This window comes from Gopherus flavomarginatus, chromosome 6 (assembly GCF_025201925.1).
Source record: "Gopherus flavomarginatus isolate rGopFla2 chromosome 6, rGopFla2.mat.asm, whole genome shotgun sequence".
Lineage (NCBI taxonomy): Eukaryota > Metazoa > Chordata > Testudines > Testudinidae > Gopherus > Gopherus flavomarginatus.
In genome coordinates this window covers 10,918,401-10,990,489 of record NC_066622.1, presented here as the reverse complement: position 1 = coordinate 10,990,489, position 72,089 = coordinate 10,918,401, and the positions used below count along the sequence as shown (strand labels likewise).

The 72,089-nt window shown below is 43.4% G+C and overlaps 2 protein-coding genes and 1 non-coding gene across 3 annotated transcripts; 1 reads left to right on the top strand and 2 right to left on the bottom strand.

Annotated features, from left to right (window-relative positions):
* Positions 1-25,652: 25,652 nt before the first annotated feature.
* PROK2 (prokineticin 2) lies at positions 25,653-37,414 on the top strand. The gene is made up of 3 exons (XM_050957613.1): positions 25,653-25,724; positions 31,180-31,305; positions 36,508-37,414. Exons 1-3 carry the CDS (start codon positions 25,662-25,664, stop codon positions 36,631-36,633), a joined length of 315 nt encoding a protein of 104 aa, XP_050813570.1. The 5' UTR covers positions 25,653-25,661; the 3' UTR covers positions 36,634-37,414.
* A 2,245-nt stretch (positions 37,415-39,659) lies between these two features.
* On the bottom strand, positions 39,660-39,849 carry LOC127054611 (U2 spliceosomal RNA). Its single transcript, XR_007775291.1, has one exon. It is a non-coding gene; the product is annotated as a U2 spliceosomal RNA (small nuclear RNA).
* An 18,020-nt stretch (positions 39,850-57,869) lies between these two features.
* On the bottom strand, positions 57,870-60,471 carry GPR27 (G protein-coupled receptor 27). Its single transcript, XM_050957517.1, has one exon. It carries the CDS (start codon positions 59,868-59,870, stop codon positions 58,725-58,727), a length of 1,146 nt encoding a protein of 381 aa, XP_050813474.1. The 5' UTR covers positions 59,871-60,471; the 3' UTR covers positions 57,870-58,724.
* Positions 60,472-72,089: the final 11,618 nt, after the last annotated feature.

The following is a 72,089-nucleotide window of genomic DNA, read 5'->3' as shown; positions in this document are numbered from 1 at the left end:
CTTCCCACCCTAGAGGGGCTCCCAATGCACGTCAATACAGTTTGAGACTCTATCGATCTGTACTGCTTGCTCCAGTAATGTGGAAACAGCACTGTCCCCTTCTGGTGGGTTCTGTTTTCAGCCACAGCAGGGGGAGCCCCCGAAAGCATGCCACCCGCAGGAGCCATGAAACCCACAGAGCCAAGAGAACTGCTTGGCAGAGTGGAGAGGCCTCTGCAGACACTTCTATAGGAGGTGAGGTCGTAAAGGAAGAATTATTAGGGCACTGCGTGTGTGTCACAGGGTGGCTGGTCCCTTTACATGAAGCAGGGCCAGATCCCTTGTGCCAGAAGAGGTGCTCCCAGTTTTGCCAGTTAAGAGGCAGAGCAGCACGTGGGGCTATGAAGAGCCAGGCTGTCAGTAAGGAAGTGGCAGAAGCAGGAGAGGGAGAGGGAGACTGGGTCCCCTGGGCGGGGGGGCAGTGGAAATCTGCTGGGGGAAAAGGGCCTCCAGGGAGAAAGCCTGGTAGGCAGTGCTCAGCTAAAGGAGCAATGAAGTAAGAGGGTCTGAGAGAGGCAAAGGGGGAAAATCCCCTGGGAACTGTCACCAAAAGTGGGCTGGTTTTGTGGCCCTTTTGACAAATAAAACTGTGTCTGCAAAGAGACTGTAGGTGTGGCACTGGGTTCTTTGTGGGCTGGGGGCAAGTTGGAACCCTACAATTTGCCTCCCTCGATTCCCCCATGCAGATGACTCCTATGCAAGGGGAACATGGCCCACAGTATTACAGCTTCCGGACACTGCTGCTGCATAGTTGTTTGTCTCAGTGGAACCAGAGGGTGTAGCTGTCAATTACATTACAAGCTCTGGGATGCTGCTTGCTTTTCAGACACAGAGATTCAGGTTATTAAGACGAGAACAGTTGGTGATCATATGGATGAGGGATCTCTGGCAGCCAGAGCTGCAAATCTTGCTCAAGGATGGGAAATGAGAGCAATTCCTGGGGAACCACAACATCCATTTTGCTCATTGCTACCCAGGATGCTACTGCAGATGTTATAGCCTGTATCTAGCAAACCCACATCCAGCAGCCCTACCATTCTGTGCAACTGTTTTGCTTCAGTATCGTGAAAGTGAGCTGCTAATGGAATTGAGTGAAATAGAAGGAAGCTGACACTGGAGGGCACTTTCATTTTAATCACTCCTCAGACTTGGTAATACAGTCTCTGCCTTCTTCTCTGACCCAGCTGTTTATTCCATCACCCCACCACTCCACTCTACCAGTGAAGCCGGCACTGATATTCAACTGTGCTGAGCATCCTCATTCCTGTTAAAGTCAAAGGGCAGCAAGGATGCTCCACACTCAAAGGCTCATCCCATTTCAGGATTGTGCCCTTTGTCCACTTCCCCTAACTGTTCCCATGCCTCTCTTCATGCCCTCCCAATCCTGTTCTGCAAACAGCTGCACTCTCTGTGTTCAAATCCCTCCTTTATAGACCTAGCACTACCAGGCCCTGATCCCAAGCCCGTTGAAGTCAGTGGGAGTTTTTCCATTGACTGCAGTGGGCTTTGGAGCAGGCCTATATAGCTTTGTTCATCTGTAGCTATCAAGGCACTCTTCCACCAGGTCCGCAGGAAATGAGTTCATGATGGTTTAAATGAAAACTTACTTAAACCGGCAAGATGTGCACCCGCCTGAGCTTAGTCACCTCGTGGTGATAACACTATTCCATTCTCACCCATCCCCTCCCTACCATTCATCACCCTCATTCATTGTGTCACATCTAAAATCTAGAGTTAGGTTGTGATCCCCGTACTCGTCTTAGGCCTGGGCTACACTAGCGGGGGGGTTCGAACTAAGATACGCAACATCAGTTACGCTATTCGTGTAGCTGAAGTTGAAGTATCTTAGTTCGACTTACCTGGCTGTCCTCACGGTAGTGAGCTCCCCCGTCCACTCTGCTTACTCCTCCTGCCGAGGTGAAATACGGGTATTGATCAGTGGATTGATTTATCGTGTCCAGAGGAGACGTGATAAATCAATCCCCAATACATCGAACACTATCTGCCAATCTGACGTGTAGTACATATGTACCCTTAGTACTATCTCTTCGGTGAGATGGAGGTTTGGCTCCTTTAGTTTCTCCCTGTAAGGCAAGTTTTCCAGGCCTTGAGTCATTCTTGGAGTTCTTTTCTGAATCCTTTCCAGCTTTTCAACAACCTTGTGTGGACACCAGGACTGGACACAGTATGTGAGCAGTGGGCTTGCACCTGCTGAAAGCAGACGTAATACCACCTCCCTGTTCCTAGTCTCTATTGCTCTGTGTATAGAGCCAAGAATCATGGTGGCCCTCTTTATCATATCACCACACTGGCAGATAATGCCCAGTGGCTTATCTACAACTAGAGCTGACAGATATTATTGAAAAAAAATATTTTTGTGTTTTGCGTCTGGCTGTATTAAAATGCACATTTGATTGTGCCCAGCTTACCAAGTGATCCATATCACTCGATGTGACTGACCTGTTCTTACTATTTACCCTTCCATCCATTTTTGCTTCATCTACAAGCTTTAACAGCAATGATTTTCTATTTTCTTCTAGATCACCAGTAATGATATGGGATAGCGCTGATAGCAGTTTTCAGGTATCTAAAAGGATGTCATCAGGAGGAGGGAGAAAACTTGTTCACCTTAGCCTCCAATGATAGAACAAGAAGCAATGGGCTTAAACTGCAGCAAGGGAGATTTAGGTTGGACATTAGGAAAAAGTTCCTAACTGTCAGGGTAGTTAAACACTGGAATAGATTGCCTAGGGAAGTTGTGGAATCTCCATCTCTGGAGATATTTAAGAGTAGGTTAGATAAATGTCTATTAGGGATGGTCTAAACAGTATTTGGTCCTGCCATGAGGGCAGGGGACTGGACTCGATGATCTGTCGAGGTCCTTTCCAGTCCTAGAGTCTATGAGTCTATGAACTGAGAGCAGATCCCTGGGGGACCCCACTAGAAACACCACCATTCAGTGATGATTCCCCACTTACAGATACATGTTGAGCTCTGTCAAATGCTTCTGAATTCATTGACGATGGGTTTTTGTATACATGGGGGTATGTAGCATGCAGAGGAGAGCAGGTGTTACACTATGCCTCCCTCCATCTCACCAGCAAGGATGAGCAGGTAGGAGTGGGGAGTAGGTAGCATTTTGAACCAGGGAGGAAACGTAAGAGTCAATCCTTCCCCAGTGCACTGCACCTCCTCAGTGCCTTTCAATTCTCTTCCTCAGAAAAATCACAGTCTTGCCCTAGGTTCAACTGGGTTTGTATCTTGTCCTAGATTTAACACAGCACCATGTACACTCTTGTAAATGGTTAATAATCAGAGCTCCTAAAGGTGTGCGGTGTATTGTCAGCTGTATAGTTCACTTACCCATGTATTATCCTTTCTCTTCTATCATCTTTCTTAAATATATAATAGCTAATGCGGCTTATTCTAAAATAACAATTACAGAATCACCACTTCTCGTTTCACCTTTCTTCTATTTACCTTCAATGGGAGGAAAAATGGGCTAATGATTGAAGCGTAGGACTCAGGGTGCAATTGCTAGCATGGCCAGTGGCTTGATGCAGCACCTTGAACAAGTCTCTGACAGCCTGGCCCTTAAAGGGAAACTCTCGCTGACTTCGCTGGGATTTGGATCAGGATTTTGACTTCTCTGTGTCTCAGTTGACCTAATTCCCACCTTTGTAAAGTGCTTTGGGATCTCCAAATGAAAGGTGCCTGCGTGTCGAGCAGGGCTGCCCCCATTAGCACAGTGCAGGCTTGGTACACCCCATCACATAGTCACCGGGACTCCATGTTGTATCAAGCAATTGCAGTTAGGGGGATTCAAGGTCCCTGGAGGGGCCCGGTAAACACTCCATCTGTGCCTCCCAAACCTCCTGACTGACATCTGCAGTGTAAGAACATAAGAATGGCCATACTGGGTCAGACCAAAGATCCATCTAACTCAGCATCCTGTCTTCCAACAGTGGCCAATGCCAGGTGCCCCAGAGGGAATAACAGAACAGGTAATCATCAAGTGATCCATCCCCTGTTGCCTATTCCCAGCTTCTAGCAAACAGAGGCTAGGGACACCATCCCTGCCCATCCTGGCTAATAGCCATTGATAGACCTATCCTCCATGAACTTATCTAGTTTATTTTTTGAGCCCTGTTATAGTCTTGGCCTTCACGACATCCTCTGGCAAGGAGTTCCACAGGTTGACAGTGCTTTATGTGAAAAAATACTTCCTTTTGTTTCTTTTAAACCTGCTGCCTATTAATTTAATTTGGTGACTCCTAGTTCTTTGTTATGAGAAGGAGTAAATAACACTTTCTTATTTACTTTCTCCACAACTCATGATTTTGTAAACCTCAATCATATTCATATCCTCCCTTAGTCGTCTCTCTTCCTAGCTGAAAAGTCCCATATCTCCTCATATGGCAGCCTTTCCATACCCCTAATAATTTTTGTTGCTCTTTTCCAATTCCAATATATCTTTTTTGAAATGGGGCGACCACATCTGCATGCAGTATTCAAGATGTGGGTATACCATGGATTTATATAGAGGCAATATATTTTCTGGTTTATCTATCCCTTTCTTAATGATTCCCAACATTCTGTTTACTTTTTTGACTGCCGCTGCACATTGAGTGGATGTTTTCAGAGAACTATCTACAATAACTCCAAGATCTCTTGAGTGCTAATAGCTAATTTAGACCCCATCATTTTATATGTATAGTTGGGATTATGTTTTCCAATGTGCATTACTTTGCATTTATCAACATTAAATTTTATCTGCCATTTTGTTGCCCAGTCACCCAGTTTTGTGTGATCCCTTTGTAGCTTTTCGCAGTCTGCCTGGGACTTATCTATCTTGAGTAGTTTGTATCATCAGCAAATTTTGCCACCTCACTGTATATAAGTGTTGTATCTTAGTGTGGCTGTGTGATTTGATTCTGAAGACCTGAGTGGTTATATCGGCCAACTTTCTAGTTTGTATCAAATCATGGTCTAATACTGGTTTTGCCTTCTTATATCCTATAGTATTAATTGCTATAGTTAAGGATATTTAATGAACTCTATAAAACTACTTTCAGCTCTTGAGATTTAAAAAAAATAATAATAATGATGCAATCGAAATAAAAAACCCTAAGAAAGGTGGTACAGATAATCGGTTAAGTTGTGGCTTAACCTAGGTTTGTTTTATACTCTATCTTTCTTACATATGCCTTATTCAAACACATCAGAGATTTACTTTACACCAAAAGGATATTTGTACTGAATATGTTTGCAACAGTCTAAGTTAACTAGCAGAATAGGTTTAGCTTGAGATGATAGTAATATGCTGTTCTGAGTTCCGGTCTCATCATATGGAATTATCATCACTGACCTGGTAATGGAAAGAGAGTTCTTACTTCAGAATGATTGGTACCAAATTGTGATCTATAAAGAGCAAGACACACTATGTGTCTGAGTCTCCTGAAGTAGATTAAATTTGAAGTAAGGAATGCGGCAAAAATATGTTTTTTTGCTAATAAACTGAGCAAACATGACAGGGAAGTCAGAGAGCAGCACATGTACTATATGCATCTCCAATTTGCCATTTTCCCAATGATCTGTTCTCACCAGAGGCATTTTGAATACGAGCACAGTTTTTTACTGTCTCTTGTAAGTACACAATGACCAATTACAATATTTTATAGTTTTGCTACAGTAAAAGTCTCATTATTTATGTAATATATAGTGACATGTTTAATACATAGTTATGAACATGCATGTATTATGTAGCTATTTAAAAATCATGGCTAAAAATTCTGCTTACAGTTAAAATATATTTGAACTGAAATTACTTTAATTTTGTTTTATACTGCACTGCAAAATGTTAAGTCAAATATTTTAATGATCTATATTACGCATTTATATTTTCAGCATTTCTTTGTGATTCAAGCAAAAGTATGACAATGAGGCTTTATCTAATGCATTTAATGCTCAAAGGAATTTAAAGCAGGAACTAGTTAATGCTTGGAACATCCTCCGTAGACGGAGAGGCATTACCATCTCAGCTACAGATGGTGACCATGTCGTCAAGGGTTAATATTCAGCAGAAAGTGTAAAGTTGTACATATTCTCCAGAACCCTCTGCAGTGTTATGTTGACTGTTGATTCATACAGACTCTCACACACAGGTAGACGGGAACTAGTTGCAGAGACTTGAACCGAGAATATAGTCAGGCTAGATGACAGCAGCATCAGCGCTGATTTCTTTGTGAGTATGTCTACACTGCAGGTGAAGGTGTGACAGTAGCATAGATGTGCCTACCCAGGATAGTTTTCATCTAAGGGCTGGTCTACACTACGGTGGGAAATCGATCTTAGATACGCGACTTCAGCTACGTGAATAACGTAGCTGAAGTCGAATATCTAAGATCGAATTACTCACCCGTCCTCACAGTGCGGGATCGATGTCTGTGGCTCCCCCTGTCGATTCCGCAACTCCGTTGGGGTTGGTGGAGTTCCGGAATCGATATAAGCGCTCTCGGGGATCGATATATCGCGTCTAGATGAGAAGCGATATATCGATCCCGAGCAATCGATTTTAACCCGCCGATACGGCGGGTAGTCTAGACGTAGACTAACTGGCATTGGTATCAAGAGCAGTGTTGACACAGTGGCGTGGGCTTCCTCTCAGGCTTAGCAACAAGAGTACAAGCCCTCCAGAGAGCCTGGGTACATACACTGGTTGCTAGCCCATGTTTAAGCCTGTAGTACCACATCTAAACTGTTATTACCCATGCTACCTAGATTAGAACTAGCACTAGAACCTACCCCTGCTCCAATCTCTCCTTCGCTTGCAGTGTAGACATAAAGTGATTTCTTGCAGTTGGTTAAATTATCTTAAAACCTGCCGCAGTCATCACTGAAAATACCACAAGGACTGAGGCAGCGAGAATTTAGTGACTTACTCCAGGCCAAACGTAGCCAGTCAGTATTAGAACTGAGATTTCCTGGCTTCGGGTTGCCCATGCAGCTCACTAGACTGCACCGCCTCAAATGAAACATAATGCATTACAGTTAAAGCATAATATCTGCTTTAAAAAGTTAATTTCAGCTCTAACTCATGCCTCATCAATAGTTCATTGGTGTTACTTTAAGTTTTATCTCAAGTATCTTATGCCCTTTAGAAAGGAAAGTTTAATCAAATTAATTATCATCAAATCTAGTTTGGGTACTTTATTTTTTCTCGATTTCCAGCCAGTCTGGGGAAAAATTTTTACCTCATTTGCATGTGCAGATGTCTGTTTATGCGCACAAAACAGGCGCATGCCAACTTTTGGGGCTGAAGTCAACCATCATGCAAGAATTGAAGCTAGGAATAAGAACTCTTTCCTGTATCTATTACCAATGTAGATCCAAAGGGGTAGATATGAATATTGGTGGTTGTAAAATGGGCTGTTGATAGAAAGCAATTGGATTTGCTGGTTATAACTCATGAAGATAAGGGGCAACAGTCACAGAGAAAGCAATTTTATTAACTTTCCCCAGATAATTATTAGTAGAGCCGGTCAGGATTTGTTGACAGAGTGTTTTTTCCATCAGAAAATGCTGATTCATCAACACCGAATGTTTTGGTGGGGAAAGTGTCGGTTTTGATTCAACTTTCATTGAGAAAGGTTCTCAGGTCTAGGATGAAAATTCTGGTGAAAACCAGAGTTCCACCCCAGAAGAGCCCGAGTAAGAACAAGAATTTGAACCTGCATCTCTCACATCCTGGGGCAGGTTTGGTATGTATCTGTCTCTCACTCTCGATTTTCATTGGATGGGAAAGTAGTTTCCCACCCCACTCTAATTTCTATGACAGAGTTGGACCCAACCTACTCCGGTGCCTTAGCTCTCCTTTAAGCTGCATCTGTTAGTTGCGTTGAGTTGTGCTGAAATTACTCCGGCCTGTAAAGAGGAACTAGGGCTTTGATTTTTTTTTTAATGATTTTATTCCACTGACAGCCAAGCTTATGCGATATATTGAATCCTTCCCTTTGATTGTTTTTCTGTTTAAAGTTTGCCTTTTATTTGCAACAAGGGCAGACTTAAGCTTGACTGTCAGAATAAAAGCTGTTTCTTCTTTTATTGCTTCTTCGCTGCAGTTCAGAACAGTTCCACCCCAAGTTACGTTGACTTGAGACACTTCACATCACAGAATCTATTGCTTGAGCTGAAGCTGCACCTACTATCCCTGACTGGAATCCATATAAGCTATCATTAAACAATAACTACCCATATTCAGTGGGGACCCCATCCTGAATGAAATCTTTCCTCAGACTCCTCTTCTGGCCTTCAAACAGCTCTTCATACTGACCCATAATCAAAGAGCTAGCCAAAGGGACATCTCGGCAGCATACGGCACCAGAGGTGCAATTTCTCTCCTGAAATGCATGCCCAGTGCGTACCCCTGAATCTGTTCCTGGGCAATTATCCTAATTATATGGACAAACCATTTATCAGAAAGTTGATTAAATGGGTGTACTGCGCATCATTAGCTATCAAAGGTAACAGTCACTTGACATTAAGCTGATAAAACACAAAGCACCTTCTGATAAAAATGTTGTCTTAGGCAGATTGATGAAATGGGGAGAGACAGTGACATCTATGATTGCTGAACTTGGACAAGAGAAATATTTAGGCACTTGGATGCTGTACTGATGGGCACAGAGGGAACCAGAAGAGAATAGATTTGAATGATGTATTGAAGGTTCTCAATGGTCTAGTGAAAATTGATCAACCCTTCTTGGTCACCACCAGGGAATTTAGGATAAAATAAAGGAAATATTACTTCACATTTAGCACATAAGCAGTCTTCACTGCCACTGGAAGTTAGGTGCCATGGCCCAGTTTAGAACAGAGCTGGATAACGAACCATTAACAGTATCTGCCTATCTGTTTTTCTGGCCATCTACAGGTCTAGGTATTTATGTTCATCACTGTGCCTCCATGGAGTCTGCATGCTAAGACAAGGCATATGTGAAAGTAGAATGAATTATATTGTAAAAATAGAAAGGATTAAAGAAATGCTGTCTGTACCTTTAAGCAAAATTGCTGGAATGCTTCAATCCAGGTATCAGGAATGCAGATATTAACATAGAACAATTGCACTGTTTAAGGGCAATTGGTGAAATATTAGCCTTAGATCGATAAGAGTTAGTAAGGAAGTAGGATATGCATGCTGTGCCCCAGGTGAATTTTACTGTTTTGCTTTCTTTGTCCGTTTGTCTAATTCCCACTCTTTTATCTGTATAAATAAGACTGTTTAGGTCTTGCATGGCCACTCACATTATCTGGGTGTTATTGGCAGAGCGCTGTGCTAATAAAACAGAGTGGTCTGACAAATTGTGAGTCCTGATTCTAACTTTGACACACATTAGTCTTCATACACAGATGATCTGCCACATGCATAAATGACCTGTCGCAAGACTAAAGAAAGACATTTCTCCTGATCCCTGTGTATAGCTTTCTGCAGTTGTTTGTTGTTATTATTTATTTAGATTGCAGTAGTGCCCAGAATTTGCTAGGAACTTTTCAAGCACAGAAGAATTCATAGTCCCTGTCCCATTGAACATACAGTCCACATAAGTCACCTTCCTCTGAAGCATCAAGTATTGGCCACTACTGGAGGAAAGGTAATAGGCTGGATGGAGCAATGGTCTGAGGTGGTATTACTATTATTTATTATTTGTATTTTGGTAACACCTACAGGCCCCATGTGAGTTTGGGGCTCTGTTGTGGTAAACACTCTACAAAGATAGACTAGAAGATGACCTCTGCCCCAAAGAGCTTGCAGTCTTAAAAGACAAGACAAATAAACACTATTAAGCACCTCTGTCTTGTGACATCTTTTGCTTTCCACTAGATTCCACACTAATCAATAGTGCTGTGACAATTCTATGACCCTAGAGATGAGGAAGCCCATAAACACTTTCCATCTCCTATACTTTCACACACAGCTGTGGATTCTGCAGGTATCATACAGATTTGTAAAAGCCAAAGTTATCAGTGACGCTACATTTAGTAAAGCCTCTGACAGATTTCTCTGTGCTTCACAGAGCAATTGCTCCCAAATTGTTCATGGAGAGCCTCACTGAACGATGGTCATTTTGACATGGTCATGAGCAAGCCCACCTGCAATTTATGGACTGTGCAATTATGTCAGTTATCAAAGAGAGGGCTCCCCTTAGGGAATGGTACTGTTCTCCAGAGAATACCAAAGAGATTGGTCTTAGGGAACTGAGTTTAACTGATTTCTCACTGTCTGATTATGCCGAAAGCTGCTGGTCTCATGGTGAAATGTATTGGTCCTTGGGGAATTCTTAAATCAAATGTGCCATGATGTGAGGTAATAAACAGGGTAAGAGAACCAACCGTCTGGGAAACAGCAACTACCGTTTTCTGTGAGCAACAATCTGTTGTGAATCCATATGGTGCAAGAGGAAAGTTGTAAATCCAAGATGTTCCAAAGCCTTTTGAAATCAACAGGAGTCTTTCCATTGGCACCACTGGGGTTTGGATCAGGTTCCATTCAGAGACTCTCTTAGGAGTTCATAAATCCTTATTTATTGCTGTATTTTAGGGTCAGATTTTCAGAAGAGCTCAGTGCATAGGGGGCATGTTGGATGCTGAGCTCTTTGGAAAATCTGGCCCTTAGACTCTAATGCTGCAAAATCTTCCTCTGGCATGTAGCCAATCCATCTTGCAATGCAAAAGACCACTTTATCTTAATGATGAGCTTACTGTGTGTGAGAAAACTGGTTTGGGCAAGTGTAATTATTTGTCATGTTTCCAGCAGGCTTTATCAACACAGCTTTCTGTAGCATGAGGGTTACAGTAGATCTCTTTGAGCACAAGCATATTGTCAAGGCAACAAGAAAATACACTAAGATTTTATTCTACCATTCACCCCAGCCTTGTTACCCTTGGGCAAAGGTCTTTATGTGAGATTGTGTTCCCAAGCAGCCAGGCTTCTATGGTAACAGAAGAAGTCAGCTTTATAGGAATGGTGCAGAGTGTCAAATGTCACCCTGCCTGTTCTTGGTAGCGCTTTCATGTTTTGGCAATAGTCAGGAAAAGGGAAAAATGGATTGTACGACTGCACCATCTGCCTGTATCTGAGCACCTAGGCGGGGCAGGGCTCTGTGTGTGTGTGTGTGTGTACACAGCCAAGATGGTATTAGAGGAAGGCATTAAGCCAATGCAGGGCAGAGGCAGGCACAAGGCCTCTGGAGGATCTGGGGGAGAATGATGGGAAAAAGCATTTACTCCCCCAAAGAGATGTGGCTAGGTGGGTAGAAGGCTTGACTTGAAGCCCTTCTTCATGCACCAAGTAGCACTAAGGGGCCAGAATCAAGAGGAATTCATGTGGGGAATTAAAGGGATTTTTCATGATAGAGCTGCTTCGGCGTGTGTTGCCCACTCAGTGCTGGCTTCCCAGGTGCTATCAGATGCATTGAAGAGGGGCCAGTGACATGTTACTAGCTTTCCACACCAGGGCCACCTAGAGGATTCCGGGGGCCTGGGGTTTTCGGCAGCAGGGGGCCCCCGCTTCGGTGGTAATTCGGCGGCGGGAGGCCCTTCCGTTCATGCACCAGACAGAAAACCTCTGATTGTATGTCCCTGAGAAAAAGATAAAAAAGAGAGCTTCTGGCTTAAGTGCTGGCTAAAAGAGACTCGGGAACGGAGAGCTAAGAAACTATCTCCTGTTGTTTTCTTCTTGTATAAGGATTGCAGCCAGGTCTTCGGCGGTAATTCGGTGTCGGGGGACTCCTGCCGCGGGTCTCCGGGGCACTTTGGCGGCGGGTCCTGGAACAGAAGGGCCCCCCACCGCCGAATTACCACCCAAGACCTGGCTGCACTTCGGCGGCGGGTCCCACTTCGGCAGTAATTTGGCTCCGGAGCGGAAGGACCCCCCACCGGTGAACACCGGGAGCAGAGGAAGCACCAGGGTCCCAGGCCCCGCAAGAGTTTTCCGGGGGCCCCAGGAGCAAGTGAAGGACCCCGTTCCAGGGACCCTGAAAAACTCTCGTGGGGGCCCCTGCAGGGCCCAGGGCCTGGGGCAAATTGCCCCTTTTGCCCCCCCGGGTGGTCCTGTTCCACACTATTAACAGTTTGTTTTCTTCAGTTTCCTCTTCCAACTGCAGTGAAACTTCTCCTGTCTGCTTGGCCCTCCTTGCCTGAGGCCCAAAATGCAGACTCCAATAGCTTTCCTGGTTGTGCAGAAGACTAACAGAGTCAGCAGCAGGAGACTTCTTTATTTTCCCCTTTCATTTAGTCTTTCTGGTAAGAGAAGGAGAAATGTGTATTTGATTCCCTGGAATTAAACTTTTATTTTAGATTTTACGGTTGAATAACTAAGTGGCTTTTGCTATGGTGGCTCATGAAATGCAGAGCAGCTGAAAGAGATGGCTGGAAAGTAGGGAAAAAATGAGAGAAGCAGGAGGACACAAAATTGTTCTTCAAAATGTTTCCTCTTTACAAATGCTTCAGCAAGGGGGCACTCTTTCCTCTCAGGCAGAACTGACGAACCCCAGTGCTGTAGCTTTGGTACTGGGCTGCCAGAGGATCCCATCATTGAGAGGAGTGATGCAGTAGAACCTCAGAGTTTCAAATGCCTCAGGAATGGAGGTTGGTTGTAACTCTGAAATGTTCGTAACTCTGAACAAAACTTTCTGGTTGTTCTTTCAAAAGTTTACAACTGAACATTGACTTAATACAGCTTTGAAACTTACTCTGCAGAAGAAAAATGCTGCTTTTAACAACCTGAATTTAAATCAAACAAGCACAATGAAACAAACAGTTTCTTCACCTTCTTGAATCTTTTTTTTAAACGTTCCCTTTATTTTTTTAGGAGTTTATATTTAACACAGCACTGTACTGTATTTGCTATTATTTTTGTCTCTGCTTCTGCCTGATTGCATGCTTCTGGTTCCGAATGTGGAGTGTAGTGGAGTGGTCCGTTTGTAACTCTGGTGTTCGTAACTCTGAGATTCTGTTGTAAAGCTGTGATGCTGACCTTTTGTGGTCATTGAAGATCTGACAGCTCTTGTCCTAAGAGTAGGAGTATTAGCCTCAGGGTACCAGCCAAATTCCATGTTAGCTATTTATGTTCTGCATCCTTTATTTTAAACCCCCCACTACAGTCTGAATTGCAGATAGTGGTGTTTTCATTTCCTGTCCTAAACTGTTGTGCAGTGTTATGGTGCGAAGTTAAATAGCTGTGATGTGTCACCCCAGAGTTGGGTGCATGTGAGTGGCAGTTAAAGTCATTCGTGTATCTGTGGCTCGTGAAGGGCTTTGGGATTCTTTGAGACATAAGTCACTAGAGATATGTTACTATTTTTTACATCTATATTTAGAAAAAAATTAGGCAAAGTTTGCACATTGGAGATGGCTCTGACAAGGTGAAACATTTTGCAGGCGTCCCCACGAGGCTTTGGGGGGGTGGTGTCCTTTTGCTAATGTACCTTTTCCTTGGAATTTTTCACCTTTCTGAGCAGATCTTCATGTGTAAGTGAAAAAGGAACACAGTATTGTGCCCAGCCCCAGAGGCACCTCAGCAAACAGGCATGCTGGCAATGGCAGTTACTGCTGCTTGGCCCAAGGGAGAAGAGAAGAGGCACAAAGTTCAGAGGGAAGAGGAGGAGGAGAGGAATGAAAGCACAAGAAGAAAGTGGGAGAGAGAGAAAGCAGGCAGAGAGACAAAGGGAAACAAGGCTGCAGATAGACGCTGAAGGCAAAGGAAGACCAGAAAAAGGGTAAGACCCTTCTGCTTATGCCTTCTCTGTGTTTCTACTTGAGTACCCAACATTATAGAGTAGCAGCATAGCCTGGAAAGGGCTGTGCAGGGAACCAGCATGGGCCAAGGAGTGGGGAATGGAAGATGCTGGAGTGCCTGCCGCTGGCTCAGATTTGGCCTGGCCGCCCCCCTCGTCATCACCATGACAGAGGGGTGGCTGGGCCAACCCTGAGTGGCTCTGCGACCCAGTGTGCCAAGTTGCAGCACCTGGAGAGGGGAGCCAGATCCAGCCCCACAGGACAGAAGCCATTGCTGCAGGCTGAGAGCAGGGAAGACTCATTCTGCAACCCGCCCTCCAGGACCTCCCACACTCTAGGGAAAGAATCTGACCCTGCACCAGGGCCTCCAACCCCAGGGCTGAACCCTATTGTACACTGCCGCATACACCCCCTAGGGGATGCAAAACTTGACACACACACACACCCATGCCCCAGGGTCTCCTACACACACTTCAGGGGCAGGATTTGACTCCTGAGGGGAGAGAGGTAATGCATAAAACAAAATAACAAGAAATCGCAGAAAAATAAAATGAAAAGTTATAAAAAAAAAAGAATTTTCTGGGGGCTTTAGGAATACTTAGCAAGAACAGGGATGTGATGTTTTCTCTATATATGGCACTAGTGAGATCACTACTGGAATAATGCTCCAGTTTTGGTGTCTACATTTTAAAAAGTTAGTTAAAACATTGGTGAAGGCTCAGAGAAGAGCTATAAGAATGATTTGAGTGCTAGAAAAATATTCCTTACAGTGAGAGACTAAAGGAGTTCAAATCTATTTTAGTTGATCGAAAAGAAGGTTGAGGTGACTTGTTCTCAGCCTATAATTACCTACACAGAAGATTTCTACTGCTAGAGGACTCTTTGATCTAGCAGACAAAGGCATAGTAATATCCAGTAGTCACAAGTTGAAATCAGCAAAATCCGAACTAGAAATAAGAAGTTTTAGATAGAGAAGGTAACTAACAATTGGAATAGCTTACCATGGGAAGTAGTCAATTCTTCATTGCTTGGAGTCTTTAAATCAAGACTGGATATCTTTAAAAGATGTTCGTGCCCAACATGTTGGGCTACATGCAGGATTTACAGGGTGAAATGTATGGCCTATGTTATGTAGAAGGTCGGAGTAAACGATTCCAATGTGCCCTTGTCCTAAAATTGGTGAATCTTTAACTCTCTTATTTTGAGACATCCTTTATTTGGTGCCTAATGTCCTATCCTCTCTGTCTAGGGTGACCAGATATCCTGATTTTATAGGGACAGTCCCAATTTTGGGGTCCTTTTCTTATATAGGCACCTGTTAAGCCCCACCTCGGCCCAATTTTTCACACTTGCTGTCTGGTCACCCTATCTCTGTCAAGTCAAAAGAGTCAAGTATCAGAGGGGTAGCCGTGTTAGTCTGGATCTGTAAAAGCAGCAAAGAGTCCCATGGCACCTTATAGACTAACAAACGTATTGGAGCATGAGCTTTCGTGGGTGAATACCACTTCGTCGGATGCATGCAAGTCAAAAGAGAACACACGTCATCGCATATTCTAGTAATAATCAAGACTGTGATTCATTTTGGATCACAGAGAGGGGTACTGTACTAACAATCATTTCCCTGTATTTTTCATACAGTTGTGCTTTTTTGTTTGGTTGGTTTTTGCTGCATTGGTGGACACACTGTCTACTTAGAGAAACAAAGTGGGTGAGGTAATATATTTTAATGGATCAGTTTCTGTTGGTGAGAGAGACAGAGCTACACAGAGCTCTTTGTCAGGTCTTCTTCAGAAGAAGAGTTCTCTCTCCCCAACAGAAGTTGGTTCAATAAAAGATGTTACCTTGCCCACCTTGTCTTTCTAATATCCTGGGACCAACTCAGCTACAACGACACTGCATATGCTACCTGTTTGTCTGTTTAAAGTGTCACATCTGGATACCCATGTTTCTGTGCAAACTGGGTAGATAGATGCTTAGCTATTGGTTTTGCATACAAATTCAGTTTGCATGGGCAACTCAGAATGCAGTTGGAAGGAAGTTAGAGGTAAACGTGAGATATGCTCTTGAATCATAACAGCATCACAAATGCCGTGTAGCATTGCTACATGAACTTTAACTTTCTTGACAATATATGAAAACACACAAACCAAATATTTATAGTAAACTAAAATAACATCATTGGGTGTTCCACCCTTGTTAAATTCTTTACACCTTAGCTCCCACCTTGCTTTATAGAAAATGAAGAGTGTCTCGTCATAAATAAATGTCCTTCCATTCCAAAGGACATTACTATATGAGGAATATCTAGCAATGATATTTAAAGCTTTCATACATTGTGAACAAATTCAGAGGTTCTTTAGAAACACTATACAATATTTTGTGTTGCTTGTATGAGTCAAGGTTATGGGTCACATTTATGCATGATTGCCGTCCAGTTGCATTCATGATGGGATATGTTTATTTGTCCCATACTGTTGACAAGGCCTTGATAAAATGGAACACACTAAGAAAAGACCAAGATATACTGAAGCCGATCTTAATGGGGGAGAAAAAAGGCTGATTTCTATTCATTACCTGTTTCTAGATAATGAAAACATTGAATGGTTGAGAAAAGTTGAAGGCCATTTGTAAATGAAAAATAAAATAAATTACATAAGAAAACAGTCTTCCTACTAGTCCTAAAGTATTTGTCATTACATGTCATGAGCAAAGCCCTGAAGTTCTTACTTAGGACTTGTCTACATGGGGGGCTAGTCCAGATTAACTCCGTGTGTGAATACTCTCTTATTCTTTGAAAGTAGATTAAACTAATTTGGAATAAGCACTCTTATTCTGCTTTAAATTAACACCTTATTTTATCCTGGATTAATTTTCATAGACAAGCCCTAGCAGAGTTCCTATTAAGATATATCCTGGAGTCCTTACTCAGGTGAAAATTCCCTTTATAGTAATAGAGGTTTATCAGAATATGGTCCTTTGGCTTCATTAAGGGCAGAAGGGACTAAGCATCAGTCTGCCCATTGACTTTAGCTGGAGTTTTACTTGTGTAATGGCCAACACAGGGAATTGAACAGACAACCTGTGGAGCTAGAAGCATGAATCTCTACAACTAAAGAGTCAGGCTCCATCTCAGAGCTGTAATAGACCCATGATCTCTATGGTTCAGGCACAGAGGGGGACACATAACACACACAGGGTTAGATAAGCAATGAATGAAAATTGAGGGCGTCAGGATTTGGCTTAGTATTAATAGTTTGATGGGCTTTGAATCATTGCCGGATTAAATAAATCCCATATTTCAGATAAATCAGGAGTCTACATCTTCAGAGTTTGATAATCCAAGTGAATTGCATGGATAGAACCTTCCTCAAGACTAGACGATGACTAGGTATGGCAAATGGCAACTGTGATGAGGAACTTTGCTCAATAATGCATTATTAAATATGAAGCCTTGTTAAAGATTGTATATACAAAAGGCGGAGTGGGGGAGGAACTACAAAGATTTGTGTAGGAAGGTCCTAGGCAGAAGCTCTGTCGTGAAGCAGAGTGGGAGTGGAAAATGAATGGTATGAGGTTAATACTGTCTAACAAAGTTCTTAGTTCACTGTTGGAAGAAAGTGACGGTCTCTTGGAATCTTTGCTATTATCATATGACAGATTCCGTCTCTGGTTACGTGAGTGCAGCTCCCACTTAAAACTTTGTGTCACACATCTACAGGTAGAGTCTACCCAAGAGTGCTGATCAGTTCTTTTTATCAATAGCATTTAGCTTGTTGAGTATTGCCAACTTCAAGCGGTCAAAAATTATGAGTTCAGTCCCCTGAAATCATGCAACTGGCTTTAAAAACTTGATATTTTTTAAAAAGTTTTTTCACTTTATTTGCCTCCCCATGTTGAGCCTTTAAGGTTCCTGTTTTCAAGCTTTTCTCTACTATCGTGAGGGCTAGAAACATTTTATAAGTGTTATATATATTTAGAGATAAACTGTCCTGAACAAATAAGACTCCAGTCTCTATTTTTTAGTTTTACTTTCATCTTCAAAGTAAATATATATCTGGAGCCCTATTTCCGTAATACGATCTCTCATCATGTTTCTGGCTACACTGGAAAAAACTAGAACTGAGAAGTCCCCAGAAAAGTCAACTTAATTTTGCAGATTCAAGAGATTTCAATGAGTTTCTCAGTTTCTGAGGTCATAAATCAGCAAAGCATTTGACAATGTTCTAATGTCCACTCCTATATATCCAAAGCACTTAAGCCATGTGGATTCTTCAATGAAATGTAAGAATATGCCTAAACATATGCTTAAATCCTTTGCTGAATATAAGTGGATGGCTGAATCAAAGTCTGGAGGCTTAGCATCATAGCATCAGAACTTAGTTTCCACATGTTGTACAGCCTTTCTTCCAAATAACCACGAAAGGCCAACTTTACTGTGATTAATTAACACAACCTATACTTTTTACTGTAGAGTTTGTGGATGAAAAAAAGATGTTTTCCCGGGTTATTTATAAATGTTGTAGGTTTCTCTGCTGGCTCCTGTCAAGCAAAGTCATAGGAATTGGCTATTTTTATCACCCTCAAAAGTTTCTCTGCTCTGGGGCTGGTTCAAAATTTTCTGCTGAAACTTGTTTTTAATGGAAAATTGTGTTCTCAACTACATTTTTCACAAGCAGTGCCTGCTTTTTGCAGAAAGTTTCAATATTTAATCAGAAAAAAATGAAATATTTTGTCCAAAAATATTTAAATTCAAAATGGCACCATGATGTTTCATGAGTATTGCAGTTTGAGTGCCTTATGCTCCCATTCTCCACCATAGACTAAGACCTCAGATTGGATTACATTTTCCATGATGCAACACTTGCTGTTCTCTTGGTGAGGGGAAAGGGTGCATCATCGGTGTTCCTGGCTGTGGTACCTAATGGGTAATGTGGTCCAGTTAGAGCAGTGATACTCAGACTGCAGCTCATGAGCCACAAGTGACTCTTTAATTTGTCTCCTGCGGCTCTTTACAACACACAATATTAAAACACTGTGTGATATAATTATTAACCAATCAGGATGCCTTTGCTATGTTAATAACCAATCAAGTTATCAACTTGCACTAAGTTATTAACTTATTTGCTTGGAGAATAACACACATACACACACACACACACACACACACACTCTAAATATTTCCCATCATACTGAATATGAATAGTACCATTCTAAGTGAAACAATGAATTCACACTACTGTGGCTCTTTTGCGTGATGTTGATCGCTAATTTGGCTCTTGAATCATTCAGGTTGGAGTATCACTGAGTTAGAAGGTCCAGCCCAAAGAACACAACAGGAATATAAGACCTGACCTACAATTCCTGTGAGACACCCTGGAGCCAGTTTAAATTAAATATTTTGGTTTTCAGCCAAAATATTTAGATGAAATATTATATTTTCTAACAGAAAACGTCAGCAAAAACAAACTATTTTTTCCCTAAATTTTCACCAAAAAATCCCGCCTTATTTTTCAACCAGCTCTATTGATTCTTCATACAGATGCAGAGAAAATGCAAGGCTCCAAAGCGTTGAAGAAGGAGGGCATAGGCTGTAGCAGTACAGTATATCTCCACTGTTCTGCATTTCAAGGTATGTTCCACTAGGATGATTGTCTGCACCTCAAATTACCTAGGGTGGTGAGTGTATCTTTGCCTCAGTGGGCCATCTCTGAGCTCCCTGATTGGCAGCTGTTTCAGCTGCTTGACCATTTTTCTTTCAGGGGAAAAATGTCTTATATGCAGTGCTAGGGAAAGGTATATAATATTCTAGTGACTTTGTTCATAACCCTACACTAATCCCCATAAGCATCTGATTTACGTGACTATTCTTCCTGTTATCTAGAACCCACAGAACTTGGACTAAGCTTTGATGAATTCAGACCTTTGTTTTGTACTAAGTGTGAAAGAAAGATCAAACAAATTAGACACAATAGTTATTAACCGAGCTTTCAGGACAAAAAGTTAATGTTCGTGTCTTGTCTTGTATTATATGCATTTACTTATTTCTTTAATGAGAAAATAGTCTTTTTAGATAACTGATATATTCATATTCTTATTCTTTAGAAATCTGTAAACTTTGTTGCATATTATCACTTGAATAGACCAAATAATTAGAGTGCCTACTCATAGACAATTAGCTTTCAGTAAAACTGAAGTTTATAAAAGAATTTAAAAAAAGACAGTTACTAACTGCATTGAAAATCTAAAAATAAGGGTTTCATTTAGACTGTAAGATCTCAATTGCTTTTAGAAACCTAACAATAACTTATTGTGTCACATTTAGAAGTATCATTATTAATTTAGGATGGTATTCCTAGTTCTGGTATTAGAGTTTTTGTGATTAAAAAAGCTGCTGTTTAATGGATTGCTGAGGGTGATGTAAAATGCAAGCAGGGTTAAATAAAAAGATAAGTCACGGAAGTATCATGGCCTTCTGGGTAGAATATCAAAGGACTTTAAAGGCATTAGGAAGTTGGGTACCTTTAGGCTTCTTTGAAACTCCCAACTTGAATGTATGGAGCATGTGTCTCCAAGTGGGTCATACTATAGCATTATGCTATAGCATTTTAATCCCACTTACTGCAAATTCTTGAAGTCAGCAGATTGAAAGCAAAGGTTGTAAAGGAATCCTTTTCATCGAAAGTGACTTGCTTTAAAAAAAAATCAGTCAGGATTCTAATCTAAGATACATACAGATATATAATCACAAACTTTTACTATGAGGGGAGGGTGAACCTATCAGAAACAAGCAAGGGTATAATTCTACAGGCACTTATTTATTTGCATTCCTATGGCACTTAGAAGCTCTAATCATGGACCAGGACCCACTATGCTAGGTGCTGTACAAACCCAAAACAAACAAAAAAAGGCTGTCCTTACCCCCCCAAAGAGTTTACATTCTATAAGACAAAGAGACAACAAATGGAGACAGACAGGCAGGGAGTACAAGGAAACATTGAGACAATATTGATCAACATGATAGGCAGTGATCTCAGGACACCAGCAGCCTAACCACAGTCAAGTTTTTTGTAGGCCTCATGGCAAAGGAGAAAGTTGAGTGTCTTGAAGGAGAATGATGGGGTAGATTTGTGGATTTTATGGGGAGCACCTCCCAAGTGTGAGAGGCAGCATGGAGGAAAAGCATGAAGGTGTTTGTTTGAAAGTGTCACAAGTGAATGATGGAATCCTGGGTCTATCAGAGACAGGAGTCAGCGGCTCAATGGTATTGTGTTTCCTGGTGTAAAAGGAGTGGATGCAATAGGTTTGATCATCATGAAGGTCCTAGCAGAAGTTTGGAATGTTAATATGGAAGACACAATACCACTGGAGGGCTAGATTCTGATATCCTTTTACTCCGCAAATAGTAAATTGGAAAGTTATCTCTGTGGAGGAATGAGAAATAAAATCCATTTTGATCATAGTCCTGTTTGACTTGGGCAACATGGACATATGGGAAAGGCTGATGAATGAAGTACAGTTATTTTGTTCCTAGAGCTCAGCCCTGCCACTCAGAGCAGAAGGAAATAGCACAGAGAAATCCTTTGCTAAGGACAATATGGAGGTATTTGTGTTATTCCTCAAGCTGAGAATCCATTTGTGACAGACTGCAGGGTGGGAACAGATGAGTATGCATTCTGATCACTCAGATGTTAATTAGTTTCCCCTGAGAAAAATCAGGCTAACTGGCTGGAAGGTCTAAGGAGCCAATTACCCCCTCAGCCTAAAGACTGATAAAAAGGCAGGAACGAAGCCCTAAAAGTTGGGGGAAGAGAGAAAGAGGGTGGATAGACAGACCGACCGACCGACCGACTGACTAATTGAGCTCAGTATCATGGAGGCCTCAAGGGAGAGAGGCCTCTGTTCCCCTCAGGTCCTAGGGAAAGGGCTAAAAGTCTCGTCAGCACTGTAAATAGACTGTTGCTTGGGAATTGTAGAAATGATAGAGGGAACTTAAAATAAAAGAATATGGTGAAGGCACAACTACTGGAATCTATCCAGTTTCTGCGGGGAGAAGAAGAGAAAGGAGCCAGGCCCTATGATGCCACTAATGTAAGAAATACTACATGTTCCAGAGGTGCTGACTGAGGGCCATCCAGAATGCTTAAAACAACAGGAACTAGTACAAGGCTCTTCTTCAAGACTGATTTGAAGAAATAAAAGGACTTTGAAGTTCTGACACGCTTTGTGAGATGGGTGGTGTGGAAACATATTCTTTTATTAACATTTTCTGTAAATTTAACATCATTTATGGTTGATCGGTGCTGTAAAATGATACTGTTTCCAGATGTTAGTAGTTTGAAGACAATGCAAAGAAATTACAGGATAAGATGATATTCGGTTTAAAAAAAAAGAGGGACAGAGAGGGATTAAAGTATGCTGCAGATACTTCTTTTCTCTACTGTAGAACAGTGGGGCAATACTGACTGTGAGGTTAGACATGGACAAGGAAAGGAACCAGCAAATCTGTCCAGAGGTTTGGAAAGATATAATGCGAGCCTCTATGGTCCATTGAAGTCAACAAGTGTCCAGGCATTCTTCCTTGGAAAGCTCACTAAATACTAGTCATAAAATGGTAAATCCTTTTACTTTGAAAGGCACCAAACTTTTAATTTAATTTGATTCAAAATTATGGTTTTGTGATGAACTAAAACCCCATATAGTTTTGTACTGAGTTCATTTCTTCAGACATAATCGTTCTTAATTTGTACTCTCAAAAAATTACTGGTGCAGGGAATTTGTAGTGGTGTATATAGAGCCTTTCACCTCTGGATCACCAATCCAGATCTAGCACAAGTCAGTAGCAACCAAAAGTTGGTAATATCATAGCTGCTTTAACGTCCTATCTGAAATGAGTGGCATGATTTCACTCCATGTCCCATTGGATACATGACCCCATTTGGCACTAATTACCCCCCTTGTCAGTAGACTCAGCTAAGAGGCCAAGACATGAATGGCCTTAAACTATCCTCTTACTCCTAGATGTGTTCCCAGCAGAACATAGTTGGAGGGACATTATAGAGTAGCGTGGGATGGATGAGTAGCTGTTCCATGGATATAATGTCAGCCTTTAGGGTTGGTAACTGGGAACCTTTCGCAGAGCAATAAAATTCACATCCAATTGTAAATGAATATATTTTAAAAGAAAACGCTGACTGCACGAGACATGATAAAATTCTTCCCTTCTGCCCTCTTGAATTGATCGGAAGTTTGTTGGGTTTTGAGGGGCTCAACAGATTTGGCTTTCGAATAGCTAGTCTGACTCTCCAAATGGTGGATATCTGAACTACGAAAATAGTAATTCATTCATTAAATCAGCCAGTTTTAAATTTCTAGGATACCAAAAATAATGGGCCAGATCTTCAGCTGGTGTAAAGTGGCCCTAATTTCAGTGAAGCTATGTACAGTTACATCAGCTGAAGAACTGGTTCAATTATTTGCAACATTTTGTTGCAGTTCAAAAATGGCTGATCCCAGTTTGCTTTTATATCATTCTTGGAATAAGACTTTATTTACTGAGACCATATTTGCCGTCCCTGCATTTTTATGACCAAGTTATAAACACGAAAAAAGCCACCCACGTTCATAATGAAAACGCTGCCAGACAGACTGACCCCCTTAGGGGACACAGTCCAAGAAACTGATTTGACAGATCCTGACCAGAACTGGACGACACCAGATTACATTGAGACATACGTGTGTTATATGTTCCCCCTCAATTGCATTTAAAATCACTGCAAAGAATGACTGCTTTAAGAATCATGCAAATGTGGGCGTAGCAATGGATCAGCCTTCCTGTTTGCAAATGGAGAATCTGAGAAACCTGAAAGAACACAGCCCAGTGGGCCAGAGGCAAATAGGAATACAAAGGGAGAGGGCAAGGGGTCAGAGGGAGGGAATGGAGAAAGAGAACAACAGAGAACAAGTAGGGACATAGAAGCAGAAAAGGTTTAGAGAGGAGAAGAGTGGGGTAGTGAGGGAGGAAGCAATGGGCCAAAAGTGAGGAAAAGAGGTAGGGAAAGAGGGGAGGAAAATGGAGAGAGAGGAGAAAAAAAGGGGGACAATGTGAGTGAGAAAGAGAGAGTGCTTTCCTAGGACTCCTGAGTTGCTATTTAGAATAGTTAGCTGTGCCACTTTAAGGTCTCTAGTGTAGCTGCTCTAAGCCAATAGGAGAGAGCTCTCCAGTCAACTTAATTAATCCACCCTCAAGGAGTGGCGATGTCGGTGGGAGAAGCTCTCCTACCAATGTAGCACTGTCTACACCAGCACTTAGGTCAGTGTAATTTATGTAGCGCAGGGGGTGGCTTATTCACACCCCTTAGTGACATCAATTGTACCAGCATAAGTGGTAGTGTAGACATAGTGGAGATAAGATGAATGCATTCAAGAAACAATCCCTAAATATTGTTGTTTCAGAAAAACCCTTGAGCGAGGAGGAGGGCGTGTGAGAGTCCTCCCTATAGCTGCACTGACACTGGCAAAACTTGGACATGCAAGTCAGCAGCAGGGCAGCTCCAGTTACTACAAATGGCAAATCACAGATAGGATGTGTATTGCCCAGTGCCTCCCTGAATGAATGTCTTGTGTCTAATGAGCCCCACTGTCCCCCACATACACAGCTACAAAAAACAGGCCCCTAAACTGATACCAGGCTCTTTATCCTCTACGTGGACTAGCCATTAGCCATCACGTTTGACACCTGTGTGCCTCTATGACAGTGTGTGTGTGTATCTTGTACTCGTGTTTGCGTCCCTGTGTTTGCATCTGTTCCCTCATGGGTGCCTCTGGTCACTGCATATGTAGCCCAATGTGTTGGCCTTCATGCCTCTCTTTCTGTGCTGTGTCACTCTGTGTGCATTGTCCTGTGTCCCCCGCTACACAATTCTATCAGCACCTCTGCATCAACCTGTGTGTCTGTTTCGTGTGTTTGTGCGTGCCACTTCGACCCTCTCTGTACCAGCACACTGCTCCCTGTGTCCCCAGTGAGTGTGTCACTCCTCCTGCCCCCAGGGAGTGGGTGGGTGTGTCACTCCTCCTGTGAGTGGGTGGGTGTGTTGCTCCGTCTGCCACAAGTGCGTGGATGGGTATGTTGCTCTCCTTGCCCCCGTGGGTGTGCCTCTTTCCATTCCTGCCCCCCCATGGGTGGGTGGGTCGCTCCTGTACTCCAATGAGTGAGTGAGTGGGTGGGTGGGTGTGTCGCTCCCCCTACCCCCTGTGGGTGGGTGAGTGGGTGTGTCACTGCCCCTACCCCAGTGAGTGGGTGGGTGGGTGTGTTGCTCCCCCTACTCCCGGTGGGTGGGAGGGTGTATTGTTCCCCCTACCCCAATGGGTGGGTGTCACTGCCCCTACCTCATGAATGGATGGGTGTGTCACTCCCCCTACCCCCGGTGGGTGGGTGTGTGGCTCCCCCTACCCCCCGTGGGTGGGTGTGTCGCTCTCCTACCCCCCGTGGACGTGGGCGTGCCCCCCCAGCCCCCCGTGGGTGGGTGTGTCGCTCTCCTACCCCCCGTGGACGTGGGCGTGGCCCCCCAGCCCCCTGTGGGTGGGTGTGTCGCTCTCCTACCCCCCGTGGGCGTGGGCGTGCCCCCCCCGTCTCTCCCCCTCTCTGGCTCTCCCGGCGGCGCTGCCGGGGCGGGTGGGTGACTCACGCTGCCTTTGAATGGCAGCCCCGAGCTTTATAACGGCGGGAGCGGCCCGAGCTCCCGGCTCTGCTCCTCCAGCTGCCGCCGCCGCTGCCCTCGGGGCGGACCCGCTCCTGGCTCAGCGTGGCCGGGCACCGGGCTCTGGGCACCATGCGCTGCGCCCCCCTCCTGCTGCTGCTGCTTTCCGCGGGGGACGCCGCGGTCATCACCGGGGTGAGAGCCGGGGGCGTCCGGGGGTCCGGGGAGCCTGCCCAGCGCCGCGCTAACGTCCCAGCCCCCGGCTCCGGCGGCCCCGCCGGGGAGCCACCCTCCGCCGCCCGGCTGGGAGCGGGGCAGGGCTGAACCGGATCCTGGGACGAGGGGCAAGGGGCTGAGTGGTTCTGGGGGTCTCTGGGGGGTGGTTTGGGGTTCCCGGGGGGGAACGGTCCCAGGTCCTGGGGGTCTCTGGGGATGGTTGGGGATCAGTGGTCCCTGGTGTTGGGGGGACTTCTATGGGGCTGAGTGGTCCCAGGTGCTGGGGATGTCTGGGGGGGTGGGAGGTTCATGGTCCTAGGTGCTGGGGGTGTCCTGGGGGTGAGTGGTCCTAGTGGGCTGGGGGGGGGGTGCCAGTAGTCCCAGGCACCTGGAGGTCTCTGCAGGATGATTTGGGGTTCCTGGGTGGGGGGAAAGGTCCCAGGTCCTGGGGGTCTCTGGGGACGGTTGGGGATCAGTGGTCCCTGATGTTGGGGGGTTTCTATGGGGGTGGATGGTCCCACGTGCTGGGAGGTAATGGGGTCTCTCCTGTTACACCATGTGGGCGCTGGGTGCCTAACCTGCCCACACTGCGGTCTGCCAGCAGTTGCTGTGTCGGGAGCAAGCAGAGCCCTTATTCTGTTCCCACTGAAGTTCCTTTCCGCCACCGCCTGGCCGGGTGTTATTGCACACTCAGTGCAAAGGTGCCCCTGCCTGGTCTGCACCAGGTGGGGAGTTATTGTAGGGTAGGAAGAGTTTGTTAAAGGAGATGAAATGACTTTTCTGACTGGTGAACATCCCTGCCCTTGGTTTGAGCTTCACCCCCAAGCTGTGTCCAGGCCCAGGGTCCCACCCTGCGGTCCTGCCTCACGCAGATCTCCCACTGAAGCCTGCAGGGTGGAGATGACAGTTTTAGCCCAGACGAGTTGGCCCTGGTAGGGGGACAGTTCGCACTAGTTGCAACTGACATTTTATTTGTAACTAGTTAAAATGAAAAGCAGGGCTGGAGCCGATTCCCAGTAACAGCTAATGCCCCCCCTTTGATTTTGCTTTTCTTCTTGCATAACTTACCACAAGATTTCACTTTTCTCACAAGGAAATCCACCTCCTTTCAGCTCTTTAGCTTGTTTCCAGCAGATTGATTGACAGCTGTCAGTTTTCCCCCTGAAATTCTATCTGAGATTTGTAGACTGTGTGTCCCTTTAAAGAATTAGCCACAGTACTTTCCAGTTTAAACATTTAATATGCAGTGAAACTTGTTCATTTAACTTTCTATTGTCTCTAAAAGATCTCATAGAATCATAGAATATCAGGGTTGGAAGGGATCTCAGGAGGCCATCTAGTCCAACCCCCTGCTCAAAGCAGGACCAATCTCCCAAACCTATCCTCAATCATACTTAAGAGAATTAGTGTTATTAGAAGAGTATCTCTGTTAAGAAGCCAATTTTATTCATCCCTTGAATGGTTATTTAAGAGAGGGTTTACTGTGTGTTAATGTATTTAGAATTTTAAAAACTCTACTGTCCATTCATTTTCCCTCTATAACTTGTTTCCGATTGCCCAGTTTAAATATTGATGTTTAAAATGTCTAATGTTTGTACAGGCTTACTTTCCTTTAAATACATTCTGAGATTATTCTATTGGTTTCATCTGTTGAAATGCACCTGCTTTAAAAGGTTCAGAAAACACAATGCTTTACACTCTCTCTCTCTCCCCCTCCCTCCCTCTCTTTTTCTTTCCTGAACTGGCCATTAGTTTATAGCGAATTGTTCGTTGCTATTTATTATTAGAATATACTTTTGGGGTGAAAAATACAATTTTTCTAATATGTTCATTGTTTAAATAAAAACTGTTAGATTATTTTAAAGTAAAAACTGTTCTTTTTCAATGTTTGCTTTAGATTAATAGTTAAGCATTTACATTCTTTGGACATCTTAGAGCCTATTTTCAGGACATAATTTAACCATTTAGAAATTGTATTCATGGCAACAGATATTTCATTGTTTTACAAGGTTCTGGTCTAATCAACGGGAATACTTGGTTCAGAACCTGTTTAATTGCACATGGGAAACTGTGAAGGAGTTCTGAAATATTTGAGAATTTGAAAATCTCTTTACATTAAGAATATTTCCGGCTATACTGTAGGTCCAGTCTAAATATTTACCAATAAAGTCTTAGCTACACCTTTAAAGCATTAAAAACCCCAGTAAAAAAGCTAATAGTGAAGAACGGAATAGTAGGCAGGGACTAAATGGATTAGAACAGAAAAGTGTATTAGAATTATAAAATGCTATTTGCTTGAAACTGAAATGTATTTTTACTCATCCTTTTACCATGTACACTCACACACTGTACACTCATGCACTGGGTGAATGCATTGTTAGTTTTTCTTTTTAGTGTTCACTCAGCATGCATGAGCATTGTGAATTTAAGGCACAGTTGCCAACTTTCCCACGGTAAATAAGCACCCCGACTTTCACAATAAGACATACTCAAGCTAATCCCATTTCAAAACAAGGCAATCTCTAAGAACCCCAACACTCTGTGACTAGATTCCCTCCTGGCGTGCAGTCTGGGACTGTGGGGGGCCCGCTGTGCACCCCGACTCTCTTTCCCCCATTGCCCCTGCTTGCTGGGAGCTGATCAAAAAAAAAAGAAGAAGCTACAAGCCAAAAGCTAGCCAACAAGCAACTCACAAGCTAATTAAACCAAAAACAAGCCCAATTTCTGCATTTTTTTCCCATGGGTTTGGCATGTCTGATTTAAGGGCTTGACCCAAAACCTATTGAAGTCAGGAAGAGTCTTTCCATTAACTTAAATCGACTTTGGTTCAGACACTAAATCACAAATAAAGCATAACTAAAGTTACCAGGGTTTTCCACAAGAATTTAGTTGAACGCAGACTGAGGAGCAGGAATATCATTAAGTAACCACTGTGTTATGCCCCAAATATGGGGAATATTGGTTTAAGTTAAATATTGGAGATAAGAGAAAGTGGGGACCTAAAAAGTGAATGGCGGGCATCTGGGACAATGTAATTTTTAGGATCTGGGACAATGTAATTTAATTCTTAGAGGGAAAACCTTCATTGGATTCAAGAGGAAATAGCTGAAGATCAGGTTGAAAAGGAATATTGACTAACACAATGCCTTAAGTGTTGTTATTATTTAGAATGTATTCACTGTTGTTTCAGGGCTAGGTTCTGCCACCCTTACTGACACTGAGTAACACCTCACTCTGCCAGTAGTCCCACTGAAATGAATGGGACTCCTTGGGGAGTAAGGTACTACTCAGGGTGAGCACGGGTGCCAGAATATGACCCATAAAGAGTAGCATGGTAGTCAAATGTACAGCCCGTTGTTCATGTTCAGAAGCAGATTTTAGATCACCATAGCATGAGTTTCCCTGCCTTCTGGGAAAGCACTGCCAGCACTACAACATTCACAAGACCAGGGCAATGAATGCTGTAAATTTGCATGCGTTTGATTAATTCAAAATGCACCAGCACAAGATGGGTCTGATAAGCACCCAGACATGCTACTTTGAAACTAGTTAAAACTTGATTCTGTGCAGTGATAGTGTTAGCATCTTCCCTCTCCCCCACCTCAGATGACAGACTTAATAATTTAATTTTGTATACAAAATTAAAGGACCAGATTCCAGAAACAGGACAACAGGAGAACAAAGAGGAAGCCCCTCTCCTTTTTGAATGGTCTTGTTTACGTGTACCTCCGTGGGGTTGCATTCTCAGACTACTCTGTCTTCCTCAAACTTTTTGCAAGTAGTTGCACCACTGCTAAACTCTGCTGTAAAGCCAAAAGAACTTATTTTGAATCAGTGGCAATATTGTGGCTTTATCCCAGTGTCACTAGTGCAGAATTTGACCAGTAGATTTATTTTGTTGTTTATGGAAGGTTAGAAAACAAACATTATCTACCTGAGGGGTTCTAACAGCAGTTTTAGAGTCAGACTAGTCTTTTGGGTAAGTATGTATTTAGACTGGTTTGTAATAGCTGTTGAATTTATTAAATATATATTTTAATGTGAGTGCTACACAGGTTGGTTACATATGCTATTTCATTGCTCTTCCCTAGCCCCAAGAGCTTTTTCTAAGTTACTAGCTGTTCAGTAAATATGTATTTTGATGTGAGTTTGAAATGGCATAATATTTACCTGGGGGGAGTACACAGAATGGCATTTATCATGTAAATCCCAGTATAAGATACTTGAGCACTTTTTTCTAAAATGAGGGTTTGTTTCAATAGACGGTAATGTCTCCCTCAGATCAGTTAAGATTCCTTATGCATCCTGTTCTCAGTTTGCCTGTTTGAGACAATTGATCAAAACCCTTTTTTGCCTGTCAGTCCTGCTGTCAGATACTGGGGGGGACCGAGGGGGGCGGTCAGATTCAGTTTATCTTAGTTATGTGATGAGGCCCATTACTTCAGTGAGATTCCACACTTGAGCAAGTAGAATGGGATTTGGCCCTATAATGCTATAATTAAGATCCTTATAACCTTTTGTTGTTTGTTTTTTTAATGTATTTTAACAGGAATAAACATGTATAGTCATTCACTTCTGAACCCCAGCGTTTCACTTGCTCATAAATTTTTGGTTTTCAAAATGTATAAACACAAAATGAACTAGGATTGCTTTGTACAAGTACGGTATGCCTTAAACCAACGGTTGAAATTTACAATGGACAGCCCCTCCTTCTACAGCTCACATCAGCGCCTATTTGGGTGTGGACTGTTTATGCCAAGCTACTCTTAGTTACTAAAAACCCCTTTTAATTTAGATGCAGAATATGGTCTAGATAAGAATCATAACATCCCTGATTAAGCTTTTATTTTATCTAGTTCCAAGAGGACTTTTTTGATAAAAGTATACTACGGTCTTACATTTGCAAAGGCACTCAACCATAAAACACTAGCGTTAGAATCTAGAAGGAAAAGTGATTTTAAAATCTTTACATTCATTTATGAATTTCTCAGCATTAGCTTCTCTTCAAGACAGGGCCACTTATCTATTTGGCACACTTTACTCCTTTTACAAATACCTCAGGCCATGAACTGGAAAGAACGTCAGCATACTCTTAAGGCCATCACTATTCAGGACAGCATTTTGGGAAGTTGAATGGGGGTTGTAGACTCATGCCAGTTTTACCCCTCACAGATACATGGGGGTACCTGGTGGCAGAGTTGATCCTTCAGCCTTGATCCAGACCCCCTACATAGTCATGGTTTGTTTAAACATACAGGTCTAGATTCTGTTGTTATAAATGTTAAATGAGCCATTGTAGCTCGCTATCTTTTCAATGTATTGCAAGATTCCCACATAAAAGTGTAGCTCAGACATTTGCAAAAAGCAGTGGATTGTGCTATTTTTGGAGTGCTTTTGTTTGCCTAATACTATTTATCTGTTTATTAAACTTCAGGCTTGCGACAAGGATCTACAGTGTGGGGGCAGCATGTGCTGCGCTGTTAGTCTCTGGATTCGCAGCCTTCGAATGTGCACGCCAATGGGCGACTTGGGAGAAGAATGTCATCCTTTGAGTAATAAAGTTAGTATGTACTAATGGTGGTTCTTACGACACTGAAACTGACAAGGCAGAAATAAATGTGAATATATTTTGTTGTAAGTCAAATTGCATAAAAAAATATACATGGTAAAAACGTAGGGATCTGTAGTGTCAGTTACAATACCCAGCAGTTTTCTGCTTTATGGAAACAGCATTGAAGGAACATACGTAAAGAAATATATTACTGTCCAAAATTATTCTGAAGAAAACCCAAGGTCAAAAGTACTGTATGGTTTTTTTTTTTTTTTTTTTTTTTTTTGCATTATTTGATAGAAACAGTATTTCACAGTTCCAGGGCCCAACTCTTGATGCCCTTCCTCATGCAAGTAATCCTTGATAATATAAGTAAGTGCCAGTAGCTTCAGTGGAACTACTCTAGTGAGTAAGAACTACAGTAGTCACACAAATAATAACAACATCAGTAGGCAACTGGTATATTCATTGGAGCGCATTCCTTGATATTCCACATCAATGCCAGTTGTGCTCTTACTGTTAAAGATCCACTGATGCCACAAAAAGCCATTAAAAAAGATATTGGTTTCCAAAAAAGTAAAAACTGCATTTGAGAACTCTGATTAAAGGCTGCCTTTACTAAACAGATGGTCAAAAACATATGACTGACCATCTAGCTCTGACCAATATTCGTATACAGTACAAGCCACACTGGAATATCTTGTCACAATGCTTAACTTTAACTGCAAATCTAACAGCATGATCCAAGTCTTTTCCAAGCATAGTCAACAGCATCCACGTAACCCAAAATACTACTTACAACTATGTACATTGAGCTAAACTTTGTTAGGTTTTAGTCCTTTCATTGAAGTTGATAGGAGAGAAATTGACATAGAATGGAATCAGAACCATATATTCATTTTGAAAGTGTTTTTACTGACAGGTTTGAGACCATAATTTTAAAACTGGGTGGTCTTGAAGGTCATGCCAAAGAAAATATGTGACCTAAGAGTAGCCATGTGTGGAAGATACTAATTTCAGATCTGTGAGTGCAGTACAAACTAGTTGTATCTCTGACTAGCTGATTGTAGGCACAACTTCACAACTTTGTGTCTGCAATTCATTTCCTGAAAGAAAATACAGGTCTCAGTCTAGCTAAAAATATACCCTTAAATCTTCCAGTAAGGTGTTAGGAACCAGATTGCACTAAGTAATGTCACTTACTCCCATTTTAAGATCCCTTTACATTAACAGAGGGATGTAAGGAAGCTTCACTGTGAATGAGCATCAGGACCTAGTTGTTCAATGAGTTTATTATTATTATTACAATAATGTATTATGTCCACTGTATTCTTTAGCTGACTGTACACAGTGGTACAGTTAATAGCCAGTATCCAGATCTGGTTTACAGTTGGTCACTGACGTTTACAACTTTTACAAGGTTAATTTTAAACTTATGCTCTTGACCAGGCTACTGTACTAGACAGATAGAAAGCAAAGTTGACTTACTGTACTCTGTGAAATTAAATCTTTTCAAAGATAAAGCGAGGGATGTGTTCCTCAAGGTTTCTTTCCTCTCCTTTAAATATTTAGTGTGTGAGGATTGAGAGACCAGGACTGCTGGATATTGAAACATTTCATTCGTCTGCAGGTCAGGTACAAACCACACACCTTCAGTTTATACTTGCCCACACTGTTTTGCCACTGAATTTAAACGCGCTCTGCAAAGACTAACCTACATTGCGAGGCAATTTAGTCTTCATGAAAGATTAGCCTTGCGCTCTCTTGGGCGGAATCTCTCACCTGTGTTAAATAACACATGATGAGTTTGTGTGGTGGACTCCTGACTGGTAGCAACTGTTCTGAGACCACTAAAAGCATTTCACTTACTGCAGAAAACTGCTCCTTAGGCTATGTCCACGCTTCAGTGTAGACGCTCCCTACAGCGACGGGAGGGGTTCTCCCATGGCTGTAGTGAATCCACCTCCATAGAGGCAGTAACATCACTGATAGAAGAATTCTTCCATTGTCCTAGTGCTTTCTACATGAGGGATTAAGTCAGTTTAACTACATCACTCAGGGATGTAACTGGGTTGATGTAACTTTTTAGTGCAGATCTGCCCTTTAGTTTCTATCAAAAGTCCATCCCCCATTTGCTTAGTGTCTGAGCACCTCACAATCTTTATCATATTTATCCTCACAACACCCCTGGGAGGTAGGGCAGTGGTGTTATCCACATGTGACAGATGGGGAACAGAGAGACTGATTTGCCCAAGATCACACAGGTAGTCTGTGGTACAGCAGGGACTACAACCCAGGTCTCCTAAATACTAGGCTACGCCCTAATCACTGGACAGTCCTTCTTCCCAAATTAAACACCAATCTTCCCACACACCCCAACATACTCTTCCATGTATAAAATGAGTAAACTATTATTTCTGTACATATTGTACAGCAAAAGATTTAAACCGTTGTTTCACTAGGGATCAACCCAGATATGTATACCCTGTGCCTATGAAGATGAATTTGTGTCCTGTCAGATCTCTCTCTCTCTGTTTGTAATGCATCAGTCACCGTATCTCTAGGGAATGCTGTGCAATCTGTGGCCCTTAAGGTCAATTGTATGAGGTGAAAAATGTCGTGACTGTGGATGGAAAACGTGCTCCAGGAGCTGCCCCTTGTAATTTTTCTAGTTGAAGTGTTTGAATCAGCCCCATGGCTTGGAGGAGGCAATGATGGGCGCCGCCTTCCCAACTGCATCCCTCTCCTCCTGCAGCAGCAGCAGCTCTGGTGTGAGCCAGTTGTGCTCTGAGCAGCTGCTCTTCCTTCCCGACTGCAGCTGGTAAGCCGTTCCCCTTCTGGCTGCCTGCTATGCTGCAGATGGAGGGAGGAGAGAGTTGCTGATCCATTGCCTGCTTCCTACTGAGCTGGGGTTAAAAACTGGCTCTGCCTAGCCTAGGGAAGTGGCTCCGGTCCCTGACACGAGGCAGCCTAATAGGAGCGGGGAGAGCAGATGATAATTATGGCTCCCTGATTCTCTGCCCCAGCTCTGGTTAGAACAGGACCTGCTCTAACTTGTGCTGACTGACAAAAGCTCCCCAGGGACCAGATGTCAACTGGGCATAGTCTGAGAGCACTGCACTCACCCTCCCTCTCTCCTCAGTCGGCATCGGGGAAAGCATGGGAGCCATGTATGCTGGCCCTTTGCCAGCTGGGGATTTCCCCACACTGGGGATTCCTTGACAGACATTGCTTGGTAAGGCCTTGAAATTGTGTGGGCCCCTTAGGACATTTAAATTGCTTAGGCTTGAGTGTCAAACTGGGAGACCACTACAGTTCAGGCTGAATGTTGTCCTCCCCGCAGTTGCTGACCGCTGCCAAGACAGGTGCCTTTAAGCTGCTTTGTATGTGGTTTTTTTCCAACTTTTTAATTTTTTTTAGCTACTTGGCCACATTCCACTTGCCTCTGTCCTTATTGGCCACTGCCAAGTGCAACGTGCCGTTTTAGTGACAAGCATGCAAGGATATAAGTGTTGGTTTCCTTGGGTTCGAATCTGTCCTGTGTGGCAATGAAACTCCCTTTGACTTCACTGGAGATTGCACTTGTAGGATTGGGCCCATGGTTAGGTTCTGGATAGTATGAGAGTATCACATGGCAAGGACCTGTTTTCAGTTTTTAGACTGAGGAATATGTTTGTATCATCCTTTTGGAGAGTTTCACTCACTCTACATTTTAATTAATCCCATTCTTTTTCACACACCTCTGGGTCATAGCAGAGAACAATTCCAAGACAAGCCTTTTTCTGGAACACATAAAAGAAACACATAACAGGATTTCTTAGGCTGCAGGTTCTTTGGGTCACAGGTGCTGGGTCTGAATCTCCTTTCCCACTGATATAAATAAGTTTGGAGTTACTTACACCAGTTTTATTTTAGTGTAAGAGGAGACTCATCCCCCAATGTCTTCATATGTATATGTACGGGCCTCTGAGCACTTCTATAATAGAAATATTAGATTGTAATTTATGCAACGGACATATTTGAGCTTTATGGCAGAAAAGAGTCAAATTACTTTCATTTAATTTTGTGAAATAATAGAACTGGAAGGAAAAGATGGTCCTACATTCTAAACCTACAGATCTGTATTATAGGCATGGCTAGTAGCACTGCCTATGATTAACGTTGCCAGACACTTCCCATTGTAAGACCTTGTTTTCAATTGCTTGTAGCTTTGTCAAACTTTAACTACTTGGGCTGAAATTTCCCATGCCAGGTGTCTGCCTCAGGCTGAGCTTTTTGGAAGGTTTCAGCCAAAGTGTTTCAACTGTTTCCAAGAATAAGTCTGGGGGGAAATGTGTTTTTGTTTTTTAAAAAATCTAGTAATCTTTTCTTGGAAAGCTAAGTGTCCCCAGGCTTACGAGCAGGGCCTTTGTCTTAGAGATGTACCTTTTGCTGTCCCCATGAAAATATGCCCAAATTTGGCCAAATTGCAAGCCTTAGCAAAATCGTATTTCACACATGCTGAGTAGATACTCGCTAGAGCTGAATAAGGCAGGGATCCTGTGGAAAAACAGTACATTATCGTGTAACCAAACACTGTATCATAATGCATATGCACAAGGGAAGTGAGTTAAGTTGGCACAAGCAACATTTTTTTAATACAGGATTTTTGTCAGTTTAATATAGATATACACACCAAGAAAAGCACAGTGCAACTTGAAATTGTGCACAAAGGTGGCTTTTAAGTTTCCATTGAACTTCTCCAATCCTGATCTATCTGTTCTCTGGACATAATTTAGAGCACTGTTAAGACCAACAAGCCATTACAGAAGCTAGGAATTACTGGACACAGGGAGTAGTGGAGGCAGAAGCTGGGGTGACACATTGAAGCCATTATGTGAGCTGTATGCCACTAGGTAATCCTTCTCCAGTTGGGTGATCTTCCTATGGCCAGTTATGCTGCTTCATAATGGCAGTACAGAGCAAAGAGTCATGAAGGCAGGAGTCCATCTAGATCACTGCATGCAGATACCAGTGTGAAGTACAGATGGAAAAACAGGGACCTGATGACTAAGGTTAATGCATTTTTACAATAGACCTATTTATAAAATTGGAGGAAAAGATGACCTCGTGTCACTGCCCCCATTTCAGCATACCAATGGGTACTATTGCTACCTGCTGTTGATGTTGCTTCCTCTTGTCACTTCTGACCTTTTCAATACTTGCTTCCAGGTCCCGTTTCTTGGGAGAAGAATGCATCACACCTGCCCATGTCTGCCTAACTTGGCCTGCCTACGGATATCTCCTAGCAGATTCAAATGTTTACCAGAGTTCAGAAACGAAGATGTCTTTTTTTAGCAGGAACAGTTCTTAACCATAAACAGGCACTTCATGTATTTACATTTTTCCTTGTTATTGTGATTAACAAGTTATATGCCAGAGGAAATTCTTTAACATACGTTCTTGCCTCATAAACGTTGAAAACAAACATTGAGATACTGTAGTGTTATAGCCAAGATTTTCAGAAGGGACTACTGATGTCAGATGCTTCCATTTTTGGATGCCCAAACTGAGATATCTTAAAGGGGAGTGATTGGCAACTTTATAGCACTTTCTGGAAATCATGCCCCTTTAAAATGTCCCAATGACAGGGCCCAGAAATGGAAGCTTCTAAAATCACTTGTCGCTTGGTAACTCTTGGCCAATATTTTTATACTTGAATAAGCTTGATTAAAAATGTGAGGTGTGTGTTTGGGGGCGGGTTGTACAGAAGTATAGAGCAAAGCATAAGATGACTGTCAAAAGAAGTGTATTTAGATTAAATTTGGTACCTTTATTGTAATTATTATAGTATTTGTAGGTTAGGTGCATCACTACATTAACAATTTAACCAATAGGTGTAGCTTTTACATTTTTTAAAACTGTCACATTAAACCGAAGCATCTAAGTGTAAAAAGTGTTCAAAGAATTCTATATGTTGTTTTTAGTGTTCAAAGAGAAGAAAGACTTGTTACTTAATCTGGCATAAAACGTGCTGCTCATCTGAAACTATGTATTAAAATGTAGGTTATATTTTAAAAGAAACCCTAAAATCTATTCTAATAGGCCGCCTGACTTCTTGTCATGTACATGTATTAATATTGCTGTGTAAAAATTCTGTATCAGAATAATGGCAGTATATCATTTGATTTATTTTAATATTATAGCATTATTTTTGTCACTTTGGTCTTCAATTTTTCTTCCATGTAAACTGCTATTGCATATATCACAGACCAAAATTAACAAAGTTCCCTAAAAGTAAGTCCATAAAAGAGTACACACTTTTATATATTTCTAAGGAAACTCCATGGTTCATACACTAAAAGCTCCCTAACGCAAGTTTCCAGCAGATTCTTAGCTGATGTGACCTGAATAACGGAGAATTTTCTTGGCGCTAACATCAAGGCATTTGCTAGGCACATGCCCCCAAGTGTCTGAAACCTGTCAGATATATGTAGAGTGTGATTTTTATGAAACACCATGTAACTTGTCAATGCCATGGTAAGAATTCCTATAGTTTGTGTGAGTTTCTCACACTTGTCTGCCACCAGTTGTGTCTACAGACCCAGAAGGAGAAAAAGGGAGCCATTCATCTTCCAACAATACGTTCCTTTTCTGCTGCTTTACTGTTCTGAGCCAAGTTGTGTTCTGGTGTATTAAAGCAAAGTGTGTTAAAGTTAGAGGGGATGGGAAATACCTTGGCCTTGTCAACAAATACCTTTCCATGCACTGTCATGGACCCCAAGGAGAAGAACATTGTGGTCTTCATGCTCCTCCATTTCTTCTGTGTGAAGCTTGGATGGAATGGAGAAGGGGGAGCCACTGAGAGCAGGTTGCATCTCCCTGATTCAAAGCTGCCTGATGCCAGTACAAGTTAGTTGTCCCTCTTTGGAAGCTCCCAGTGGGATATTGGGTGTAGCTGAGAGCTCTACTTCATGCCACCCTCCTGTTCCCCTTAAAGTGGGGTTGGGGCAGCTGGTACAGGATTTCCACCCCTGCAAAACAATGCTCCCCCTGCCTCATTTGCGTAAAATGGCCTTAGAAGAACAGAGAAACTGTCCTTGACTGTGTTGGAGTAGATTATGGTGGTTCTGGTTGTGTGACCACCATGCATCACTTCAGACAATCAAGCTGTCTGCAATTTGTTAGTCACCCTGGAAGTACAACCATCCTAGAGGGATAGCTCAGTGGTTTGAGCATTGGCCTGCTAAACAGAGGGTTATGAGTTCAAACCTTGAAGGGACCATTTAGGGATCTGGTGCAAAAATCTGTCTGGAGATTGGCCTCCCTTTTGAGCAGGGGACTGGACTAGATGACCTCCTGAGGTCCCTTCCAACCCTGATATTCTATGATATCCTCATCAGTCTTGCTGTAGCACTTCAGAGACAATTCTATCTCCTAATACAAGTCAAGACAGGGCTTCTGCCTTCAATTAAGTCCAGCTGTAATGTGTATGTTATTTAGCAAGGGCATGTGCTTGAGGACCTGTGCATTGAAAACAGCACTGTTTTGTTGCTCTTCGATAAATGATTTTAGACTCAGCTTTCATATTTGAATGTACAGTTGATACATGATTTAATGCGATGCACCTAAATGATGCTACGCTACAACTTCAGAGGTGAGTGATTTTCCAGATTTAAGGAGGCGATCCAGAAGCATCTGCCTACAATAAACATATGACATGGGAAACAAATAATTGGTTTGGTAGCTATGGAGTTAATCAAAGGAGAGAACGTAGACATAGGCAGCATTTCACATAAACCATGAGTGTAAGAGGTAAAACTACCTTTTAAAAATTGGTTAATGGTACTTAGTAGACCCTTTGCTGACTGGCAGCCACTTCTTACCCTGGTACAAAGGGTTAAGGAGACATTTATACCCCTTTTTTAAATATAAAAACAGATTTAAAATTTTTATTAAAGCTAATGTTAAAAAATTATATAGTGCATAGGTTCAGAAAAGTGTGTCTGTACATCCAGGTATAATGTTTAGATTATCCACAAATACAAAGTTTGTTTTTAAAGTCATAGGATACATATAGTGCATAATCAGCAATAACCCAAATTTAGGTGAATGAATTTAAGAATACAGTTTAGATGTTTAGCCTCCCTGCATTTGGGTACATTACTCATGAAAAAAGTTATGCAGAGAGTTGGTGGCGGAAAGCAAAATATATCAATGAGTGAAGATTGTCCCTCAGTAATTGAGAATTTAGAATAGGTTGTCTATTTAGAGAAAACAGTCCACCAGGAAAGTATTTGAGTTACTTTCCCATTTTAAAGAAACCATACAAAATCAGCATCTTCCCAGTGAAACTCTTTTCTAACCAGAATATTCTCCCCAAAAGGAGATGTACCTTTCCTAGAGGCACTGCAATACCAGGTGAATGCATGGCGTGAATAGAGCGTGCTCCTATTCCAGCCCCCTGTTTCAAAAATCAATTTAATATACAGTCCTCAAATAAAGGACCTATCAGATATTAAACTGATAAGAACAGATTTAACATTTTTATTATTAAGCTAATGTTAAAATTATATAACATTAAGAGAATATTGAGAAAAGAGTCTCTGTACATCTGGGTAGAGTGCTTAGATTGTCCACAAATACACAGTTTGTTTTTAAGTCGTAAGATACCTATAGTGCATAATCAGCATATTCAACTCTATGCCAGTTGAGAGGATCTAGGTGTAGAGCCAGCAAAGCACAGAATGATGGTAACATTTGATACACAGCAAGTGCTTACACTTCCTTTACCACAAAGCCAAGAAACAGATCTGTGAATTACTGGGTGCAGCCAGAAGGTGGAGGAGTCCCTTACCATGTTCCACCACAATAAAATCCCTTACTCATACTTCCAAGACATCGGCTACTCCCAGTTGTAAACAGATGATCCAAGAGCAAGGACTCTCCTAAGTAAATAATTGCCATAACATGCTCATTCAGAAAATCAAAGTTCCAATCTAGAAAGTGCAATGTCCCAAGCGTAGCTCAAGTAAAAGTCTGTCTTCCCACAATTGTATCCCCCAAAAGCATGACAGCAGAAGGGAGAATTCAGCAGGAGTGCATTCATGGCCTTGGCTAAGGATGTCATAGTTGATGGCATCAACTATTATTCCCAATCAGACCTCACTGGCATATAAAACAATGAAGGACCTTATTCTCCATTGTCTTGCATTGTGTACAGCCACCTTATACCTACTTTGCACGTGTTAAGATGCTACCCCATCAGAACAGGACTGTTCTATAACCATTTTGCATCCACGTGGCGCAGGTGTCAATGGCTATAGAACACGGGAGAATCAAACCTGAAGTCTCCGAGGGTCTTAATTTGCTCTGCCTTTGTAGGAAGGATCTTTCAAAATCTTTCAGGATTGAATAATTTGGTGAGAGCTTCAGTCCAAGAGCCTTAAAAGCACAAGCATTCTAATCCAATAGATGGGTTCATTTTTGTTTTTCTCTTTGGGGCCTGATTCTGCCAAAGTAAAGGCTAACTCTAGGCCAGTCAGCCTTTGAAACCAGGAGCTAAATCCTGCTGATGTCAGAGAAGCTCCGCTGAACTCAGTAATGCTATTGGCAATACACATAAGGTCAAGGAACGAGCCCAAGGTTGCAGATGAGAGCAAGCTTTAGAAATCTGGGGCCTGAGTCTCCATTCCCTTATGCTACTTTTACACAGGTGTAACTCCATTGACTTCAATAGCATGCTGTCACCTCAGTGGCGTTACCCCTAGTTCACGCCCATGAGAAGAGAAACAGGTCCATGGCACCCCAAAAGTATACTGTAGTCTATTCACATATCCAGGCAGTCTTAGGCTATCATTTCTTATTGAGCAGTGATGCTGTGCGCAGAGCTGTGACAACATACAAGAGGACACAGGGCCTTCATCTCATCCCACACTCAGATAAATAAGGAGTAACTCACCTGAAGCTAGTACTCCCATTATGTATCAGTGTGAGCAAGTGGACAATTCCACACAAAGACTACTAGAGATCTGGTCATCAGATAGAAATCTTAGTAGATTTTATCACACAGAAGCAGAGCAACCTCTGTAGTTAACTCATGCCAATTAACTTTTAATGGGATTAGAGATTTAGCCAGGTAATAAGTCCATCCATAATGATATTAGATAAGGTTGTAGCAATGCACAGGGGCTCTAAACTCTCATGTTTCAGAGCCAATCACTAACTAATTATGTGGGGGTTGGGAAGATGCTTCTAATGCCATAATGATCCATAACAGAGTTTCTTGCTCCTTTCTGGGAAGCAGCTTGTTCTGCTCATTGTCAGCCACAGGAAACTAGACTAAATGACTCACCAGTTTGGTATAGTATTTCCCATGCCGTGGAATATTCACTTTGTGTTAATATTACCAGAACCCTGATTTTAGCCACTTGAGCTTTGTTAATTTTCACATGTTAAATGAAGGTTGGTTTGGCAAGAATAAGCTCTTAGCGTGACTGTTGTAGATAAAGATATGGCTTATTCCACTGGAATTCTTTCCTAAACTCTGCCTTAGTCAACATCCTTTACCTGTCCCAGTGAATATTTCATCCATTAAGGGAACTTTTCAGCTGTAGTTAATTTCTCTCTGCAGTGGAACACCCCCTCACCCGAAAACCATGACACACTTTAATTTTGCTTCATTTGACACCAGGAATAACAGGTAAGGTAGGTCCAAAAGAAGTATTTCAGAATGTTCACAGTCATGCATTCCCTCCCTATTATCGTTTAGCTGGTTTTTTTTTTTTTTTTACCCGAGGGCCATATCAAAATTTAATCAGCAGGAGCAATGGGATAGGGGGTAGCTAGCCCTGGCATTAAGGTGTTGCTTCAGACTTTTATGCTACACTATTTGTCTTGACATAACATTAGGTAAAAATTCTAGCCCAGGACTATCTGCTTCTCAGGCCTGTGTCTGCAAGGAAGGCCCCCATCTTCCCCTGTGATAGATAATTAGTTCTTCTGATGGTATGTCTCTGTGTGTTACTGTGCCTTTGTTTGTGATTTGGATATGGTCATTAACAGGGGAAGGAAGAAAAACCCCAAACCTGTTTTGTCAATGGTAATTCATCTTGACTTTTGGGGAAAAAAACCATGTAGTCTATTTATTTTGCACTCTAGTGGTTGGCTTTTGTAGCTTAACTGAAAGCTTGAAAATGACCAGATCCTACCGTCTTATGGTTTGACTTTCGCTGTAATATCAGTGATGGGCTTTCTTGGGCAAGTTAAGAGGTGCCTGCTAAGACAGTGGAATCACAGCATATACAAGACCTGGATTTGATTGCCTTTATCTAAGCAGGAGGGGATGGTCTGCGGTGGACAGCCCACTAGGCTGGGCTTCTGGAGACCTGGGTTCTAGTCCCAGTTCTGTCACTGACCTGCTAGGTGAGTGTATGCAAATCATTTAATCTCTGTACCTCAGTTTACCCATCTGTAAAATGGGGGTGATGTTACTACCCTCCATTGTGGCATTATGAGACCTCCTGATGGAACATGCTCTATAAAGAGTAGGTAGGAATTGAAGGACTTCTGCTGAATTTACCCTCAGGGAAATTTATTTACTACTTTGTCAGGTTCCAGCTGTGAATAGTGTTCCCATTCCATGTCTCTCTCTGTGATAAAAAACAGTGGGGCTAGAATGTCAATTCCTCTCTCTTTGGACAAAACCTACTGGCAAATCTATGGCATCTTGCACAGCTCGAGGAATAAACCAAACCATGGCTTAGAGGGTCACAGTCTGTTCCCTGCTTTCCCCTCGCCCCCATCCTTGCCTTGCTCCAGGAGGGAGCAACATGAGCCGGTCCCATGCCTTGCACAGATTATTTCCCCTGCCATTGAGCTGGTACATCAGAGAAAGGGGAGTGGAATATGGAACCTCCCTCCTCTCCCCCATGTGCTGTGATATAGTCCATGTCAGGGAGTAGGATGTAAGGGGCCACCTTTCACCCCCTTATTTCCCTGACCAGCCACACATAGTAGGTCACAACCCTCACCTCTTAGCTTGCATATTGTTCTAAGCTTTATATATTCTTGTTACTGATATCCCAGTTCTCTACAGCATCTATTTAGATACATAACTTATAACTGCTGCAGTTTCCACTTCCCCTCTCAGTTGCCATTACAGCTGCCATCTGGACCTTATTCAAGCAACAACCTTCAACTTTTCCCACCTGCATTATCCTAGTCCTGTCACGTCCACCTCATCTCCTCCGCACACAGGGATTTGCCAGCAAATCTGAGCCCAGCACAAGGAGAGCAAAGGGGAAGCTGTCTCAGCCCTATGTTGCCTTCCCACACCTCTACATGTTCCAGGTCCTCAGATGCACTGGTGCTGCACCTGGCCCAGCAGGGGAAAGGCTGGGATCTTCAAAGGAGCCTAAATGAGTTAGGTGCTCAACTCCTCCTGACTTTCAATGGGCACCTAACTCCCTTTTGGTCCCTTTGAATGTCCCAATCAAGTGCTATCTGGGTGCAGCTGTCCTGATCCTGCAGCCAGTGTGACCCTCTGGAACAATTCAGAGCAACCTCATGGCTGCTCTAAGTTGAGCCCAGGTGCAATGCTCTCCCCTCCTTCCCCCAAAGAATCATTGTGGCACAAGTGGATCAGCAGACCACAGCAGCTCTCCAGCTATTCCTCCTTCCCATCAGTTATGCCTCTGACACACACATCTTATACTAACCAGGAGAGATTAGCATATAGCCACTGTAATTCCCCAGGCAGTGTGCTGCTGGTGCAGGGGAAAGCATGTTGAGGGGATAGGGAACAAAGATCTGGTCCAGTGAGTTTGCATCTCCACTCTCTTGCACCTGCTTTAGCCATCTATGTCTAGGGAAAGTGGGTGTGAAACAGCCACTGGGTACATGAGTAGAGAATTCTAATTAGCTAGAATTTTACATCCACTTTGCAGTCAATCTGCACAGATGTAAAACAGGGGAGCATTAGGACTATGAGGAACCCACTCCACAGGTTTCAGAAACAGGAGTGCAGAGAGATTTTCCAGCGCAGCATCAGAAAGGTATGAGCCCACATTTATATCATCCTTCCTGTTTCTGCAATGAGTCTGTTCACAAGCCCATGCATGGAATCTTCCTAGCTGCAGGAATTTCTTAAGATCATGATAGCTATAGAGCTACGAATAAGTGTATGTGTGGTGGTGAACTACACAGAGGGCCGTTGCCAACTAAAATGCAGGTGCACTGTAGTGCTGCTTCTGCAGTGACTATGTGCACCCATCCTGGGAGCCACTGTGGTACGGGGTGACAGAGCCAGGAACCATCCTGAGTTGTGGGCTGTGCGCTGGTTAGCTCTGCACAATGGCCAGGGGAAAGGAATGATCCATCTCTGGCTCTAAAGCAATTGCAGCTGAACCTAATGAGTGTGTGACCCATTTGAAGCCCCAGTATGCACCTGCCATGGGGGGGCAGGACCAGGGAATTGGTGCAGTAGCTGGTTCTTTGCCAGCCTCCCACTGACCTCCTGTGAACAGTCATGCAAAGAGCTTGACGTAGCTGGTCTCTATGCTGCAGCTTTGCTCCTGCCCATCCACCCACTCACCTACCTGCCTGCATAGTGGAAATGCACTATTTCCAAGGCTAAGTGTCCTTCACAGCCCCGGAGCTGTGAGATGAGTTTGGCCTATGGATGTTTGCCCAGATCTTTAAAGATATGTAGATGCCTAACTCCCATTGATTTCTGTGAGAGTTAGGTACCTAAATACTTTTTTGTGGTGGCCCTGGGTCTCTGTCACTCAACCTGTTGACTTTCCAGGGAATTGTGAGTCTTGGTGTCCACTTCTCAGCATTAATTTAAAACCCTATTATAGCACATTCAGAGGTACCTAAGAAAACATCAGTCATGCTATTCAGCTTCTCCACTCTCAAATGTAAATCCTCCTTCACTGTGGCTATACAACTGTCTGATCAATACAAAATGACTCTGAAGTAGCAACGTTTATTAATTTATAGAGCATCCAATGTGGGCTAGGTGCTTTGCAAACACACAGGGAGACGGACTCCCTGCCGTAGGGGGTATGTATGTGACTGGTTTACTATCTAACAACTCTCTTCTTGTGCTTTCTTCTTTATAATAAACCTTTAGTTTTAGATACTAAAGGATTGGCTGACAGCATGGTATTTTGGGTAAGATCCAAACTCCTATTAACCTGGTAAAGTGGCCAACCCTTTGAGGTCAGAAGAAGTTTGTATAGTGAGCAGAGTTTCAAATAACTTCTCACTGTACTGGACCTAGGTACTGACTGGGGGGCAGAGAATTGGAATATAGTAAAAGGGATTGTGTGATTTTTTTTATTATTATTATTGTTGTTATTTTGCTTCTTGATAACCAGTGTGGGGATCAGGAGCAGAGTTTTTGACTGGCTGGAGAGTTTAACTTCAGTTTTACCCACCAGTCTTGGGAGTATCCACTCTCCTTTTGCAGTCTGCCCTGACCTTGACATTTCTAGGGAGAGCTGCCACGGGCACCACCGGGTCAGACCTGGGCTGGGACTCAGACTAGGGGACAGCCTGGATTTCCTCCCCGCCCCCCAGCCACAGGGCAGTGGCCTAGCACTCAGAAAGGAGACTGAAACCCCCTGAAGAGGGTTAGTGGTACTGGACTCTATTGGACTCTGATACACCCTTGAAAGGGGACTTGAAATTAATGACTCAGCTGGAAAGCTGTGGTCAGTGGAAGGCACAGAGAGGGTGAAAATATCAGCTTCAGGGAGGAAGCTCTTGGGGTACAGCCCCATACTTGGGCTGGGACTGTGTAAAGACAGTGAGAGTAATTATGGACTGACTCTGCAGAGAGCTACAGTTAAAGTCCGTGTTGAGGACACCCGAAAGGCCCTGTTGGACTCATAGCCCAGAAGGGTTCTGCTTGAGTTGTGTTTCACATACAGACTTGTGTGTGACTCGGCCTGAGTCACTGAAGCCGCCTGAGAAACCACCAACAGGGGTCGCTGTAGACTGAGGGAGGTGCAGACACACAGCAGGCCAGTGGGTTACGTATTGTAATGGGGTCTGACCCCATTACAATACATTATAAGAGGCTTTTTACTAATTTGCCTTGTCAACATAATGCGCCTTGATGATGCACAATACCGGCAAGTCTGACCTCAAACTAAAGCCCTTGTTCACAGCCCCCCTTTAGCACCACATCTTATTATTGCTGCACAGATGGCTGTTCAAAAGAAACAGAAGGTGTTCAGAATCCCTTGATTTAAACAAGATGTCTCAGGAGTTTGATCTTGACAACGCGTAATGTGTTTTCCAGCAGGCGTTAGAAGAATAACAAGGAGTGGCAGGACTCTTTTTAAAGACAAAATAAGGTTTTTTGAAACCAGTTACCAAACTCAGTGAGTAGCACTGTCGTCATCATCAATCAGTAACGTGGACCCAGGAATCTGGAAGATTTTAATGCACATCCAGCACAGCGTGACTCCTCTGTTCCTTCTCAGTGGCAGTTGTGGTTGCTTGCAGAATGCAGAATTAGGCCAATAATGTGCAAGCGGTCATATATATGCCCCATTCACTGGTATGCATCAGCTGCTTTGCATCACCAGAATGGAGCCATACCATCCAAGACAAACTGGCCCCAGGCTTGCAAGTGGTTTGAATTGTAAAGTGCACAAATGTCTCTATTAAATGTTGTGCAGGTTGCAGACATAGATAGAGCCTTGTAAACCATTGACTTACATAGCAACTCCTTGTTTTGTTCTGGGAGCACACAGTTCTAATGGGGTAGGAGGGCTGAGTCTGTTTGGTGGGCGTTTCTGGACTCCAGACTCCTCAATCAGAGATCTATCTGTGGATAAATTCTGACACAGTGTAATGAGAATAGACTGCAGTTCTTACTCTAGCAAGGAGGGAGCTGCAGGACTATTGGGGAGTTGTTGGAAGAGGCGGCATTTTAAATGCAAAAGGAGGCGATTAACTTTCCCAAACACAGACATGAGTGATCCTTTCCTCAGAGAAGAGACTCCAAGATGGCAGCCCTGGTGGAGTAGGACCTGCAAGCTGCTGCACACCTCTACTGTTTGTTCTGCAATTTGCAATATTCAAGCTATGGCCCTGGTGGTAGAAAGGCAGTGATGCGTTTTCTTGGAAGCTGCAGAATGAATACAGATAGGAAATGTTGTGCCTCGTGATCTTTACGCAATAAATATGAAGGAAATAGAGGGGCACTGTTGGATACAAATAACCACATCTACTGAAAATACACAACGTGCGAGGCCTAGCTACATATACACACTGCTTCTCTGGTTGGGGTCTGATGGCTTCTAGCACCAAGATTGTGGAGAGCACCACTACAAGGCTCACAAATTAAAGGGGTATTATCTATCCCTATAACTACAGGGAAGAAAAGCCAGGTCTGTTCTAAGTCTTCTAAGTGCATCACAGTATTGTCTCCAAATAGCTGACGGAGACATGGGGTAGGGGGAAAATTCCCTGAGAGGTAACAGGAAAACTTGACAGCGGCTGTGGAAAAGGGAGGCAAGGTACCATCAACATGACACAAACTAACATGCTTAGGAATCCAGTTATTACTGTTTGTATTTCGGTAATCCCTAGAGTACCCAACCAAGATTGGGGCTCATTGTAGCTAGGCACTGGACAAATACACAGTAAAAGAAGTCTCTGCCCCATAAAGTTTACAGTTCCACTAAACAGGACAAAGTGGGAGAAAGGCAGTCTTATTCCCATTTCACAGATGGGGAACTGAGCCACAGAGACAACTTGCCCATGGTCATACAGGAAGTTCGTGAAGAACTGGAATTGCACCCAGGCCTCCCGAGTTCTAGGCCAGTGCCTCAACCGCAAGACCAGCCCACGTGGATGGGATTAAACCCTGTTTTAATTGTAATGCAGCTTTGCAGATCCCAAGGACATAGCACAGTTCAGAACACAGTGAAAATGCCTTGGTTCCAACTAAACAAGCGCAAGGCTGAGCTGCTTTTTTTTTAAGCATTCCAGAGCACTAACTGTGTTGGTTTTTACACAGAGCATGCAAAAGTATGTTAGGACCCTTTACAGAACAAATACAAAGACATGGCTCCTGCTGCCAAGAGCTTACAATCAAACAAAACTGCCATTGACTTAAATGGTTGTAGAATCAGACCCACGTTCCATTTACTCTTGGGTTGAGATATCTTAGAACAAAGGCATGAGAAAGAGTGTCTGGGGTCTTTAGCACGGTCTAAAAGGAAGGCAAACTCAAGGGTGGAACCTTTAGTGACTGCTTACATGCATTCTCTCTCACTCTTATTTTTTCCTAGTGATTTCTCCGCATCAGTAACTTTTTTTTCTTACTACTTCTGTCCCACGGATGAAGCTTTTAGGGTGAAATCCTGGGCTTATTAAAGTCAATGGCAAAACTCTCCTGGGTTTCAGTGGAGCCTGGATTTCACCCAAAGAGCTTGATCCAAAGCCCTTTGAAGTCCATGACAAAGCTGCAGTAACTTCAGGGAGCTGTGGGTCAAGCTTATTTTTACTCTGTGTGTATTACATTAGCACCTTGGTATTCCAGCCCAGAACCAGGCTCCTTTGTGTTGTGTGCTACACACACGTAGTAAAGAGACACTCCTTGCCTTGAAGAGCTTACAGTCTGACCAGAGAAAGCAGCCCAAGGGTGGGAGAGATCTTGATCCAATGTGTCCCATAGAGATTGGAGAGGGAAACAACTTGTTAGATCATCCAGTCCCTCTCTTGGTCACAATGGGACCATTTCCTTCAGAGTTATGTCCGTGCTGACTTTTAAACATAACAAGTGATTGAGCATCCCGAACTTCCCTTGAGAAACGACTGTTTTGTAGCTTAATAGATATTGCTGTCAGGAAAATTTTTTTTTCATGATATTCAGCCTACGTTTTTTCTTTCTTAATTTCATACCACTGCTCCTAGTTATAGCTTGTGGTACTTACGCCCACAGTCTCTCCCCTTAGTCATAGTTTAGCTCAGCTGTACATACCCAGCTCTCATCAATCAGTGCTTCCAAACCCTGATCCTTTTGACTACTCTTCTCTGATCTCATCCCACTTGGGCGGTGTCTTTTTGGTAACATGGTGCAAAGAACCGAACACCGTACTCACTCCAGGGGCAGGTTCACTAGCGCTGTATAGAGAGGGACAGCTTTACTTCTGTCCTTTCCAGTGTGATGTACTTCCACTGGAGGTGTACAGCAATATATTCTCAGCACTAGTATGTCAGGCCTAATGCAGGGAGGGGGAAATCCACTTGATCTACTTCACTCTATCAAAGGGCTCAACAGCTTCCCTTCCACTCTCCCCCTCCGAGCGCGAGGGTGACAGATGGGAACAGAATGAATAGTCCGATGGAGTGAGGTAATACTCCACTAAATCATTCCACTTTCTCTCATTATCAAAAAGCACCGTGCCTTCAATCCTCAAATCTTTGCCTTTGTATTTTTCCCCTTTGGAATTCTTTTACAATTTTTTTTTGTTAAAATGACTAAGAAGCAAGCAGTAATACTTATACCATATGAGAAAGTGTGTTCTAAAAACTTAGCAAGCAGGAAAGGGTGCCTTGAGAGCTAACATTTGTTGATGTCCCTTTTATTATTTTTCTCTGTTTTTCTCATGGTTTCAGGCTGAGGAGCACATCTCACTATTGACCTAACCAAACACAATGGACCAGATCATGAGTGGCTGTAAAGTGGCCTAGCTCCACTGGCTTTAACCAATGTACACCAGCCAACAAATTATAAACAAAAAAACAAGATTTTTTTTTCATAGTCTCTTGGTTGTCTTACATGTTTGGGAATTTACTCTCTCCCTGTTGGAATGAGAGATCAGAACCCCAAATCACACTTCTTTTAAAGTAAGCCACTGCGCATTCTCTTCTGCTGTGCCTTTGAGCGGATGGCACTGACAACTGCAAGGGTGCTGGAACAATTTGTATAGTGAGGGTGCTGAAAGCCATTGAACCTTGTATATGTCACATGCATCCGATAAAGTGGATATTCACCCACGAAAGCTCATGCTCCAATACGTCTGTTAGCCTATAAGATGCCACAAGACTCTTTGCTGCTTGTATATGTGGGAAACCACTTCAAGCCGGGGGGTGCAGCAGCACCCCTAGTTCCAGCCCCTATGGGCCACTGTAAAAAAATGAGAACTGAGCAACTCCTGAAAGGCTTCCCATCTTTTTGTCAGATCACTACAGAAAATTACAAGGCCCCTACTGAATTTCCATCTAAATCCTCAATAGGGAGGTCTCATGGGTCAGCAGCATCCAGCCTTGCCTGGTCTACCCTTTTAGGCTATGTTATTAGATATAGACTGGAACATTTATAGGCCTCTGTCACCTGCCATAGGAGGCCTGTTTATGCTTTTGGAAAGAGAGGAGAGTTGTCTTGTGCATCCTTGGAAGCAGAATGCTAAAATAGCAAGTGGTGGACCTAGCTGGGCTGAGCAGAGGCAAAGCAGCAGAGCCGTGTTAATGATTCAGCTAGTCAGGGCAGATGACATTGTTAACCTTAAACAGGCTAATTACAATAATGTAGTAAGAATCTGTTCCCTCTCCTCTGGTTGGTTGGTTTTAAAGAGATGCCTGGATGCCAAGGACAGTGGGTTCAAGAGGAAAAAGGGAGTTTGCTCTTTTTGTGTCTGTATTTATTGCAGGCAGAGAACTAGAGACTGGAACTTGTTTTAGGGGCAGACCAAGAAAACGCTCCACAGACACTCTCGAGACTAATCTCCAATTTTGCAATGCTGATCTCAACACCTGGGACCTTTGAGCCCCTGACAAGGCCCAATGGCAGCAACTCCACCACCTGAGACTGATGGACTTTGAGAGCTTGTAGATTGGCACAATCAAGGAGAAATGTGTGAGGCATAAAACTGGAAGCAGCTCACATTCATCTACAATTGTCTTCACCTCTGGCACTTGCAGACAGGGCTGCAGCTCCAAAATTCGTCTTTGGCCCCATCTCAGGACTCCTAATAAGTGAGCTCATCCATCAAACTTGGTTGGAGAGGCCCTCATCATCGGTTCTTCCTCGCTGTATGAGTATGGGAAATGAAAACTATGGCCTGATCCTCATCTGGGTCAAATCAATGTAGCTCCAATGACTATGCTGAGGATCTGGCCCTGTGACTATTTTCATAGATTTTAAGGCCAGAAGGGAACACTCGATCATCTGGTCTGACCTGCTGTCTAACTGAGGCCATAGAACTGCATCAGGTTACTCCTGTCCTGAGCCTAATAGGCTCTAGTCAAACACAAGGTATCTTCCAGAATGGCATCCAGTCTTGATTATGAAGACTTCAAGAGATGGAGAATCCACCTCTTCTCTTGGTAGCTTGTTCCAATGGTTAATCCTCACTTTTAATCTATAACATGTTTATTTTAATTACAAAACCAATAACGCAAGCCAGAAGTTTCAGGAAAGCATTTTCTTTTATTCGTCTTTCCTTGTGAAGGTTTCTGGCTCTAGGTTTCCACTTCCTTGCAATGTACTATGCTGACTGCCTAAAATCAGCTGGGACTTCATAACTTCCTCATATCCTTACAAGATGATTTTAAAAGTTTCCCATGCTAACTGCTGACTGTTATCAACCTGGACACAACACAGGTGAAAAGTGTGAACTAAAGGGAGCAGTGATGGATTCAAGAGCTCTCTAGTAAAATTTCACAGCACAAATGTGCCTGACCCACAAAATCAAAAGAGCTACAAGTACTGAGGTCATTACATATAAATAAAGATGCAGAGAAATGCACATTAAAAACTGTATAGCTTTACTTTCATAGTTAGTTGACGAAACCCTGCATAGTGACTGACTGTTCACCCATAATAATTAGTACTTGTCATCAGTAGCTCTCTGTGTTTTACAAAGATAGGGAAACCGAGGCATGGGATGGTTAATTGACTTGTTCAAGGTCACATAGGGCCTGATGTTCAGAAGTGCTTAGCACCCAGAAATCTGCTCAGACCCTTCGAAAATCAGACTTTTAGGGTCCAATTCTGCAGTCCTTAGCTTGGACTGTTATGTGAGGAAGGATTATTGAATCACTCAATATATAAGGGCTATGAAATTGGGCCCCAAGTCAGTGGCAATTCGAAGCAAGCAAAGACTACCGGAGCAGGTCTTCGGTGCTTTTGAAATTTTATCCAAGTCCTATTTTCAAAAGTAACTTGGGAACTTAGGTCACTTCTGAAAATGAGACTTAGATACTTTTGAAAATTTCAACCCTTTAGTGCAGTAGTAGTGAGAGAAGAGTGGTTTGAGCATGAACGGGAGCCAGGAACTCCTGAGTTTTAATACATGGTCTCAAATAATAATCCCCCCCCCATGGCTTTGAACAAAGCACGTCAAGACAGATATTTAAAACCATTCTCTAATTATGGATGCTCCAATTTTTGGGGTGACCAACCTTAGACACCTTGGGCCTGATTTTTGTGAGCTTGACTTCAATTGGAGTCTTAGATACTTATCTCTTAAAAAAAAAACCAGGCCCAAGGTGGGTCCCCAAAAATCAGAACCTATTTCTGAAAAAGTTAGCCTGAGGGACTTCACAAAAGAAATACACTGACTCCAGTCTTCATGAAGAAAGGCTTTGTAAAGGTACAAAAGTGCACTATGACATAATGAAACCAAGCTTTTGTGATTTGTGTTGCACTGCGGCAACTTGCCTCACTGAGTGGCTGCTGTTTTCAAACTTAATTAGCTTGGTTGGCTGTATATCTAGTAATCTTTATTAAATGTGCAGTAATCACCGTTATTAGGCAACCGCCTGTCTTAAGAGACCACCCAAAATTACCTCTTCCTCCACTGAGTACAATTCTATTTCATCTTTATTAAGAGACCACTTTTGTTGAGCAACCAATTTTTCAGCACTCCCCTGAGCAGTGGCTAAGACAGCTTTCATTTTTCCTGGGCCTCATTATATTCTTTGACATTCTGAACAGTGCCAGCATCACAGCTTTCTGGCTCAGATTATGCATCACAATAGTCTATTTTTGTCTATACTGGGCGGGGGGATTAGAAATTAGAGCCCCAGTCACACTGATAATGTATTTTATTTTGCAACAGAGCTGTCAACTTTAAATAAGGGCTTTTAAGGTGGGATTACACCTCTGTTACCAGCTGAGCTGAAATCTAAACAAATACAGTATCCTCGGATATTTTAGATTTATGCCCTTGGAGGCAAAAATATTCCACTGTCAAAGCTGTGAGGCCACTTCTGTGGTGAGAAGCTCCAGTGGGAATTCTTGGTGACCACTGGCTGTGGGATGGGGTACCAGGTGTGGAAGGATTTTAAATGCAAGTACAGTGGGCCAGACCATGAGCTGCATGCATAGTGCTTGGGTGCGTGAGAGGGAAGAGTACGGGTGTAGTGTAAAGCTCATCTTTGCATGCCTTTGATCCTAGAGAAGTATGCTGGCCCAGTCCTCCAGCATAAGTCAGAGCAGCCTGTAGGTTCAACCCTTTGTCTCATGTAGCTGCACTGCACCCAGGCAAAGCCTGAGGAAAGCACTGACTCAGTCCTAATTTCTGCCCTCTTGTTAGTTATTCCCCTCTTTGTGGGATGCAGCTTTCTCTCCCTTTGTGCATGGCCAGATTGGCTTGCTGGGAGTGGGGAAACAAAGACTCTGCTCTGCCTAGTCCCTGCCTTGAGGGAAGTGCTGATTGTACAGCCCCTGCTCCTCCTCCAGCTTTGCAAACCTGGCAGCCCTTACATGGCCATGCAAGGATGGGGGCCTCTATTCCCCTGCATGATGGCTAGGGCAAAACTTCCCCCCTTTTTTTACTAGAAAACATTTTCCTCATTGGTACAGCCATTTTCCCTTGGCACAGTAATACTGCAGGCCTCTGAGGGCATGACAGCACTTTGTCTTGCAGAGCTGAGATGCTTATACCCAGTCTTTGTTTAGATTTCAATTATTTGCTTGCATGTAGAGGGTGAAATCCTGGCCCTCTTGAAGTCATTGGCAAAACTTCTATTGACTTCATCAGAGAGGATATCACCAGGAGTATCTGAAAAGAATGCATGAAATACTTCAAAGTTAGGGATTTGTTGCCAATATAAACAAATATTTGCAGTGCAATGCAGGAGCTAACTTTAACTAACCTGCCATAATCTATCCAAAATAAGGTGTACTACAGTATATGAGCTGGGCTAATAAGATGCTACCATGAGCTGATGCAGGTATTGTCTGTGACACTGAACAATAATGTTCCCCAAAAAAGGAATGCTATTTTAATATACTATATACAATATATATGAATCAAGTAAGGAACACTAAATACAAATCCTGCTTAGGGACATTAAGTTTGAAAGCAACAGTATGTCAACACAGCCCCATAAATTACCTTGCAGGACCTTCTGAAATGTCTGCTGTGAACGCAGTACTAACAAACACCTCTTTTGGTGGAAGAGGGTAGGCAATACAAATATCTAGTTATTTACTGCCTTTCACCCATAGACCTCAAAGCACTTTTAAGGGGGTAAACATAATTATCTCCATTTTATAGATGGGGAAACTGAGGTACAGACACAGAGAGGTTTTTGCCCAAAGTCACCCAACAGGCCAGCAACAGATTCAGAAATATAACCCAGGGTCCTGAGTCCCAGTCCAGTGCCATATCCACTAACCCACGCTGCCTTATGTATGTTTCTCTCATCCAGTTGTTCAGAGGGACAATGTCCAGTTGTTAGCCCGATATCCACTTTTGCATGCTATCTGAAATTGTTGTCCTTTCGCTGCCACTTACTCCTTCTGTGACCTTGGTCAAACAACTTAATATCTCTCCCTCAGTTACCCCATCTGTAGGATGGGGATAATACTTCGCACGGACGATGTGAAAACTAGTTAGCTAACATTGTAAGTGCTTTGAAGGGGTTCATTACAATTATTACCGAATATGATGGTTTGTGCATTTGTTTTTAGTAACTTTCTCACTCTTATAACGATCTATGGAAGAACAGTCTTCATCTAACTGTTTCTACGTTTCTTTTGCTGTTCTGTTTTACCTCCTGATAAATTGCTTTGTGTATTCTTAGGGCAGTGATTGATTCTGCCAATTGTATATAACTTGTGAAGTGGGTTTGGTTGGTATACATGTACTGTAAGCAATAAAGCTTTCTTCCTTTGCGTCAGTCTTTAGTGCTTAATTTTGTATTTTCTGGGCTTAAATTATATTCTGTTATGGAACACTGATATAAGTCCAAAATAGCTTCATTAAAGTCAGAGGAGTCACTCCGGTCTTACAGCAACATGACTGAGATCCAAATCCAGCTCAGTATTTTCTTTGTGTAGGTGGGTTAAGAATGAAATATACACCTCTACCCCGATATAACATGATCTAACATGAATTCGGATATAACGCGGTAAAGCAGTGCTACAGGGGGGCGGGGCTGCGCGCTCCGGCGCATCAAAGCAAGTTCGAGATAATGCGGTTTCACCTATAACACGGTAAGATTTTTTGGCTCCCGAGGACAGCATTACATCGGGGTACAGGTGTATTAAGCATTTCCATACTGTGCCCTCTGTCCATGTCAGAATTCCCTTAGACAGCACTGGGAATTGCCTACAAGAATAGGGAGTAATATACAGCCTTACGTATTTGTTGACATTTTGTTTTATTGAAGCCTTCTAGTATATCAGAGCCAGATTTCACTGTCATTGAAGTGAGCGGCAAAACCACCACCATCTTCAAAGGGTGCAGGATCAGGCTCAGCATCCCTACATGGGATTTCATGTATTGCGGTGGAAACTTCTCTGGTTTTAGTGAGAATGTCACACAGCAACATTGTCCTTTACAGCAGAATGATCTGATGCTGCTATCTGAGTTCCTAAATATTAATAGAACCACCATTCTCCTGGAGGTGATTTTTCATTTCCACCAGTGTTGACTATATATTTCTGTTCATGCCTCTAGTCTTACAAGAAGTGAAATTTGGCTCTTGTGGTGGCAAGAACACTTTTACATCGCTGATTTATAAAAATATAGTGTTAAGATGCAGTTATCTTCCCCCTAAGAGTTTAGAAGCTATGTTTAGTGGTTTCTTCATCCTCTCCCCGCCGCCTTGCACTCGCCAAGAAAGCTTTTTAAATCAAGCTTAGAGGGGAAAAAAATACTGGGTTTCTTATTTCTGTTGGTATGTAAAGGGAAGAGAACTTGGATGCATATTTTCAGACCGTTAATGTGTCCTTAAATGGTATCCCCCGGTTGTCACGTTCTTACATCTCTACAAGACATTTTTTAATTTTCAAAGTCAGTGTTACTCTGTAAAACTTAAATAAAACTGAAAAGAACTAGTGATACCCAAAAGGCAATTACCAGTGATGTATGGATGTCTGTGAATAAGCCTTAACTGACTAGGAATTGTAACATAAAAATTGTATGTTCTCCCCCTCCCCTAAAAAAAAACATATTTCCACTTGCAATTCTGTAACTGTTGATTTAAGTTTCACTTTGTAGATCAAAGCTTTGAACTATTTAAGTCACTATCAGGCTCCTTTTTCAAACTTTGGCAAAATCCAGCCACTGATTATTTAAATTCATGTTCCTGTTTTTGAACCTTTTCATCTGCTTTTTTGTATATTACTACTGAAGTGAAAGCTCAAATCACAAAGCCAGCACTACATACTTCAGGAAATTTTGTCTCTTAAGTTTTCTAGACTCAGAGTTACATCAAAAATTTGGTTTCACCATTCATTATCCAAATCTTCTCAGCCCTCTAATTTAACTGTCTCACCTAACAACAACTTGTAGTGTCTTCCATTAAAGTTAAGATACAGCAAATACATCTATGCAGTAACTTTACACTCAGGACAGACAGATCTCATCTAGTAGATGTATAATCATTTTGGACTAGTGTTTATGGAAATACTCTTGTAGCAGTCACTGAAATTTCTTCGCAGAAATTAAGTCCCTTATTTGTCATGTATGTGGCTTGTTATAAAACAGTGAAAATATTACTGTTTGCTAAATTTTATGTCAGAGAGAACTTCCTTGCTAAACAAATGTGTTTGACTACATCTCTCTGAAGAAGCTTAATTCCTGGTATGGAGAGGATAGATTGGTTCAGGATCCCACTCCCAGCAACTCAGTTAATACCTTTTAGGTAAGTTTTTTACAGCATAAGCCACTATAACAAAATATAAAAATGCTCAGCCCATTAATAATTCAAAATAACCTTCCTGATAAGTAAAGCCTATAGATGAGCACAATGTTAAACCAAGCAACTGTGTTAAACTCCTTTGCCTACTAAAATTAGTGATAATTATCTAGATTTTTCCCATCATTAATAGAAGAGCAATTTTTTACATGGCAATTAGTTTTACCAGACAGAAAAAGAATTGTGCTATTTAAACCTGTCACCTATCATGAACTTAAGTCTCTTTAAAAATACTTTAGTCACTTTTATTGGTATAAATACCTAAAATGACTTTGAACAGCAAATGAGAACTCTGTGCTTCTCCATGACATCCTAAACTGTGAATTATATTCAGACATAAGAGACATGCAATTTTGAATGCACACAAATTCTGTCAGAAAGCACTATTCTGCCATTCTAAAACAACTTCATAAAGTGTCAGTATTTTATTAAAGAAAACAGTCAAAACGTACAAGTATGTGACCCAGTTTTGTAGATAACTTCTTACAAAGTCAGTAAAATATTAATTCAATCTAGTTTAAAAACTGGTAGAATTGATCATTTTTAAAGTTGATATTCATTTTAAAATCACATTTCACAAAGAATTCTGAAATATTACCAAATGAGTAGTGCAACAAGAAAATTAAAATTAGTTCTACACTGTGTTTGCATTTCAGGCAAAAATTACATCACTGCTTTCAATACTTAAAATCACTTGAGAATGTCAGCCCACCAGCTCCCCATAGAAACTGAACACTGCTTCTGAACACATTAGGAACTTCCTCTTCTTGACTTCAAAACAAATAATAAAACAACACCTTTTGAGGTCATCAAAAATAACTTTTGTATAAAATTTTGTCTTGGCCTTTATCAAATCTTGAATAAAATTGTTAAGCCTTTATCAAAACAGATAGGAATAAGGGATAAAACTACCATGGCCTTTTATCCAGATCAGGTGCAGTCACACAGACAAAGGTTAGAAGCAAGACCAGAAACTTGGAGCCCTGTTTTGTTTTTCTTAAAAACCACACAAAGACATAAATAAAACTGCTTCTTACAGCCTAAGGTTTGGGGTATTTTGTTCATGGAAGTGGCCCATAGGCAGCAATCCCTTATGTTTTGAAGATGGCATATGCAGAGTATAAAAAAAAATAAATAAAATAGCTTCTTACAGCTGAAAGTTTAGGGGCAAGGTGGTGATTTGAATTTCCTCAGAACCAGCACTTTGGAGTTCATATGCAGAAATATGGAAAATGATCTATTTTTTCATTAATAGAAAAGCGACCCTACATGCCAAAGCTCTTGAGATCACAAAGGATGGTGCCCTGGGTGCTCTGTATCCTTTGGCAGTAGGGGAAGTGGGCTCTGAAGCAGACCCTGAACTCCTTGTTGAAGATGAAGCACAGGATGGGGTTGACTCCTGCCTGGGCGAATGTCATCCAGACTGAAGCAGTCAGGTAGGCCTGAGGGATGGTGCTGGCCTTGATGAAGACCCGGAGGTAACAGGCCACGATGTAGGGGGACCAGAGCAACAGGAAGAGCAGGGTGATCATGTAGAACATCTTGCAGATCCTCTTCTCCATCTTGAACTCCTCCAGCACCAGCAGCCTCTTGATCTGGCTGTGGGTGGCCTGTCTGATGCCCACCAGCGTGGGCGGAGTGGGGCCCCTGCCAAAGCCAGCCGTCCAGTTGGCAGCAGCTTGGCCAGTGGCTCCCGGCCCATGGAAGGTCCAGTTCTGGCTGATGGCCGGGACGAGCTGGGCCGGCTTCATCTTGCGGTGGCCGTGGATGAAGAAGAGGAGCTTGACGTAGACCAGGTGGGTGGCGGCGATGACGGCGGCCAGCATGAGCATGAAGCCCAGCGTGTCATTGGCCTTGACATAGCGGTGCTCAAAGATGCACTGCTCCTCCTCCCGGATGAACTTGTAAGTGCCCACATCGAAGACGGGCGGGAAGGCCATGGCCATGGCCAGGGTCCAGACCATACACACCATGGCCAGGCAGGTCCAGCCCGTCATGCGCTTGGCATAGAAGCGGTGGTGGGCGATGGCCATGTAGCGGGTCACGCCCACGCAGAAGAGCAGGAAGGCGGCGTGGAAGCAGAAGAGGACGGCCAGGAAGGCCAGCACCTTGCAGCTGAGCGGCCCGTGGGGCCAGGCGGCCGCCCCGCTGCGCACCGACAGCATGACGAAGGGGAAGCAGGCCAGCGAGCGCAGCGCGTCGGCCAGGCACAGGTCCAGCAGCAGGTAGTAGGGCGCGCGGTGCAAGTGCCGGTCCTTCAGGATCAGCCAGGCGAAGAGCACGTTGCCGGCCAGGCTGACGCACAGGATCAAGCCCAGCGTGGCCAGCTTGAGGCCGGAGGCGCTGAGCAGGCCGCCCGGGCTGGGCAGGTGCGGGCTGCTGCTGCTGCTGAGCTCGCTGGCGTTCGCCATCGATCGGGTAAGGGGGGCGCCGCTCCTCCTCCTCCTGGCTCCACTCACGCGCGGCGGGGGGCTCCCGGCTCAGCTCTCAGCTCCCACGGCGCCCCCCCAGGACACAGGCGGCGGCTGCTGCTGCATCCATCCCCGCCCGCCGCCTCGATGCGCTCCGGCCCCATCACCGCTCCCCGCCGGGGGCTCCCTCTTCGCGATCGGTCCCGCTCCGCTGCTTCATGCACAGGCCGGGCTCAGGGCTGGGCTGGGCGTGTGCGGAGCGCGGCTGCGGCGCCTCCATGCCGGCATGCTGCCCCCCACTTCCTCTCCTCCTCCGCCCGCCTCGGCCAGGCACGGGCGGCCCCCCCGGTGTCCCTCCTGCAGCGGGGCGGGAGCCTCTGATCATCGGGGGCCATGCAGCTTGAAAGGTCTCCTAGCGCCGCCGGGGGAGGGAGGCTGCAGGGGGAGGGGGCGCCTCGGCTCCGGCATCGTGCAGCATGGCACCGCTCCCGAGTCTTTTGTCTCCTTCCCACGGGGCTTCACCTGCCGCGCTCGCCTCCCACCACCTTCCCCGGGGAGCGCCGGGGCTGGAGCAGGCGAGCAGCCGCTACCTTCGGGGCTGGCTCGGGCTCGGCTCAGCTTCCGGCGAGACGCTTCTCCGGAGCCAAGTTTAGGGGCAGGCTGAGCCTGCGCAGAGGAGCCGGAGCAAGGAGTTCCCGGGGGTCGGGGGAGCTGTTCGCTGCCTCTCACTGTCCTTGCTTTCCCCCAGGACAGCCGGGGGAACCCACGCGTGGAGCAAGGCGTTAACGAGGGGATGAAATGGGCCAAGTCTCTTTAGTGGCGCTTCTCCACTGGGGCAGCTGAGTCGTGTCCTGAGTGTGCGTGGCGAGTGAAGGGTTGGTGGGCTTCGCCCTGCTGCTTGGACATTTCTGTGCCCCTGCCTGCCAGAGGATAAACTGTTGTTGTTTTTTTATCCCTCCCTGGAGCTCTTTTGTCTTCAGCGGGGACCAGCTGTCATGTAAAATCTCTGGGGAGAAAAGGGGAGAGACATCCCCCCATCTACCCACCCACTCTTAAATTCAGAGGCTGTTCCCATCAGCGTGGATTTTCCCTCTCTTCCCAAGGGAATGCGATCCTTATCAGTTACTAATGAGCGCCTGCCTGCCATAATCCAAACATGGGGACAGAAAGACCCAGAATGAGGCTCGGGAGACCACGTGTGAAAAATCGGGACACTTTTTTGACAAAGGCTGGAAATAGTCGCTTATATAAGACAAAGCTCCTAATATCGGGACGGTCCCAATAATATTGGGATGTCTGGTCACCCTAAATGAGGGACACAATGGAAAAGAATAGTTCCTGAAATGTAAGGTAGCATGGGGTCCATTTGTTTGATAGCTAATACTTTCAGGAACTTTGATTTCATGGCTTCCTGACAGAAATAATTTGCAACATTAAATAAAGTATACAAATCAAAACCACAGCAGATCTGGATTCCACAGCCCTGGCACGTGTTGATTAGTACCTGACTCCTCAAGTAGCCTCTTTGATTTCTCTGGGGCAACACAAAGAATACAGTACTATTCAATGTGGGTAGGAATGTCAAAATCTGGCCCAAAATAAATTAATGTTTGAAATGAAACGTCAGTGTAGGGACACTAATCCCACTGCCCTGGCCAAATTCCAACTGAGGCACTGCCTGTCCTTCTTCCCAATAGTACAATACAGAGTAGAAAATGCTTCTCTTCTTGGTCTAACAACTGTGAGCTGTTAAAAACCTCCAGGTTCCACCCCAGAGGTAGCTGTCAGAGAGGGCTGAAGTGATCCCTAATGTACATATAGTTTATAAAGTGCCCATTTCAGATGAGAGTATATCCATGCAAAATATTCTTGAGTTAGCTTTTGCCAGCGTTAAGGGATGAGTACTTTATTCTATGGGTAGCCCCTTGGCTTCAATGGAACCAGTCACAGTAACTGCAGCTCTACAAGAGTAAGGCTGGCAGGGTGGGGCCCATCGTTATTTATTGTCTGGTAAAAGAAAAAACAGGTTTGTGCAACAAGTAAACGGAGATACCAAATAAAGGCTGTTCCCTAGTAACGGGAGTGAATTCAGAAATATGGCTTAAGTGCTCTTTGAAAGATTTGGAGCTAATGTTCTGTTCCTGCATAGGAACTGAGGGACAGGGATGGTGGGCAAAAGTGGCTTTAAAACACCTAGTTGCTTGCTGTTTTCATGTCTAGGGGCCTGTCAACTCCAGAATTAAGTTACAGCAACCTTGGCACCATCCACCAACTCAGAATAGCCACAGAAAGTTTTTTGTGACAAGGTGGTGAACACACCTTAGATCTGCATACACTGGGGCAACTGAACTGTTGGTGACAATTGATGTAATAAGGGTACTAGTTTGGCTAGTGTTGTCTTGGGGAGCCAGTGGGGTGTAGGGAAAGGTGCTGTGCTTCTGTTTCCCCTTCCACCCTTTGTCTTGCCTACTTAGGATAAACTTCAGGATTCTCTCTCTCACTTTGTGTTCGGACAGCATCTATCACAGTGAAGCCCTGTTCTCGGTTGGGGCCTATAGGTGCAACTGTAATATAAATAATTACAATGTGATGTAGTTTTCTTAATAGCCTCTTGTGAGGGCCTTTGTCAAAGACTTCCTGAAAATGTAAACAAATTATAGGAATCCATTTAGTTTTATTCAGTATTATTTCTTCTTCAGGCTGTCAAAGTGGATTCCATAGAAAATAGTCAGTCATTCATAGCAGCCCAAGAAAATTAAAATACTAGGCTAGACAGAATCTATTGGAATAGAACTTTCTGCCTAATTTCAAAATTTTACTATTGGGTTTAGTGCCAAAGGATCAAATTCTGATCTCTGTTATGCCACTGTACGTTTGGATTAACTCAATTGAAATCCTACCATTGGTGAAACTGAGATCAGACTCACCCAAAGAACTAGCAGGGGCAATTTACACTAATTCATCACATGTGGCTTTGTTCTGGTTTGTATTTTTGTATATTGGTATCATTAGGCAAGCAGAGAGACCCTGATAGCAAAATGCAGGTAATTAAGTCTGTTTTTTGCTTACTACCGATACATCCCCAAGCTGATTTCAGCTGTTAGGTTTCTCATTTGCACAAAAGTTGTACTATGCCTATGGGTCGTTTAGTGTTCTGTGTAATTTTCAAGGCATTTCTCATATTTGTACAGCAGGCAGTTTACTTGAGTATGTGATGTGCAGTCTCCCCTATACAGCCTGAATGGTCCTGCATTCCTTGGCTCCAAGGTTAGCAGCAGCAGTGCCTTCCAGGAGGGAGCTAAGGCACTTGATATCCTAATTGCCCACAGTACAACAAAGGACTAAGCTAATGGAATCTGGCACAACAAAATGTAGGCTGCCAGGAGATAAACTAAACATTTTCCCAAGTGCAACTACAGGGCTAGGCAGGGGGAGGGAATTAGAACCCCTAATGTCTGTGCAGGCTACTTGAATCTTGGGTTCAGGGTCAAAGAGCATGCAGGTACCACACACCTGCTATCCTCTCTCCCCCCTAGAGCAAGGGGGAGGCAGGAAAGGAATCACGGTTCTCAGAAGAATGATTCCTTCCCTGTGCTGCTCCTGGGATGACACAGCTATGTGCTGCCCCTATGCAGGGTGAGAGGTAAATTCTCAAGCCCAGATTCTGTAGCACACCTCCTGAAAGGCACCTCAGAGAAGGCTGAGCTCAGGGGAGAAGGAGACAAAAGTGGCTTTTAAGCCATCTCAGCACTGCCTGGTGGCTGCAGGGGCTGAAGTGGAGTTAGAGCAGCCCTAATGGCTGCTGTCATTTACACCAACTTCCAAACAATGCCTGCGGGTGGCACTGCAGTCCAGAATCCCCACAGTGCTCAGTGTCCCTGGAATGAAGCAGGTGGAGGGTAGGGGAGAGACAGAGAAGGAATTGGGTGGGAATTTCTCTTTGGGCAAAATGCAGGGGGAGATTCTGGCCTTTACTGCTACACTCCACTCCAGCAGTGTATAGAGACTGCAAAGGAGCCACAGAGGGCTGGGGGAGAATCCCATGGCATAAAAATCCATACATTACCCTGGTGTTGGGGGTGGATTGTGGGTTGGAGAGAGCATGCCTGTAGCATAGAGCAGTAGGGGGATTCTGGGCTGTAGCGCCACCTGTAGCCATCTGTTGGGGGCTGGTGTGAATTACAGAAGCCGTGAGGGCTTAAAAGCTACCTGTGTCTCCTCCTCTTCTGAGTTTTTTGCTTTCTGTGCTGTGCCTCAGCTGGCACAGAATCTGGCCCTGTGAATTTATGTCTTATCCTGAGCAACGGGCAGCACACAGCTGTGTCCTCCAAGAATAGCAAGATGATCTGGCTTGATCCTTAACACATGTCCCAAATATTTCCATCTTTTTGTCTGGATTAGTTCAGAGAGAATAATAATTTGTATTACGGTAGCAGCTAGGAATCCTGGATAACTTTACTGGGGAAGTTATTCCAGTGCTCTCAGACACTACCGAAATACAAATAATTGGGCAACTGGAGTAACATACAAAAGGGGCTCACTGAAAGAATAAACTCCATCAAATACTACTCCGACAGGAAAATGTCTGGGACTTGATACGTGCAAAGAGCAGCCTAGGCTAGACAGGGAGGGTGGAGCTTTTTCCATAATCTAAACTCATCTGACGCAGTGGGCAGGATTCAGATTTTAGGAGCCTTGTTCATGGACACGGGCCCCATTGTGCTAGGAGCTGTATAAACACAGAACAAAAAGATAGTCCCTGCCCCCAAAGAATTTACAATCCAAGTATAAGACAAGACAACAGATGAATATAGATAGATGGGGGAGTATAAGGAAACAAGGTGACAGTATTGGTCAGCATGATAGGCAGTGATATCAGTGCAAAGGCAGCCTAACCGGTGTCAATTTTTTTGGTAGTATGATGGCAAAGAGTTTTAAGGAGAGATTTTGAAGGAGGATAATGAGGGAGCTTTGCGGATGTTTTTGGGGAGATCCCCCAAGGAATAATACTGTGTGACAACTGTAAAACAGAAGGTGACACACCATTAAATGAATATTGGGACATTACCATGACAATGGTGTAAGGAATTGTAAACCTTGATAGTATTACCTGATTTAAAGTGGGTTGCACAGCAACCATGCTTCCCTGCTGTAGCCTATATCACACAGTGCATTGTCTCCCAAATAAGTAAACAACGAGTATAGAATAAAATGGTGATTTAAAGGAAAACAAGCCTCTCCCAACATCAGTCCCTAACTCCACTTTCAGGAGTTCCAGCTGCCAGGTCACAGAGGTGGCATATTCAGGCCTGCCATGACAGTGGGATAGTTTAGCACCGGAAAGCTTTGCAGCCCGTAAAACTAGATTTAAGCATTTTTGGCTTGTCTCTGTTCATAGAAGTATTGCCACACTCGTGCAAAACATGCAAGTTAGACCTGACCAGGATGTTCTCCCCCAATGTCTTTGAGATAATGGAGAATGACTGAATATTAATGAATCCAGCACAATACCCTTCCACCAAGCCACTAAGCGTGCATATAGTTATGCAGGTCTGGTCCAGAGGTATCGAGATGAGCAATCCAATTTTTGAAGGGGTTATCCCTGACAGCTTAATACCTGACATTTCCATACTGGGGGAGTAGATTCTATTCTGACAGGAAAATGGTCTCTGACTTAATGGGTCTATTCCATCTCTAACTACCAAGTTCCTGTAGCTCTTGAATAGAAAAAGAGAGCAGAGCTCTGCACTGACAGTAATCCTCCTCCACAGCAAGCTGGATGTTTTGAACTAGAACAGCTACTCACATTTTCCCCCATGTGATTGTGAGTCAGGCTTGGCTTCTCTATTCTTCTCCATAATTGAACAGAAGATTATTTTGACTGGAAATAACCAGACAGACCCAGGTACCATGACTGTGATTGTCTCCATGCATGCCACTTGCTAAAAGTTCTTTAGCACTCGCGTTTCCTACAACAGATATTAGCTTTTAAGAGCTCGCTTAATGGAGAGGGAGGAGAAGGAGGAGGGAAGAATGGGCATTTGGAATTCAGTTCTATCGCTGTCTTTTCTAAGGTTGACATTCTGTGCTGTTGATAACGTGCTGTTCTTTAGAAACTGAGCTTTTGTAGACCAGTTCCTCTGTGACAGAGGACACAACAGTAGCAAGGCAGGAAATACCAGCACCATCAAGTCTTTCTATATAAGCTTTTGGCAGCACTTCCAGATCATGCCAGAGACTCTTTGGGCCACAACTTGTTTGATTTGGTAGCATTTTACACCCTCCTCGCACATGTGGAACTGACTAATGACTACGGAAGGCAGTGGGGACTCAGGCCCTGTATCTAACTGAAAAAGTCTCTAATGAGGCAGGTGCCAGAAATGCATCAAAATCTAAACAGGTGTTGGAAGCCTGCAAGGAAAAGCTAATTGAGCCCTGATCATTATGGCAGGTGCAGCTCATTGACTCACCCTGAGTATAAGGGAGCTAGGCAACACCCCTTCTGGTCAGAGGAGAAGGTTCTGAGTCTGGGGTTTAGCAAGGTGTTTTTATGCTAGTAGAGAGGGTTACTAAGGCCTGCCTGAACCTCCCATCAGGTGGTGGCTGTATTGGAGCAGTGTAAAGATACTATTTGCTTATGATGCCCAACAAAAGGAAATAGCTGAAGTTCTTCAGTTCCTTGAACTACAACTCTTTGGCTCCCTCCACATGCCAACTGCACAGGCTTTGTCAGTAGCAATGTAACTACCTGGAATCAGGGCTATTCTGCCTGTGCACCTAATGTCTCAGCTCCTTATTCTGGAGTTAATGAGCTTATGGGGATACAAAGGTGCTTAAACTCCTTAGTCCAGAGATACGTAGCTTTCTGCACTTAGAAGCTCCACCAGCCTCTTGCTCTGAAGCTATTATGCCTCTCAGCCCCAAAATCTCCTGCTTCAGCAGGTGAAGTTACAAATTCTTGTGACTCAAATTTTTCTTTTGGGTTCGGCCACAGATTGGGTTAAACTGCCAGCCGTGCTTGCTGGCCAGCTGTTGTAGGGCAGGCAATTTTTAGGCCACCTTTTCTAGGCCTCTCCCTTACTAGGGTGAGCAGTGCTGTCCTAAAGAGGACTGCTCAGATGCCTGGAGCTGCTGCCCCAAGTACAGAGCTGGATGACCACCTATCCACAGGCCACCTGCGTGCAGGATTGAGACTACGACTCCCAGTGGTAACCTTGACCTATCGCTTTGCCCCTCCCCCATCGCCGCAGGACTTGGGTGGTATGATGGTGATGTTTGATGATTTGCACAGGACCTGTGTGTGAAAGCTTTTTAAGTGGTAGAGCCGTTGCATGGGAGCAATCCCACTCTCTCAACCTTAGAAGCCAGACACCAATGGTACGAAAACTCGTCACGACTGGTAACTTCTTTGGTTGCAGTGGATGGCCTTGATGTCTTTCGTGCCTCGTCAAGCCCTTCGCTTTCCACAAAGCATTGCAGAACCGCCTTCTTAGCCATTGGATATAGTGATCTCTTTCGAGCAGTCTGCCGGGGCTGACGTCACATGCTGGTAGGCCTAAATCACTGAGGGTTTGAGTCCCATCAATTACACTCACCTGGTTTGGCCGGCCTGTCGAAGCCGTTGCCCAGGGTGTGGCTGCTGCGCATGCTGCAGCTACTTGGAGCCACAGGTGAGAGCTGAGTGACAGGTGGGGACCAAAGTGGACGGACTACCCCCGAAGGGGTACAAGTCCCCCCCCATCAGAGGTCCTACCCCTCCCTGGGCACCCCATACACCCCTGTGACTAAATAATGTGCTATTAATTATCTGCATATGTTGCATCCTTCTTTAAGGACTGGATGTCACTTAAGTATAGAGATGAATATACAGGCTGTGAAATAGGGGGCTGAGAAGAAGGGAAGGAGTTCTTGTCCTCTGTGACAACAATGCATATGGGGAATTGGTGATCTACTTCTAGTTCTACTCCTGTCCCTCCCCAAGCCAGGCCCTTGAGGTGGGGTGCCATGAACTCCTGTGGAGCTGTGTTGCATGTTATGAAGGAGGAGTAGACCCCCTTTGTGAGGTCCCTGAATTCTGCCCTTGGTGTAGCAGGACCCTTTTGGACCACTGAATTCAGGACCCTCCTGTTGAGAGACTGAGGGGAAATTTATCTTTTTAACATATAGTTTTGTGCGTCGTGTCCTCTTCCACATTCATAACTTTGTCAAACCTTTTCAGTATTCAGACTTCGCCAAACATGTTCTCTCTGCAGAAAGGTTCATTTAGCAACCATGGGCTGAACCTGTTAACATTGAAGTAAATGGTAAAACACCCATTGATTGAAATAGAAACAGAAAGCAAGTGTGTTACCATGCTCTTTGCTGTTAAAAGAAAGTGGACTCAGTAATTTTATCACGTGGAAAGGGCTTTTACTTTTTTTTAATGATTTACAAGGTTTTGCTCAAACTTTCCACAAAAACAAATTCACTTCTCAGCAGGGACAAAGCATGGAAGGTTTCAGCGAAAAGGGAATCTTTTGGAACGTTATGAGCATGTGGTATGAAACCAGGTTAAAATGAAAGTTTGTTTTGCAATACTTAATATATAGCTTGACTTCTACACTGGATACTGTAGTAATTATTTGTTAAAAGTGGAAGATGTGCTTCTTATCATTCTATTTGTACAGCACAGAATATGATCCTGATTGGGATCGCTAGGTATTACTATAATAGCTGACCTAAATTTCCATAATTAAAACATAGAATCATGTTTTACCAAAATAGGAAACACTAATTACTCTAACCTTTCCTTCATCTGCCATCAGATAGAATCAACTACACACTTCCACACATGGGAGATTTAGCTAAAAAAGGGAAACCTCAACAGTCTTTTTTTCAGAGGGAATGAGTCTTCAGCAATATATTAAGGACCCAGTCCTCCACCCGCTTCTTATTAAGCTTAATGCCTACTACCATGAATAGTCTTATTGAAATCAATGGGGTGACTCCTGGGAGTAATTGCTACTCTTTGTGGGTGCACGATTTTAGAAATAAGAACATTTCTAATTGGCTAGTCAAAGCACCTTTATTTTTGTTCTGCATTTTGCCTTATTTTAGCTAAAAATAAGTGAGCCCAGTTCTGACTTCAGTGGAGCTACACTAGTATAACTGAGAAGAGAATTTGGAACAACCCCATTTGTTTAAGTTTTGAAGTCGCTTGCTCTCCATGGGAATACCTGTAGATTTGATCTCCTAATTGAATTATTTGGCATGACAGCAGTAATAATGGAGTCCTACGTTGTCACTAGGTTATGATGGAACATATTACAAATAAAAATCTTTAACCGCTACTGTTGCTTGGGTATTATTCCACCTTATAATAATTACTTAAATATATTTATGTGGTGGTTTTGTTGTACTGATAAATTTTGTTTTTCTGGTAATACAGAAAGTGCTCAGGTCAGAGTTTCACAACATAATTGTTCAGATAAAAGCTTAAGGCTTTCTACTGAAAAGCCTGTTGTCGTACAGAAGAAATGCTCTCAGACATCAGTCTTCTTGGGGGCAATAATTTCCATATTTCTGTTGATTCCAGAAAGCAGTTTGGGAATCTCTTCACATTAAAACTTTAATATTTTTATTTTAAATCATCAAAGGGTTGAGAGAGATGATTTATTTGTACTGACTCAAAATTTATACTTCTCTCATTCACTCTCAAGTTATAAGATCAATTAACTTGAACAAATAGTAATACCTGAAATCTGATATTACTATTATACCACACACCTCTACCCTGCTATAACGCGGTCATGGGGAGCCAAAAATCCCTATCATGTTATAGCTGAAACCCCATTATATCGAGGTAGGGGTGGCAGGGCTCCAGCGGTGATTTAAAGAGCTCCGGGCTCCAGCCACTGCGGGGGGACCCAGGCCCTTTAAATCGCTGGCAAGCCCCACTGCCCCAGCCTCGGGGTAACGGCGTCAGGGCTTCAGCAGTGATTTAAAGGGCTCTGGGCTCCCCACAGCAGCCAGACAGAGCCCCAGGCCCTTTAAATTGCCTGCAAGCTCCACTGCCGCAGCCCTGGGATAGCGGCAGCAGGGCTCCAGCAGGATTAAAAGGACCCGGGGCTCTCGGCTGCAGCTGGAGCCCTGGACCCTTTAAGGCACCACTGGAGCCCCTCTGCTACAGCACTATATGCAAACCCATGTTATATCGGGTCGCATTATAGCAAGGTAGAGGTGTACTTTGTATATTAGGCTTCAGGTGATTTATGACTGATAGCTGTGAACAAGCTGGCTTTAGATAGTTTCATGTAGCCTATATGCCTGAATAAAAGAATGCAAGACACTGCCCTGTCCCTCCCATACATCCTTTACATCATTGGACAGGCTACCCCAATCTTGAGTCAAGATGCCTGGAGCAAATGGAACAGGAGGGTGAGAAATGGATACATTTTCAGGCAGAAGCTGAACTAATATAAGATTTATACCAATACTAGAGAGTGCATATACAACAGTGACACCACTTTAATTAAACTGACTTAAATTAAATTGGTGCAACTTCTGTGTTTAGACAAGTCCTAAGCCAGTGTGCTAGGATGGGCTGCTATAGGCTATGACCCCCCTGGAGAAAAGAGGAATTAAAGAAAGAACTGGGACTCGAGGAGTATGTCTTAGCTACAGTGCCTTCAGAGACTGTCTGAGATGGTGCAGTTTGCTCAGGACTGTGCCTAGGCTTAGAATCTCGCCCTCGTTGCTTTCATGTAGGGGATGGGGGTCGAAGTGGGAGTTAAGTAAGCTATCCAGCACTTTTTATATTTAAAGTACTTCTCCAATATTATCTCATTTGAAAAAAAATTATGCTATTGAAATAGGGCAGAAAAAGGGTATCTAATTTTTATGAGTATTCATAGGTCTGTACTGAGCTTTTGTGGGCTACTAACTAAGGCTTTTAAAGCATTTTTATCATGCTATATTATTATTTTAGCTTTTAAGACAGTCTAATGAAAGGGAATCTATTATTTTAATAGCTCGCTCTCTAGCTCTCTGGTAAAAGGTCTTACTCATTTACTGAAGTAAGTAGAACTTGAAATATCAGCTAGAAACTGACAGGAAGGTTGTGACATGTAATGGAGATGAGTGAATTCTGTAACCAAAATTTGAGTGGAGTTTAAACGTCAAAATGCCCCAGAACTCCCAGATGCCCATTCACGTTGTCAGACATAATGGATTGTTTTCTTTATTTTACCCACGTTTTAACCCCTTGTGTATTGGGGCTTTTTATTTTTATTCTTGGTTCTCACGTTCTATCTAACTAGGTTCAGTTTGACAGGAGTGTTTGGAACAAAAGCTCCACTTCAGGATGACCCAGAGGCCAGAGCTGTGTCAGAATAAGGGAGGGAAAGCTCTTTAAAATAGCCAGCATAAAATTTGCAAACATCTGGGAAATAAGAAGAGGCAGCTTGTTCAGTGCCATAAAAAACAGGGTACTTTAATCTTCCAGAATATTTAGTTTTAATGCCTTATGTATTAATCCTGCAGTCCTCACTCATGTGAGAAAATGGGACTTCTCTTGTGAGTGAGTGCTGTGGGAAAGGACTTTTAATAGATTTATGATTTTTTGTTTGCCCTTTAAATGTTGTAGTTAACTGATCCTCCCCTTTTTAAATCTATGTACAATAAGTAAAATCCATCCCTCAAGTGATGGTGCATGCCATTTAAAACCTTCCAGGTCATTCAACACCCATTTAAGCTTCACATTAAGGGCTTACGTGGTAGAAAGAGACATCGAGACTGGGGTGAATTGAGTCCTGTGAGCAAAATTTGGCTCACCAAGTTCAATAAGACACCTAAGGTCTGATACTGCTCCCTTTGAAGAAAATGGGAGTTTGACATTGACTTCAGTGAGAGCAGGATTGAACTCCATCAAGACTGAGTCCTAGCATGCAATGCTCCATTTTATCTTGGTTGATGTGCCAAATAATAGATTATTAGGGTTGGAAGGGACCTCAGGAAATCATCTAGCCCAACCGCCTGTTCAAAGCAGAGTTAATCCCTAAATGTCCCCCTTAAGGATTGAACTCACAACCCTGGGCTTAGCAGGCCAGTGCTCCAACCACTGAACTATCCCTCTCTTAGTAGAGGGCATTTAAGTACAGTAAGTGTTATCTGGCTGTTGATGGTTTTGCAAGTCAAAAAGTTATTTCAAACAAGCTGGAAATAAAGCATTACTATATTGGT

Bases quoted from the DNA above. Each gene is read 5' to 3' on its own strand.
- GPR27 (XM_050957517.1), bottom strand. From the start codon at position 59,870: ATGGCGAACGCCAGCGAGCTCAGCAGCAGCAGCAGCCCGCACCTGCCC.
- PROK2 (XM_050957613.1), top strand. From the start codon at position 25,662: ATGCGCTGCGCCCCCCTCCTGCTGCTGCTGCTTTCCGCGGGGGACGCC. The intron at 25,725-31,179 runs GTGAGAGCCGGG...ATTAAACTTCAG, and splicing joins ACGCCGCGGTCATCACCGGG to GCTTGCGACAAGGATCTACA. The intron at 31,306-36,507 runs GTTAGTATGTAC...ACTTGCTTCCAG, and splicing joins GTCATCCTTTGAGTAATAAA to GTCCCGTTTCTTGGGAGAAG.